Below are 59,344 nucleotides of genomic sequence, written 5' to 3'. Positions count from 1 at the left end.
TTGCTCAAATGCACAACGGAAACAACACAACACGATTCCATGTATGAGGACATGAACCTCCGGGGGTACTGTATAAACACAAGAATAAGCCCCACTTAAATCAACATCCTCCATTCCATCACGTCTCAACCTACACATTTAGGAATACATGTAGCCTACGTACAAGGGTTCCATGTAGCCTCCAGGGGTACTGCATAAACATAAGAATAAGCCCCACTTAAATCAACATCCTCCATTCCATCACGTCTCAACCTACACATTTAGGAATACATGTAGCCTACGTACAAGGGTATTCAGTGAACACATTGCCAAATATACATTTATACATTTAAAAAGTATTGTCAAGTCATCACCGTAATACTCGGCCGTTTTCATAAAAGGCCCAATCTTTCTAAATTCTTTGTGAGCTAAAGTTTGACCGCGCAGTCTAAGTTCTTTCTATAAAACTCGGTATACATGTACTAATTAATAGGGCTCTAGATCTGCAAATCTCAGTCGAAGATCATCTCCAATATATCTTTCTTTATTTTATTTGATTTAGCATATCTCTTATTTTAGTTAGTTATCTTTAGTTATTTTCCATATCTTTTGTAATATTTTATTTTAATTATCTTTCTTGATTAGCAAGACGTGTGTTAGGGTTTAGAATTCTATATAATAGAATTATGTCGTATTTTCATTCATTGGGAAATAAAGTCTAAACTTATTCTCATTCCTGGTTCTAGCGGAAATCGCCACCTAGCACCTCAACTAGGGCTTATCTTGTTCTTCGTTTCTCTACAAATCGTTGGCGCTCTAGTCCGATAGATCAAGAGTCTATCATGTATACTAGTACGAGTAGGGACTCTCCCCTTGCTGGGACCCGAATTTTATTTATAAATTTTGGCACAGCACATTCGGTATAACCAAAATCGATAGACATCATACATAAAAACAAATTATTTACGGCAAGACAACATTATTTGCATAAATAAATATCATTTAAAAAATCCTTCATATTTTTATCTATTGTATGATAGAAAAGTCCACCTTATACGCTTCCAAACTCCGTAAAGACAATATTAACTCACTTGAGTTAAATTCCTTGAAACGAACCTTAATTTATTTAGCTTTGAGAAGCAAAAGTGGATGATATACACCTATGATATGCATCATATCTTCTCGTTCTTTCAAGTATTAACTTTTTCTCTTTAAAAAATCAAGAGATTTAATTATTGACATTTATTAATCAAGAGATTAATTAACTAAAATACATCCGAAGATTTACTTGAAACAAAATCATACAAGCTCTTTTATTAAAATTAATTCAAGGAAACTTTAAGTCCAAGTTATTAATTTAATCTGAGCTTAACAATTAATTAATCTCAACTCAAGAATTGACTAATTGTAGGTCAATAATCAAAAGAAGACTCTCAATTGTTTTAGCCCAAAATAAACTAGATATGTTAGTCCAAACCACAAATTAAAGTCTAAGGCCCAAAATAAAATATTGATCTTTAAGGCCCATAACTTTGATAAAAAAAAGGAGTCTAAAATTAATCCAATCCCACTAATTAAAGGACTGTCTCCTCCACACTCTTCATTTCCTACACGCACAAAATATTTAAGAGGTAGAAGCTCTCATCTCTCTATAAAATTACTGAGAATCGTCACAATTTGGAAAACATGAGGATTCTGATACAATGGAAAATTTGAAAAATTTTAGGAGTTAGAGCATCCGCAGCAGTGGCGGTCGTCGCCACCGCCGTCCGTGCCAGCGGCAAGGAGAAGGGTCGCCGCCGCTAGCACGGCGCTGCTCGATGTATCGAGCACGTCCGTGCCAGCGGACGCACACGTGGCGGCACGGGATTGGGCAACGGCGTAGCCGTTGCATTCAAACTTTTTTTTTAAAATCGGTATTTAATTATAAATAATGCTAAAAAATAAAAAAAAATATTTTCCAAATCCCAAAAATATGGCCGTTTTTTTCCCGTTTTTTCTGAATTTTTTTTATTTTTTTTTTATTTTTTTTTCCCAAAATCATCTATAAATACACACATTCATCACTCATTTATCACATCAATTCACCTCTCATTCATCTCTCATTTATAATTCTTATACAAACTATCAACACATTCAACCTTCACTCAAAACATCAAATGGATTTCACTCATCTCATGGCGGAAGCGGAGCGCGAAGAACAAGAATACTACGAACAACATCGTGCCGCTTACGAAGCATATGTCGCGGCGAATACCCCCGCTCATCCTCCTCAACGCACTAGATCAAATCGCCGCTACATCCATCGTGACCGGGAGGGAGCCCACGAAAGGCTCGTTGCCGACTACTTTGCCGACCATCCGCGGTTTCCGGCAGATTACTTCAGGCGCCGTTTTCGCATGTCAAAGCGCTTGTTCATGCGAATTGTCAACACATTGTCCGCACGTGTTGAATACTTTCAAACAGGTGTAGATGCAGCCGGCCGGCAAAGTATCACGGCGTTGCAGAAGTGTACGTGTGCCATCCGACAACTCGCTACTGGGCAAACGGCCGACATCTTCGACGAGTATTTGCATATCGGTGAGTCCACTGGAATCCTTTGTTTAAAGAATTTTTGCGAGGGCGTTCGTTCTGCTTTTGGGGATGAATTCCTTCGGGCACCCACCACCGATGATTGCCAACGGTTGCTTCGTCTTCACGAATCAGTCCATGGCTTTCCCGGAATGCTTGGCAGCATTGACTGCATGCATTGGAGGTGGAAGAATTGCCCGACTGCTTGGAGGGGGCAACACTTAAGCGGTCACAAAGGCGGCGGCCCAACACTTATCCTTGAGGCGGTCGCCGACTATCGCCTATGGATTTGGCATGCATATTTCGGCGTTGCCGGATCCAACAACGACTTGAACGTGCTCTATTCTTCACCACTCTTCAATGATGTGATGAATGGTGTAGCACCGGCGATCGACTTCACCATCAACGGAAATACATACCGCATGGGTTACTATCTCGCCGATGGTATCTACCCAAGGTGGTCGACGTTCGTGAAGACGCTCCACAACCCGTACGACCCGAGACGGGTTCTTTTTGCGCAGCGTCAAGAGTCAGCACGGAAGGACGTCGAAAGAGCCTTCGGGGTCCTTCAAGCTCGATTCAACATTGTGAAAGCCCCGGCTCGGCTGTGGTACGTGAATAATATCGCCGACATCATGTTCACGTGTATTATATTACACAACATGATTATAGCCGACGAAGGGCCGAGGGCGGCTAGCTTCTACGACGAGGACGAAGCCGGAAGCTCAACAGCGAGGTCTCCCCCACGCCGAGGCGAGCATACGACGGTTGGCCAGAGGATCGAGACAAGACACACAATGCGCGATACTCGAATCCACAATCAACTACAAGAAGACCTAATCAACAACATGTGGGTGAAATTCGGCAACGAGTAGTGGTTTTTTTAATTTTTAGGATTTTAATTATGTAATTTTTAATTTTTAGGATTTTAATTATGTAATTTTTCATTTTTAGGATTTTAATTATGTAATGTTTAATTTTATTTGTCATTTGTAATATTTATTGTGGTTTTTAAATGAATTTTAATATTTTGGAAATGTTATTGTTTAATTGAATTTTAAATTAATTGTGCTCGTCCTTGCGGAAGAGCACAGTTGTGGGTATTGTGCTCTTGCCAGAGAGCAGGCATGAATAGTACCGCTCGGGCCCACAACCGTGCCGCTGGCAAGAGCACGGTTGTGGATGCTCTTAGGATTTTCGGATGAGTGTGGAGGGTTTTGAGGATTTTGATAACTTTCAACCCAAAAATTGTAATTTGGATGATTTGGATCCATAAAATTTCTATAACGCAAAGTATGTAAAAATTACAATGCAAAAGAAATTTATAGGAGAAAAAAGTAATAACTTAGATGTTAAATAATACTCCTTCCGTCCACAAAAATAGGACACATTGTGAATTACACGAGTTTTAATTTGGAATTGGTAAAGTAAGAGAGAAGTTATTGAAAATTTTTATTTTTTAAATATGCTCTATTTTTCGTGGACAACTAAAAATGACAAATATGCTCTATTTTTCGTGTGGAGAGAGTAAGACATTAGCAAGGATATTTATTGAAAAAAAATTCATCAATTCAATATATTATAAAAGAAAAAAGTAAAATAATAATGGTTAAAGAAAAAGGAAATGAAAAAAAAAAATCATCATCAAATTGATAACCAATAAAAAAAAGTCAAATCAGCAAAACCTTCTCACTTTCTTTATGGATGGATGCACGACCTCATGCAGTGAGGGTAGATATGACAAATTTATTACTCTCTCCGTCTCCATCCTACAAGAATATTCACTCTTTCTTTTTTTAGTCCGTCTCATAAAAATATGCATTTTCTAATTTTGAAACTTTTTTTTCTTTATAATGAGATGAGACTCATTCCCCACTAACAATACTTAAATTAATTTTTCTCTCCACATCTTTCTCTTTTATCAATTTTGATTAAAACCCGTATCGAACTCAAATTGCATATTTTTTGGGGACGGAAAGAGTAACATTTATTGTGAAACTTCATCCAATAGCCTCCGTTACACGCTTAATGCTCATTGAGGACTATGAATGAAAGTGGTCTAAGTGTGTACATATATGTAGTATATAGGATTTAATTCAATACTGAAGATCTATGTATTGTCAAATTTAATGTTTTACTTATTCGTAATTCGACTCTAGTATATCGAGCTCAATTTACTACATATTTAAAGCATATGTAATATAATTGTGCGTACATATATTTTTAACATAAATACATCCAATTTAATTTAATCATGGTATTCCAAAAAATACAATATATTCACATAATTTCTTTTTATAACAAATAAAAGTTCTAAATTTTAATGATCAGTAGTTGTTCTAGAAAATATATTTTAAATGTGCGTGTATGGAGAATTTTCCCTCTAAGGTACTATAATTTAAAATTTTCAATAATTTTTTTAGACTATCAATACTACTATGATTCAAACTATTTCAATTTGTTCAACATAAAAAAAGGTAAAAATGAGTTGAACAAGTTAATTCTCCTTGTACCGTGATTACAATTAGGTGATAATTTCAATACTCTTAATTAGCTTAAAAATTGTATATTTAGTTAACTAATACTACTACTAACTAAGCCCAGTATGAATAACATTGCCTTAATTTCACCATATTTAGTTAACTACAAAGCCCAGTATAAATTACATTGCCTTAATTTCACCATATTTACCGTCAATTTCTTAATAAATTGGATTATAGTAGTAGAGGATTTAAAACGCATCCTGATTGATGTAACGCATCCGTTATTTCATCTTTTGATTTCCCATTTCTCTTGCCGCTTACATTATGATCTTCGATTTTCTGCACAAAAAACCTCGAATAATCATTGTTTTTTAGCCTTGGACGCAAGAAACCTCAAATTTTTGTTTGTTTGGATCGGAATTAGTTTGAAACGATGGATGAAATCATACCAAAATCAGATGGATTTGAAGAATGGGTGAAAGAGCTCTTGCCCGATGCCACACCTGAAATTGGGTGAGCGCTGTTTGGTTGAAAAAAAAGGGTTTCCTTTTGCATGCATAATTACCTATTTTTTTCTGTATATTTCTCTAGAATTAATACATGTTGATTTCTTATCTAATCAAGAAATTGTGTCAACGATCATGATTTTACATTTGAATCGCGCTTGTGTGAGTTGCAATTACGTCTCCGTTGATGATTCTTTTTCTTTAATTCGATTTTTTTTTGCCTTTTTATTTTTTAGGGTTTTTTAACTTAAATCTGTATTTAATTCAATAGATTTGCCTCGTTTCACGATTGTTAAACACACAAAATGATTTGTATTATGTTTTTCTCTCTGTCGATCGAGTCATAACTCGTGATATATACGATGATTTGTTGAATTAAGGTCTGGTGTGGTTCTGTGTTAGTTGTTTTTTTCCAAACGAAGCTATCATTCTTTTAGTAATAGCTTCGAATAAATCTGGACTAATCTTGATGACTAAATTAGTGATCTCCTTTTCTGTCATGTAATGTGTAATGAAGGAATTCGGGTTGATAATTTATGTCGGTGAAGACACAAAAACCATTAATGGTTCTATCTGGGAGAGGGCGAGAGAGATTGAGTTTGATGATATGGTTAAACATGTTTTATAAAGGTTGACTGTGTTTTAATTTCGTTTTCGTTTTGCCATTACCAGCAGCATGTGGCAGCAACAGGAGCACACATCAGGTAACATCGAAAATACATGAAAAATTCATTATCATTTATTGCTTTGTTGTTTGTCATATCATCTTTCTTGCTTGAAGGGATTGGTAATTTTTTGATAGCTCATGACACCAAGTCACCGATATATTTAGTTCACTTTTCTTTCCAAGCTTCAATTCAAAACCACTAATTGATTTCCGCTGCATCAGTCAAAGCTGAGAGACCAAGTACTTCTCAATTATCTGTGGATTCTCAAGCTTGTCCGAGAATTCTGAATCAACAACCTCAGCTAATGCAGGTCTCTTTTTCGTACAATGTAGCTCTCTATTTTGTTCAAGAGTATGTATTTACAGCTGTTCTACTTCAGCATTCATCAGCTGGATTCAATTCAACTCACCTGATGGAAAAAAGCGAGCAGGAGCCATTGCACAAGTTCTTGGAACCAAAAAGTGGCATGGTTCTTGAACGTGCACATTCCAGATTGCAGATGCCTTCTCTTTACATGCCTCAGAATCTAACAATGGCAATGCCAGATCAACTTAAGCCGCAAAATCAGACACCTCTTGGTGCTTTGCACGGTATGTCTGAATCTTGTTGTAAGGACATGGTTCATTGTGTATATAATATAGGTCGTGATTCATGAAAGAAAGCGACAATGGAGATGCTTTCTTTAGTCTCTACTTATGCTTTCTGAGCTGTTGCACTTTCATTAACTTTCCTGTTTTTGGGGTGTTTTCTTTCAGTTCAATATACTTCTCTAGCGTTCTTCCAAAAAAAATACTGTACTCCGTAATAGAAAAGGCCCTAGCATGGTTTGTTTCATTGATTTAAGGTACAAGGTGCATTTCTGTATCGTTTGAATGTTTCTGTCTAATGAGAAGAAGTTGTCTCCTTATTCAGCATCGGAATCAACTTCTCAAGTCGACATGGAATGGGTTAATTCTGCATATCAGAAGGTAATTTCATCACATGACATATAAACTTACTTCGACTTTGTTGAATTCTATGTCATCAGTAACTGCTTTGAAATCTTCCACAGATTATGCAGCTTAAGGACATGTATCTATCTCAATTTCTAATGTTACACCACAAAATGCAAGAACTGAAACGTCAGGTATCCATGCTAACTTTACATTTTTTTTTCGTTCGAGAAAGTTAGTGATTTCGCCTCAAATTACTTCTTTGTTAGGCGACTGATGCTGAGATGGTAAACAAATGGGAAAAGAACAGATGTGTTATTGAAAGGAAAATCAGACTTCTCAACATTTCAAAATCAGATCTTTTGCACATGAAAAGGGAAAGAATAACTCAGATGCTGAATGAGGTAATGAGATACGTTTCTCAGCTTCAACCGAGGAATCCTTTGTACTCGAAGCAGACTCATCATGTCGAAGCATCTGGTAATCATATGGAAGCACCTCAGATTCAGCAAAGAGAAAACCAACTTCATTTCAATAGTTTACACCAGTCTCTGATAAGGCCAGGAGGGACCCCATGCTTGCCACAAAGCTCGTTGAGTTCATTAAACGCAGGCTCATCAGCAGGAGTACACAAGGTAGATGCTTCATCGAACGTGAACTCCTATCAGTATAATCTCATTAGACCTATGCAGCCATGGGCCCCACAGGGAAGCGTGGCTCCATCCGCAAGGAAAGGAGCCTCTCAAGCAGCATTCGATGCGAGGGCTCTTCGAATGCTGCTCCATCCATCGAGTGGAGTTTCTCAATACAATAATTTGGGTGCTTCACAGCATCAGCCTGTCACCTCAACAAGGAATATATTTAACTCATTGGACTACTCCGTGAGTCCTATGGCTCAGGTGCCTCTCACGATGCCTCCTCTGCAGAATAACCAACAAGATCAAGCTATGAAGAGGCAGAAAATGAAGCAGCCTCTGCAGCAGTTGATGAATGAGAAAAATAAGCCGCAGATGCTACAAAAAAGAAACGAGGATACAAAATTGAGACGTTTTGTAGGATTCAACCAAAAATGGTCTTCTGTACTACCACCAAGTTCCTCTCCATATGCAATGTCTCCCCAAAATTCACAACAATCTTCCCCACAGTTTGAGATTAAGGAATTATCTGCCAAGTTTTCCAAATCAGCAACACCATCATTATCTTCTGCCTCTCCATCTGCTCTTCCGTCTCCCTTGACTCCGATGACTCCCTTGACTCCATCTTCTGTGCCGGCAGATTGTGTGATGAGTCCATTGCTAGAAGAAAGTAGCAAATTAGCCAAGAATCCCGTTGCAGCATCTCAGCCCCCTTTGCAAGACACAAACTGTAACCAACCTGTGACGGACACTCAAAGATCAACCAAATCTTGCTTGCATAGGGAATCTCTATCTTCCGGTGCCAAGCAGCCATTAAAGGCTAAAGGAGATCCGCTGAAGCGCTTGATTGAAGTGGTGAGTTCAATCTGTCTTAAATTCGTACAGTATAGTATAAGTAGTATGTTTGATCACTATCAAATTACGTTACTAAAACTGGCGTCGCTTATACATTGAAGGTGAAGTCGGTGTCATCCAAAGCGCTGAATGCTACTGTAAGGGATATCAATGCCGTCACCACTTTAACTGATAGGGTGGCAGGAAACTTTGTCCTAGGTAAAGCTAAAAAAATAATATTCTACGACTTGGCTGATGACATAGTTAGCTGTTGTGACGAAGGTGACATGAAGTCAGGGATGAAACGCGAACTGGACGCCCTGGCTTCGGATGATTTTAGAACGGAAACAGAGCTCTATGCAATGGGTAGTGTAAAGAGACTGAAAACCGAGGTAACAAATAACCTATGCTGTATGTATAACATAACACAACCCTCTTTCACATCAATATTTTCGATGATTGTGACAGACTAACTATCAGTTACTGGAAGAGATCAAAGAGATTAACAAGAAGCTTATTGAGGTGGTGGTGGATGTGATGATTCCAGAGGGTGTTTCTAGGCTAAGATCAGATGAAGGTACACTCATTAGATGCTCGTATATACCGGTCGGATTCTCGGGGAACATGAAGATCTCGAATACCTCAAAATTTATGGTAATGGTTTAAAAATTTCTCAAACCCTTGACCCAAACTACTGGATATCACACTGGGTGTTGATTTTGTTATTCCATTTGACAGTTTCCAACCCTGCTTCTTGATTTGCTTGTTTCTGCCGATTATCCGAACTCGTCTCCTTCTGTACTGGAGAAGGATCCTTCTGGCTCCTGGTGAGATACTAATCTAATATATGTAAAGTTGGAAGTTAGGAGATAAGGTAAGATTGATAAATTGATGCCTCTTGATTTTGGTTTGCAGTGATGGTGAAGAAGGAAGATATATGTGGACGAAGGCGAAGGCGAATTTGATTTTATCCCTCAGAAATCTCCCTCAGCCCATGTCGGTTAAAGACGTGGCTGAAGCCTGGCACTTATGTGCTCGGGAAGTATTTCACGAGCTCGCGGACCATGCCGGAGGAGGTAGCTTCAGTTCGACCTACGGCAAGTGGGAAAGCTGCGCCGTTGCTGTCTAGCTATGTCGCGTTGTAAATAACTTCAGTTGTCCGCCATTAATCGTCTCAATTTGCCCTTTTTTAGCGTCTTCGAATAATTGTCTCATTTGCTCTTTTACTCATCATAATCACATTTTAAATTTGGCTCCAAAATGATGCAAATTACTTATCATAATCACATTTTAAATTTGGCTCCAAAATGATGTAGATTTTGCATATACATAAAACTGAAATCGGAAGGCTTGAATTGAAAATTGAAATCACTTAACAAGAGCAGCACTCGAAACCCTACCAATCTCAAAACTTACATAAGCATCAATGCAAGCATAGTGGACTTGATCCGCCGTGAGGCGCCGGTTATCCCATCGGCTTCTCGTGACTGATTTCGGCTTCTCCATCTCTTTCCCGAGCACAAATCGCGCCATATTCTTCAATCCGGCGTTCTTCAGCTCCTTCATTTTATACACCTCCGCCGCCAATTTCCCCAAATCAACCGTCTTCGCACCGTAGCCGATTCTGTGATCCCGCTCGAGTTTTCTGACATCGGATTTGACTCCGATTCCGGCGAAATTGTGGTCGGAGTAGGAGAGAAATTGAATGAGGTGGACGGGGAAGTAGGGCGAGTGGATGAGCTGGTAGATCAGGCAGCAGCGGCCGACGCAGAGCTGGAGTGTGGCGGCGGATCCACTGGGAGACGGCGGATCCCGTAGAGGAAGCTGACGTCGCGGATCCACTGGGAGTCGGCGGCGACGGTGGTGTAAACGACGTCGCCGGAGAAGGCGACGTTATAAGAGGCGGAGGGCTGCTCGCAGTGGCAGGGGATGGCCATCTGAATTGATTTACGCTAGGAACAATTTCGGCGCTTCGTTAGTGATAAATCTACTCCACAATTAATAGTAGAAATTATAATTTGCAAATTTGTTTGAGTGATCAAAATTTGTGTGTTTCTCTAATTAACATGGAATACATACGGGTATTGGTCACGAAATTATACACACTAGTACTATACGAAATTACAATTTTTTATCTTAAGTTTCATAATTTGATACTACTTAATTCTTTCTATTTTTGTGCAAATGTAACATTCTGGGTCCATATAACATTTTAGGAGCGGTTAGTTAATATATTTAATTGAATAGAAAAAAAATAGATGTAAGTATTAAATGGAGAGAGAAATAGAGTTGAATATTTTAATTAGAATGAGAAAAAAGTAGTTGTGTGTATTTCGGAGATATAAATGTGTCATCTTAGCTGGATCAGAGAAAGTTTAGACTATGTTTATCGGCAACCATCAACCTAACCATTCACTTTTTTTAATATTTGATTAATTTCTATCTCCCACACATCATCTTCCACATCATCAATATTCATCCAACTCAACCACACTTTTTTTATGATTTATCAATGACCACCCAACCACACCACTATATATTTACTTTTTAATATATTACTATTACATCAAATATTTATTATTGTACGATAAAATTTATAAAAAAAAATCATAAATAAAAAACAAAAAATTATAAAAAATAAACAACTAAAAAACATATTTTGGGAAGGATAGAAATTTGGAAAATCGGGAAATATATTATTCTAATAATTCTCCATAGTTAGCAACAAAGGAAACTAAAAAATATGAAATTGTAGTATCAAATAAGGATTATAGGAGGAGAAAAAATGAGATTTTTTTCATGACAAACTATAGCAAATGTGGTCTCTATTTATAAAGGATGAAAAATTATAAATTTTGCTATAATTTTTATAATTTTTTAATATAATATATTAAAAATATATTATATTAAAATCTAGGGCTGGGGAAAAATACTGAAATGCCGAAATACAGGCCTTATCGTACCGAAAAATATCAAATTTTCGGTATACCGTGATTTTCGGTACGGTATGATACCTTTCGGTAAGGTAAATATATGAATTTTTATATAACGCGACATACCGAAATTCGGTATATACCGTAAAATATGAATATAATAATATATAAAGTATTTTATATATTTTTTTAAATTATAAAATTTATTGTGAAATATAATATGATATGAATAAAATATACTAGTATTTAATACCCGTATATTATTTAAATTACTATAAAATATAAATAGTATTCTAAAAACTCAAATATTCAATTTTCATTGATATTGAAAGTAAGGTATACCGCAAAAGTATGGTATACCGAACTTTGGTACGACATACCAAAAAGTATCAATATATACCTCTTGATTTCAGATATTAACAAAACTTTGGGGATGATGAAATGCATGTTATACTTATTGGGGATGCATCGAAGATTACCAATTTTTAAGGATCTCATCGGATTATTAACAAAACTTTACTTATGCATGGTATATATAGTAAGTATCAATATATACCTCTTGATTTCAGATATTATTTTTGTTGATGTGGACTTACACAGCTCTAGTCACTCCATTATGAATTTGAACCTTGGATATTCTAATTAATTAACCATACTCGAAGTTTTAATATTGCGTAAGCAATAAACTATCAAACCCTAAATCTATGAAAAAAATATCACAACTAGTGAGACAATAGGAAAATTCAAAATTTAGAGGATGAAGTTTAAAGTAGTAGTTTTGTGTCAAAGAATGAAGTTTATAAGGAAGATAGCAAATAGCAGAGAGTAGGAAATTGCAGAAAATGAAGAGAAAACAATACATATCATCTACAGAGTCCAAGAGGGAAAAAGGATGGCATTTTCTCAGCCATCTCCTTTCCCTCTCCTAACTGATATCCTATCTACATCCTATAAATGTATGGTCTCGTGGCATCGTTAGTACATTGTATACACATAATCGTTAAAATGAGGTTCAAAACTGACATGACAATCCTAACCTGTGCTTGGGCAGGTCCATGGACTTCCTCTCCTCGAAGGCCTCGGGCAGAAGCTTCTGGAAGATCCCCAAGAACGTCTGCCACTCTTCATCCTCCATTTCTCCTATATAGATGCATTGTCCATCCCGGTTGTAGTTTGGCACCGAGCAACTCACACTCCTCATCAAGTTACCTCCTGTTGTTGATGGACTATCATCAATAATGTTGTTGTCCAAGAATGTGTCTTGGATTTTATTTAGAGGCATCTCTGGCGGATTAGCAAACTTTACCACCATTGATGGATGATTATCTTTTGCGGGAGTTTCATGGATATGTGATGCTTGGTCGAGGAAACCCTTGTGCTTGTCATCAAAACGGAACATTTTATCACCATCTTTTTCTCCAACTTGTTCTTGTTCAGGCTGCTTGTGATCATCACATTTGAGTGTGGAAATAATTTTATCATCAATTAGTGGTTTCTTCAATCTTGCCTTAGCATTTATGCATAGGTTCTCTAGCGTGCTCCAATTTTCGTCTCTTCCATTGAAGTCTCTGGTCATCATCTCACCTATTTCAGCAAGACACAGCCCGTGTGCAGCTGCTTGCTTCAAAAAAGTGGTGCAAAGCACAAGAACACGAATGGGTGACTCCCCAATCGAAGGAACCTCACTTCTTAGTGTCTCAGCATCTTTGTAGGGATCAAGCCTCGTTATGTAGTCAAGTTCAGCCTCACAAAAAGGTATGGAGGCTTGAGGCCAGTTCAGCCACTCAAAATATGGATCATCAAGTGCTTCGGGTAAGCAGAAGCCATGATCTATTGGGACCAGCTCTGATGGCCTCTCTTGTCCATTCCTTACAAGGATGTTCCCCGCGTGCCTGTCAAGATTCATGAGCCTCACATCCAGTATACCTATGTGGTGCACACATGTGACCGAGAAGCTTGAAGGCCCCAAATCCCCTGCGTCTGAATCGTGCTTTACATAGCGTTGGAGGGATGCAATCTTGTAAATTGAGGCCGAGTCTGAAGCAGGGTTGTTTATATTGAAATTGATATGGGAAAATTTTACTAATGCTGTTGGTGGGACACCAGCGAATCCGTTGTGGTCAAGGACATAAGCAGCTGACTCACGCAAGCCGGTTTCACCTATCCTAATGGAGCATTTCATGCCAGGCTGGCCTAGCAGGCGGCCACCCAAGCCTTTTGGGTTGTTGAAAGCAAGAGGCTCCTCATCTATAGGTTTTGCAACAGCTATGGTGTCACCATTTTGAGCGCGTAGAAAGTATGCGCCTCCAAGCCCACTCGATGCTGGCTCAGGTTTGACACCAGAGGCCATAGCTATGGCAACTTCCACAACCATAGCACGTACCCTTGGTGCAGCATGGCCTATGATGATCTCGATCTTCGAATTGGTGTCATGCAGGTCATCTCTAGCTGACGAAGAATTAGATAGGCACGGAGTGGAGAAGCTCTTGTGGATATTGGACAAGTCCAAGGATTGGTCGCGACTGAAGTCGAGCATCTTGTAGTCAAGCTGAGTGAAAGACAGGAGTCTGCATCTTGGATGTCTCGTAAATGGCTTGAATCCATGACCATGATCAACGGCTACAGCCATCTTGAAGAGACGCGTGTATGCTATTATACATGCTAAGGGCTTCTTCTTCTTCTTCTTCTTAAGAGATTTATTTATTTTGCGTTAGTCTGTCCTGGGAGATTAGACATCACATTTCTGGAAAATCAAAAAATGAGATTCAAGCTCAATATCAAACACAATGTATAGTTGTATACAATGCTTGTAGAATGAAATCAATTAGTATGATACCATGTAGGGATGGAGCTTACTTGAAATTTGCACACAAATAGATGCAAAGATCAACAATTAGAACCATGGTGCTAATCTCCGTACACCTACGTCAATTCAAAGCATTCATTATACACAATATTAACTTTTAATGACAAACAAAACCTAATTGTGTTGATAGATACATACATTACACCCTCCCTCTCTCCTCTGCTCAAAACTCGCCAAATGGACTGCACATTATGAAAATAAAAAAAAATAATCCCAAACAAGCCTTTGTTCAATAAATACAAGCAGAAAAGAAGAAAGTCGTGATTAAATTTACATAAATAAAAAAATAATCCGAAACAAGCCTTTGTTAGGAGTATTTCCAAACAAAAATGTTATTGTTGAATTTCCAATCATAAATGGATTAACTGGAATGGAGATTTACACTCACAACATGATAATATAATGGATCAAAAATAACACAATATAAATTGTAATGATTTAGCTGTTTAACAACAGATATGCAGACTCACATAAAAGGATCATCGCATCGAAATTGTTCACGACAATTTTTTGAAATAAACAGGAAATCTATAAAAAAAAAATCAATTACGCATAATAAATATGGTGTACCCTGAACACTTGTGAGGCATTCAGGGTGATGCAACGGCAACGGCAACGGGAGAGCGCGAGAGCGGATTATTCCGTCACCGAAAAAAACCTCCTACCGGAAATTACAACAAATTCTTTTACGTTTTCATATAGCATTTGTTTATTTTTCCTTTATATATAACCCAGCCTTTTTTTCCTTTTCCTAAAGCTACAGAGCTCCGATGTTCTCGCTCGACAGTTTTCTATTTATGGACATGTTTGTATCTCTTCATTTCATTACACTCTTAAATCACCTTTTTGTTTTTAATCAAAGTTACTGGTTTTCAAAACTTTAAAATAAATTAATTTTGTCTATATCATGGACCACATTTATTCCATTATATTCTTAGGAAAGAACAATGTCCTAAAACTAAACTATATCGACAAAATCCTCAACAACTTTACACAATTCTCTATCAACTCTTTTTAATCTTAGTAAAGAACAAAGTCCTAAAATTGATACTCAAGTGCAAAAATTAAAATTTTTCCATATTCCAATGTCATAGGATCAGTAATTTATTTTATGGTTAGTAGTACTTAGGCCATGTTTGGTTGCCAGAATTCTATTTGGGAAAGTAATCTGATTCCTTAAATTTTAAAATTTTGTGTTTGCTTCGGTTTTTAATCAAATTGGGAAAGTAATCAGAATCCCGGGACAAGGAATGTTAGTACAACTTTCCAGGATTCTGAATCCTAACTTTTCTTAGGTATTCTTTTTCCAAGTCTTAGGATTCTTACATATTTAATGCAATATTATTATTATTATTATTATTATTATTATTATTATTATTATTATTATTATTATTAATAATAATTATATTGTATAAAATTATAAACCATACTTAATTATGGTATAATAAATAACTATAATTAAAATTATCATAATTATAACTATATTATTATAATATATATATTATTATCATAATAATAATTAATAATTTATTAAATAATTAAATATAATTATATAATATAAATTATATAATAATAAATAATAATAATTATTTTACAAATTACTAATTAATCAGTAAAGTCATTGTGAAATTTCAAATTATAAAATTTATTCAATTATAATATCCGTAATATTATAATTACAATTATAATAATCATATTTATTATAATAATTTATGATTATAATAACTCCATGTAACTATAATTGCAATTATATTATTATATATTATGATGGATAATCCATATTTAAACTAATAAATATTATAATATAATTATTATCATTTGTAATTAATAATTTATTAAAAAATTATATTATTATTCTTTTTTATAAATAAAAATAATAATAAGTATGAGTATAATTTTAGTTTGGTGTTTAAATCAATTATAAAATTTAAAATCTTGATATTTTCCAAACACGGGAAAGTAAAGTCATTAGGAATCATATTTCCGGAATTCATTTTCCCAGGAATCATTTTCCTTGTCAACTTTACTTTCCCGTCAACCAAACATGGCCTTAGTACTAAACTAGCTATAGTTTAGTCAATTTATTGTCTAAGTAGATATATGTCCAATATTGTGTTCCAAATTAAATTGATTGTATTTTTATGAGTATGGAATTGATTTGTGTGGTTATATATATTTAATCAAATTATACTAATGACAGAGGCAAAAAGGAAGTTCACCACTTCTAATTGTTTTGTGTGGTAATTAACTAATTAACTCATTATGGTTGATTGTAATTAACGAATATATTTTGTAAATTTGTACGATACACATATCTTGTCATTAACGTAACTGTTATTCTAACGATTTTGTTTAAATTATGTGAGTGGATGGATTGGATGTCAAAGAAATTTTAGTGATGTCAATATCAATAATTATTTGTTATTTTAAATAAGTTTTTCAAATTTATGAGTTAATATTTTGTTGCATGCTTCATTATTTTACATTTATATTTACATTCTCATCATTTTCACATTTTAACTTTTAATTTGGTGATTAGTTATTGATGTTGATTATTGATTTATTTTGAACTTTGTTGAATTTTATATTGTGGCTGTATAATAAATTGCTATGCATATTTTTGAATTTTAAGAATAAATCGCGATGCATATTTTTGAATTTTAAATTCCGTATAGTAATATTGTTTCTCATTTTATTACTAATACTAATATACAGCAGTTCAAAATGCATGGTGAGTTTTACACATGAACATAGTAGTTAAAATGTTTACTCGGCTTTATATTTTTAAAATCTAATTTTCTAAATTTATAATTGAAAATTAATTTATGACATGATATGTAAAATCACAGAAAATAATACTCAGATTCATATCAATTGAGAATTAGATTGAATAATTATAAGAACCCAGGTCGCATGCAAACGCACAATTACTGTGCGACTGTGTGTTGCTGGTGGTTGGAGGAACGAAATCGGAGGGTTTATGGCTTTCTGCGGTTTGCCTCCACCATTTTTCCAACGCTCGCGTTAAAATTGTGCGTAAATTTTTAACTACGCCTCTAGCTCTAGGGTTTCGCCTCATTCCTGAAGCATTTTTTGCGATTTCACCTCAATGGCCGGAAAAAATGTGATCTCCGACGATGAAGGTACGATTTTCCTCAATTGTTTTTTTTAATGTATTTGTCGAAATTTCGGGTGTACTTGATATGTCACGACCGCCCCTAGGGTTAATAAAAGTGGGCGATCGCGACTTAAAGGGGCTTAATGGACAGGCATAGAAGACTAGGGTTTTCAACAAGAGTTTGACCAAGAATTTAAGTTTAATAAATAAAGCAACCAAAAGTATTTATGTTCAACAAGTAAATGACTAAGGGTTTAGCATTTATTCAAAATAAGTAACGAGTTTGCAAATATCCCAAATGAAACAGCTTTTGAATTTAAATAAAAAGTATGTAAAGCAAACATCACAGCGGAAGCATCCAAGAGAAGAGTGACGTCATGTGTGAAGACACGACGACACTCGGAGTTTCAAAACGACCATAGTTTATTATTAATTCCTGCTCAACACCACCAACCGCTCGTCGCTGCTCAACCTGCACATAGAGAAAACATATGCAGAGCTGAGTACTTTTGAAAATACTCAGTGGCTCATGCCGAAAACATTTTAAATAAGAGTACATATTATCATGCCATACGTAGGTAACCATCGGTGTTTGAGCTTTATAAAGGCCCGAGGCACCAAAATATTTTCCATTGTTCAAAATAGCGACTGCGCAGTCATTTTTCTCCATCGTCATCAACCATATCTGCCAATACATGACAAGGAATGCGACCGCAAACCAGGTCACTAGACCGGCCAGCCCGTACGCTAGCACACAGTCTACCATAGGTGTACACTAATCCAAGTAGGGTTCCCTACGAGGACCCGAATTCGATTTATATAACAGTGGCAACAGCCACATCAGATAGGCACGTTAAAACAAATCACGGCATGATAATCGCTTTAAACCACCCTTATAGCTCCACAGTCATACGTAAAATATTTTAGTAAAAGAAAACCCATAAAAATGTAGGGTAGAAAAGAAGCCCACCTCGACTGTTTAGATTTCGACTACTGCTTTCACCTCAATGGCCGGAAAAAATGTGATCTCCGACGATGAAGGTACGATTTTCCTCAATTGTTTTTTTTAATGTATTTGTCGAAATTTCGGGTGTACTTGATATGTCACGACCGCCCCTAGGGTTAATAAAAGTGGGCGATCGCGACTTAAAGGGGCTTAATGGACAGGCATAGAAGACTAGGGTTTTCAACAAGAGTTTGACCAAGAATTTAAGTTTAATAAATAAAGCAACCAAAAGTATTTATGTTCAACAAGTAAATGACTAAGGGTTTAGCATTTATTCAAAATAAGTAACGAGTTTGCAAATATCCCAAATGAAACAGCTTTTGAATTTAAATAAAAAGTATGTAAAGCAAACATCACAGCGGAAGCATCCAAGAGAAGAGTGACGTCATGTGTGAAGACACGACGACACTCGGAGTTTCAAAACGACCATAGTTTATTATTAATTCCTGCTCAACACCACCAACCGCTCGTCGCTGCTCAACCTGCACATAGAGAAAACATATGCAGAGCTGAGTACTTTTGAAAATACTCAGTGGCTCATGCCGAAAACATTTTAAATAAGAGTACATATTATCATGCCATACGTAGGTAACCATCGGTGTTTGAGCTTTATAAAGGCCCGAGGCACCAAAATATTTTCCATTGTTCAAAATAGCGACTGCGCAGTCATTTTTCTCCATCGTCATCAACCATATCTGCCAATACATGACAAGGAATGCGACCGCAAACCAGGTCACTAGACCGGCCAGCCCGTACGCTAGCACACAGTCTACCATAGGTGTACACTAATCCAAGTAGGGTTCCCTACGAGGACCCGAATTCGATTTATATAACAGTGGCAACAGCCACATCAGATAGGCACGTTAAAACAAATCACGGCATGATAATCGCTTTAAACCACCCTTATAGCTCCACAGTCATACGTAAAATATTTTAGTAAAAGAAAACCCATAAAAATGTAGGGTAGAAAAGAAGCCCACCTCGACTGTTTAGATTTCGACTACTGCTTTCACCTCAATGGCCGGAAAAAATGTGATCTCCGACGATGAAGGTACGATTTTCCTCAATTGTTTTTTTTAATGTATTTGTCGAAATTTCGGGTGTACTTGATATGTCACGACCGCCCCTAGGGTTAATAAAAGTGGGCGATCGCGACTTAAAGGGGCTTAATGGACAGGCATAGAAGACTAGGGTTTTCAACAAGAGTTTGACCAAGAATTTAAGTTTAATAAATAAAGCAACCAAAAGTATTTATGTTCAACAAGTAAATGACTAAGGGTTTAGCATTTATTCAAAATAAGTAACGAGTTTGCAAATATCCCAAATGAAACAGCTTTTGAATTTAAATAAAAAGTATGTAAAGCAAACATCACAGCGGAAGCATCCAAGAGAAGAGTGACGTCATGTGTGAAGACACGACGACACTCGGAGTTTCAAAACGACCATAGTTTATTATTAATTCCTGCTCAACACCACCAACCGCTCGTCGCTGCTCAACCTGCACATAGAGAAAACATATGCAGAGCTGAGTACTTTTGAAAATACTCAGTGGCTCATGCCGAAAACATTTTAAATAAGAGTACATATTATCATGCCATACGTAGGTAACCATCGGTGTTTGAGCTTTATAAAGGCCCGAGGCACCAAAATATTTTCCATTGTTCAAAATAGCGACTGCGCAGTCATTTTTCTCCATCGTCATCAACCATATCTGCCAATACATGACAAGGAATGCGACCGCAAACCAGGTCACTAGACCGGCCAGCCCGTACGCTAGCACACAGTCTACCATAGGTGTACACTAATCCAAGTAGGGTTCCCTACGAGGACCCGAATTCGATTTATATAACAGTGGCAACAGCCACATCAGATAGGCACGTTAAAACAAATCACGGCATGATAATCGCTTTAAACCACCCTTATAGCTCCACAGTCATACGTAAAATATTTTAGTAAAAGAAAACCCATAAAAATGTAGGGTAGAAAAGAAGCCCACCTCGACTGTTTAGATTTCGACTACTGCTTTCACCTCAATGGCCGGAAAAAATGTGATCTCCGACGATGAAGGTACGATTTTCCTCAATTGTTTTTTTTAATGTATTTGTCGAAATTTCGGGTGTACTTGATATGTCACGACCGCCCCTAGGGTTAATAAAAGTGGGCGATCGCGACTTAAAGGGGCTTAATGGACAGGCATAGAAGACTAGGGTTTTCAACAAGAGTTTGACCAAGAATTTAAGTTTAATAAATAAAGCAACCAAAAGTATTTATGTTCAACAAGTAAATGACTAAGGGTTTAGCATTTATTCAAAATAAGTAACGAGTTTGCAAATATCCCAAATGAAACAGCTTTTGAATTTAAATAAAAAGTATGTAAAGCAAACATCACAGCGGAAGCATCCAAGAGAAGAGTGACGTCATGTGTGAAGACACGACGACACTCGGAGTTTCAAAACGACCATAGTTTATTATTAATTCCTGCTCAACACCACCAACCGCTCGTCGCTGCTCAACCTGCACATAGAGAAAACATATGCAGAGCTGAGTACTTTTGAAAATACTCAGTGGCTCATGCCGAAAACATTTTAAATAAGAGTACATATTATCATGCCATACGTAGGTAACCATCGGTGTTTGAGCTTTATAAAGGCCCGAGGCACCAAAATATTTTCCATTGTTCAAAATAGCGACTGCGCAGTCATTTTTCCCCATCGTCATCAACCATATCTGACAATACATGACAAGGAATGCGACCGCAAACCAGGTCACTAGACCGGCCAGCCCGTACGCTAGCACACAGTCTACCATAGGTGTACACTAATCCAAGTAGGGTTCCCTACGAGGACCCGAATTCGATTTATATAACAGTGGCAACAGCCACATCAGATAGGCACGTTAAAACAAATCACGGCATGATAATCGCTTTAAACCACCCTTATAGCTCCACAGTCATACGTAAAATATTTTAGTAAAAGAAAACCCATAAAAATGTAGGGTAGAAAAGAAGCCCACCTCGACTGTTTAGATTTCGACTACTGCTTTCACCTCAATGGCCGGAAAAAATGTGATCTCCGACGATGAAGGTACGATTTTCCTCAATTGTTTTTTTTAATGTATTTGTCGAAATTTCGGGTGTACTTGATATGTCACGACCGCCCCTAGGGTTAATAAAAGTGGGCGATCGCGACTTAAAGGGGCTTAATGGACAGGCATAGAAGACTAGGGTTTTCAACAAGAGTTTGACCAAGAATTTAAGTTTAATAAATAAAGCAACCAAAAGTATTTATGTTCAACAAGTAAATGACTAAGGGTTTAGCATTTATTCAAAATAAGTAACGAGTTTGCAAATATCCCAAATGAAACAGCTTTTGAATTTAAATAAAAAGTATGTAAAGCAAACATCACAGCGGAAGCATCCAAGAGAAGAGTGACGTCATGTGTGAAGACACGACGACACTCGGAGTTTCAAAACGACCATAGTTTATTATTAATTCCTGCTCAACACCACCAACCGCTCGTCGCTGCTCAACCTGCACATAGAGAAAACATATGCAGAGCTGAGTACTTTTGAAAATACTCAGTGGCTCATGCCGAAAACATTTTAAATAAGAGTACATATTATCATGCCATACGTAGGTAACCATCGGTGTTTGAGCTTTATAAAGGCCCGAGGCACCAAAATATTTTCCATTGTTCAAAATAGCGACTGCGCAGTCATTTTTCCCCATCGTCATCAACCATATCTGACAATACATGACAAGGAATGCGACCGCAAACCAGGTCACTAGACCGGCCAGCCCGTACGCTAGCACACAGTCTACCATAGGTGTACACTAATCCAAGTAGGGTTCCCTACGAGGACCCGAATTCGATTTATATAACAGTGGCAACAGCCACATCAGATAGGCACGTTAAAACAAATCACGGCATGATAATCGCTTTAAACCACCCTTATAGCTCCACAGTTATACGTAAAATATTTTAGTAAAAGAAAACCCATAAAAATGTAGGGTAGAAAAGAAGCCCACCTCGACCGTTTAGATTTCGACTACTGCTTTCCCTTTGTTATATCACGCTTCGCGCACGAGTTATTACCTTTAGATAATATATATATCTTATCAGTCACAACCATCGACTTAATATTATGCATGTCTCTATCGTTTTCCCTTTTCCCCCCCTTTGAACAGCGCATCATGTCATCACATATATCAATCAAGTAATTCACTTATAACAACATGGTGTTTTTGTCAAGATAGAAATCTGGCAGCACTGCGCAACCATTTTATAAAAATTATTAAAATTCCACCCGACTTCCGTTGGGGCTAAAACTTTACCACAATGCAGTAGACTCGTCAACTAACTTCCAGTTTAAATTTCATATCAAAATACCCCTTTTTGGTCGGTCAAAAAGGACAACGTAACCTACTGGTCGAGAAAATATTTTCTGCCAGAAATGCGCAGTCAACTTTAAAAATTCACCAAAAATCCATCTTTTATTCAAATGAGTTGAAATTCACACACAACATAGAAAACATCAAGAAATTTACTCAGGAAAAAGAATCGATCAAATCGGAGTTCATTTGGTCGTTAAAATGCATGTCTGAACATACTGTCCGAACTTACAGCTTTTCATGCCTTTAAAAATTCGAATTAGGGTTTATCCCTATTTATTCAAAATCAACCTTTTCATGGGTTTAACACACAAACATGCTCAAAAGGGTCCTTATGCTCATGCTCTCATAACATCATACATCATTCACCATAGATTTATTAATTCATCAAACAAATTCATTCAAAGCGCAATCAAACATACACGCCCAAATTCCCACCGATTGAATCCCTTAGATTTGAAATCCCTACACTCTCTACATGCATGAGGGAGTCAAAGAATGTTTAGATGGGGAGGAATGAAGAATAGGGTCTGATTTTTACCTCTCTTGGGCGAAACAAACGGTAGGAACGAATAAAAACCTTGCTTCTTCAACAATCTCTTGGAAAATTCGAAAGGATCTTGAGTAGAGTAGAAGAACAAGTGTGAGAGAGTGGAGAAGAGGGAGGGGGCGTGTGATTGAGGTGGGAGGCGTGTGATTTGAGGTAGGGTTTAGGAGTCTTTTATTTATAGAGTTTAGGGAATAGAATATCTCCCAATTAATTAGAGAATAATTGGAGAATAATCACAATAAAGATGGGAGAGATTTGGGGAGATTTGATGGAGGTAATTGGCGTGTAATTGATGGAGAAATAAGAAGGATATTTCGAAAATCATGGCTATTTAATTAGCGTTTGATTTAAATTTGGTGTTTTCACGGAGCAGAATAAAATAATACAAAGCAGGAAAATTAATAAAAATCCTCCCAAATAATATGATAGTAGGCGTGTGAAATATTCCTCCCACAAGGAATAATTTTCAAATCTTTAATAAAATAGAGTAGGGAAAGATTTGCTAGGACATTCCAATTAAAACATGGAAAGAAATAATTAAGGGATCAAAATAAATAATGAATAATTTCCTTCTCCTACAAATTAGGAGATTTCGAATCCCCCTAAGAAAATAATAGGGGCTGATTTTTATCAAGAAGGAAGTAAGGTAATTAGGCTTTAGGATTTAATTTGGATAATTATCCCAAAATAAATAATTAAATCCAAGAAATACAATTCCTCTCCAATAATTTTGGTAGTGGCCAATATTTCCACAATAAAAGGACAAGGTAATTATTTATGATTCTATCTTAAATCTCACTCCCCTTAAAAATATAATTCACCCCAATATATTTCATTCCACATCAAATAATTTAAGCCACGCCATAAAATCAACGAAATTGACTAGGTCAAATCAAAATTAGGTCATCGAATCAATCACATAACAATTCATCATTTAATTCGTGACAATCAAAGCAATAAATGCAACGTCTTAGGGTTCTAAAATTAGGGTTCGAAAAGTGGGGCGTTACATGATATATATGTGAGCTAATTAGGGGTACTTCTTTGTTAATTGGTATTTGCAGATGAGATTGGAGTCGAAGAAGAAGAAGAAAAAGACGAGGTGCCTTATGGAGACCGAGTGTTGCATACATGATTGTGGAAGTATGATAAACACATGCATGCAACCGTGAGGAGCTAGCATATTAAATAAAAGCCGAGCTGGCAGTGACGTGGCAATAATGACGAGGCAATCACATGTAAAAGGCGCACTACGTGGATACTAACTGACGTGGAAGAAGAGGCGAGCTAAGAAGCAGAGTATAAGTAGTTAGAAGTCATTCTTTTTGTGTGGTTGTTGAATTGTGTGATTGTGAGCTTAGATCGTGGATCTAGAGTTCCTCTTCGTTCATTCCTTCAGATTGTATAAACATTCGATTGTTGTTCGTTGAATCAAATCATTTCATTGATCATTCATTGTGTTGCGATCGCGTTCTATTCGCTGAAGCTAGGTGGATTTGGTGTTACGAGCTAAGATAGGGAAGTCGCGGGGAAAAGTCGTAACAATTGGTATTCAGAGCAATCGATCTCCGGACGTTGGATCTCTGACTCGAGGTGCAGAAATGGAGAAGAAAATGATGGAGATGATGGAGCAGAGGATGAGTGAGCTGCGGGAACAAGTTATACAAGAGCAAGGAATCAAAATTATGGAGTTGACGCAGTCAATTGCGGCGATTAAATTGCAAAATCAAAAAAATAAATCAATGATGGATGGTGGCGAAGGTAGTAGCAGGGAAAATCGGTGTGAAGGTGGAACCGATTGGGGAAGATCGACGCGGTAGGAATTTCCTAAATTTGATGGCGATGGATTCGAAGATTGGATGATGAGAGCGGAATATTTCTTCCAAGTAGCTAAGGTACCAGAGGAGGAGAAGGTCAGAGTTGCTGCAATTCATCTGGAAGGAAGAGCATTGCAGTGGCATCGAGGTTTTGAGAGCTTACATGGAGACATGGCGTATGCTGACTGGCCGTGTTATAGTTCATCTCTAGCGGCGCGTTTCGGTGCTCATGCATATGAGGATCCGTTGGCTGATCTCAGAAACCTCAAACAAAAAGGTACGTTACAAGACTACATGGATACTTTTGATGAATTATATCCTAGAGCCGGAATTAGAGAGGATCAAGCTTTAAGCTTTTTTTCTGGTTTAATTGATGAGTTGCAAATGCCTGTGCGTATGTTTCGACCTAAGGCACTAGCTGAGGCTTATTCTCTAGCAAAACTACAGGAACTCACTGTTAAGGACTTAGGTGTTAAAACAAAGATAACTCAGAGCAGTGTGCAAGCTAGTAGTAGCTATCACTCAAGTAGCAAACCTATGGTTGTGACAGTTACTAGTAAGGGTGGAACCTTGAGTAACTGGAATAGGGGAAACAAGGAGAGTAATAGATTTGGAAGAGTTAGAGCTAGTACAAACTTGACTCCTAAAGAAATGGATGAAAAGAGGGCAAGAAAAGAATGTTTCTGGTGTACTGAGAAATTCACCCCAAACCATCAGTGCAATAAGAGGAAATCGTATGTTGTACAATTGCTTGAGGTAGGAGAAGTAGGAAGAAGTGAGGTGCAGGAGGAGAATGAGGAAGAGGAAGAAGAGAAGAAGTCTGATTTGCAGCTTTCCTTACATGCAGTTTGGGGAAAAGATGGATTAAGGGAAAATGTCAGAAAATGTCAGAAAAAGATTTTAAGGATCTTAATAGACACTGGCAGCACTCATAATTTCTTAAGTGCTAAAGTGGCAAGAAAAATTAATTGTGAGTTGCTTCATGTTAACTAAAAGGCTGTGGAAGTAGCAAATGAACAGATTCTGCAGTGTACTAAAAAATGTAACAAACTGGAATGGGAAATGCAAGGAGCCAGATTTCAAGGAGAGGTATACCTTATTACTTTAGAGACTTGTGATCTCATATTAGGTGGGGAATGGCTGTCCACTTTGGGTGAAATTAAATGAAATTTCAATAATCTCAGTATGGTTTTCGATCTTAATGGTGAAGAAGTGAAGCTACAAGGAGAGAGGTGGTCACCAAAAGCTGAACTACTACATTGTCTGCATATATTGAATCCAGAGGAGAAAGATGTGAAGGAGAGAAAGTTAAGCCAGTGGATACCCTCAGTTGAAATCGATGCAGATTGCTACTATGAGCTCAGCATTGAAGAGATTTGGCTAAACCTTAAATTAATTCTTGAAGAATATGCCGCAGTGTTTGAGGAGCCAAGAACACTGCCTCCACAGAGAGAACAAGATCATAAAATCATATTGAAAGAGGGTGTAGATGCAATGAATATGAGACCTTATAAGTATGTTGCACATCAAAAAGATGTAATTGAAACCATGATTGAGGATATGCTAAAGGCAGGAGTTATAAGGCATAGTGAGAGTTCTTTTGCAAGTTCTATTGTGTTAGTCAAGAAGAAAGACTCTACTTGGAGAATGTGTCTACTTGGAGAATGTGTGTGGATTATAGAGCCTTGAATGCTATAACTGTCAAAGATAAATATCATATACCTGTGATAGAAGAGCTGCTGGATGAGCTTGGTAAGGCAACTTGGTTTTCTAAAATAGACTTGAGGTCTGGCTACTGGCAAGTGAGAATGAAACCAGAGGATATCCACAAGACTGCCTTCAAAACTCATTCTGGGCATTATGAGTTTCTAGTAATGCCATTCGGCTTGACAAATGCTCTAGCTACATTCCAGAACTTGATGAATACAGTTTTCAGAGATTACTTAAGGAAGTTCATATTGGTATTTTTTGATGATATCCTTATATACAGCAGCAGTCAGGAAGCTCATGAACAACATTTGAGGATAGTCATGGAATTGATGAAGGAGCACATCTTGCTAGCTAAAAGAAGCAAGTGCACTTTTGGGTGTAAAAAGGTGGAATATCTCAGCCATGTTATATCTGATTAATGAGTTTCAACTGATGAAGGGAAAATAGAGGCAGTTAAGAATTGGCCTCAGCCTAAAACTGTAAAATATGTGAGGAGTTTCTTGGGCTTAACTGGATATTATAGGAGATTTGTGCATAATTATGGGGTGATATCAAGACCCTTGATAGAAGTGATTAAGGGAAATGTATTCATATGGACAGTAGAGGCACAAGAAGCTTTTGAGAAGCTTAAAAGTGCTATGATTACAACTTCTGTATTAGCCTTGCCTGATTTTTCCAAGGAATTTGTTGTGGAAACTGATGCCTCTGGAGTGGGTATTGGAGTTGTGCTCATGCAGGATAAGCACCCCTTAGCTTTTATCAGTAAATCTCTATCTCCTAGATATCAGGCTCTATCAATGTATGAGAAGGAATTGCTAGTTATTTTGATGGCAGTAAAGAAATGGTATCATTACTTACAGAGTAAGAAGTTTATCATCTTGACTGATCATCAGAGTTTAAAGTACTTGATGGAGCAGAAATTGACTACTCCTACTCAACAAGCTTGGATGACTAAAGCTTATGCATTTTGATTATGAAATCAGATACAAAAAAGGCATTGAAAACTCAGTGGCTGATGCTTTATCCAGAGTACCCGAGGTGATGACTTATGCATTGACTTCTTTTGTAATTCCTCTGGAGTTAATTGCAAAAATTAAAGAGTCATGAAAACAAGACCCCTCTGATACAAAAGTTGCTAGAAGAAAAACATCAGAATGCAGACTCTCATCCAAAGTTCAGCTGGAGTAAAGGGGAGTTGAGGAGGAAAGGGAGACTAGTAGTGGGAAATGATATGTTATTAAGGGTTCAGATATTATCCATCTTCCATGGATCTGCCTTGGCTGGTCATTCTGGAGTGTTGGGAACTTACAAGAAAATAGCTGCCATGCTGTATTGGCCGAAATTAAGGAAAGAGGTTAGGGAGTTTGTAAGAGTATGTGTTACATGTCAAAGGTATAAACCGAGTAACACTTCTCCAGCTGGATTATTACAACCGCTCCCAATTCCTGCTGCAATTTTTACAGACTTGTCAATGAATTTTATTGAATCCTTGTCTAGTTCACAAGGCTATGATACTATATTCGTGGTGGTGGACAGATTAAGTAAGTATGCACATTTCATGGCGTTATCACACCCCTTTACAGCTAAAAAAGTAGCTGAAGTGTTTCTGGACTCGGTCTTTAAGCTACATGGGATGCCAGTGAAGATTGTGAGTGATAGAGGGGCTGTCTTTGTGGAAAAATTCTGGAAGGAGTTGATGACCTTGTTAGGAGTTGAATTGTTGTATTCCACAGCTTACCATCCAGAAACTGATGGCCAAACTGAGATAGTGAACAGAGGTTTACAATGTTACTTGAGATGTGCCATGGGAGAAAATCCACACACTTGGTCTCATTGGCTAGGTTTGGCTGAATACAGGTACAACACCACCTATCACTCAAGCATTAAAATGACTCCTTTTGAAGCCTTGTATGGTTTTGAACCTCCTCTACATGTTCCTTATCTGCCTGGTGACTCTAATGTGGAGGCAGTCGATCTTGCTCTAAGGGATACGGAAGAGATGATCTCTATACTTAAGAGGAATGTGCAGAAGGCAGCTGATAGGATGAAGAAGCAAGCGGATCAGCATAGAAGTGATAAGGATTTTGAGATAGGAGAGTGGGTTTGGCTGAAGCTGCAGGAGTATAGGCAGAAGTCTATAAGGGGAAAACATCACAAGTTTGAGCCTAAATACTTTGGACCCTATCAGATTGAGGACAAGATTGGCACAGTTGCTTATAAACTGAACCTGCCTTCTTCAGCTACGATTCATGATGTGTTTCATGTATCTTTGTTGAAACCGACTTCTCCACCAACTGGTCCTATAACTGACTTACCAGGTATATCTCACATAAATGATGTCATTCCTCAAGCTATACTAGACAGAAAAATGGTGAAAAGGCAAGCTCATTCATTGGGTGGGAAGGTCGCCGGCTGATGCTTCATGGGAGTTCGCCGACGTGATCAAGGCAAGATTTCCATGGTTCCTTGAGGACTAGGAACCTTGAGAGGGGGTATTGTTGCATGCATGATTGTGGAAGTATGATAAACACATGCATGCAACCGTGAGGAGCTAGCATATTAAATAAAAGCCGAGCTGGCAGTGACGTGGCAATAATGACGAGGCAATGACGTGTAAAAGGCGCACTACGTGGATACTAACTGACGTGGAAGAAGAGGCGAGCTAAGAAGCAGAGTATAAGTAGTTAGAAGTCATTCTTTTTGTGTGGTTGTTGAATTGTGTGATTGTGAGCTTAGATCGTGGATCTAGAGTTCCTCTTCGTTCATTCCTTCAAATTGTATAAACATTCGATTGTTGTTCGTTAAATCAAATCATTTCATTGATCATTCATTGTGTTGCGATCGCGTTCTATTCGCTGAAGCTAGGTAGATTTGGTGTTACGAGCTAAGATAGGGAAGTCGCGGGGAAAAGTCGTAACACCGAGGTGGTGATCGTAACGATGACGATGAAGAAGACGATGGTACGCCAATTTTTGTTCTCTCATATTCCCGAAAGCCGTACACTTGCAATTTCTATTAACTTTTTGGGATGTTGATATTGTGAAATTATGCTGTGGTTCCTCTCTTGCATTCTACAAAAAATACATCTGTTTTAAGTGAGTTAGCAAACCTAATTCTTTTTGTTACTAAAATTGGATTAAAACATTTTGGCTTAAGCACGACGAGGGTTCTAGTGCATGCAATTAAAAAAGTTCACTTCATATTTTTGGGGGTTGGGGGATATAAATCATGATCTGGTTTTGGATATAAATCATATGCGTGTTCTTGGAGTGGATTACCTAATGTTTTATATTTCAATTATTTATCGTTAAGACTGCTGTGCTCTTTAAATAGTTGGTCGGTGGGATTGCTCTGAATTATGCACCTTGGATTGTATTGCAGACACCAACCATTTGTCTTTTCATTCGTTTTTCTATTTTATTGGTGGATATCTGATGGAACTCCTCTATTTTTGATTAGAGGAAGTACGGGATGAATATGAAAAGGATGGATTTATAGTGGATGATATCGAGGAAGGAGAGGATGAGGAAGAAGATCGAGTTGATAGTGATGAGGAGCAGAAGAAAAGGAAGCGAAAGAAAAGGTTGCTACTTTTATTCTCAATAACAAGGCCTTCTTTATTTTGTAGATTGTGGATATAAAACTTTTCACCATTACAGACGGACAGCTTATTTTTGTTCTCATGATAATCAATTGATTGAACATAGGGATCAATTCATGCTTGATGAGGATGATTACGAACTCCTCCAGGAAAGCAATATATCTGTCAATCGTCCAATGCTTGTCAGTTCATCATCTTTTGTCCTTTTTATAGTCGTTCAACATTTATCCCTTCAATTTTTTCCTGCAGGAAATCTTGGATTTTGCTCTGGAATTTTGAGCTTTTATATTTATTAATTATCAGGAGAGTAAGAAGTTTAAGAGACTGAAAAAGGCTAGGAAGGAAGCAGAAGAAGAGCCGTCCAGGTTTTCTGATGAAGAAGAATTTAATGGAAGTGGGAAGGTTGGGCGTACTGGTGAGGAGAAGCTCAAGCATAGCTTGTTTGGTGATGATTATGGTAAAAATTACCAGTGCAAGTATTTCCTTCAATGAGCATTTAGAAATACAGGATTATCCTTGATCTTGTGTTTTCTCAACTATCATAGGGCAATCTCTTGAGGATATTGCAGAGGAGGATGGACTTCTTGAAGAAGAAGAGGATGCAGACGTTGGTGAGGAGGATGAGATGGCTGATTTTATTGTTGACGAAGAAGTTGATGAGATACCTGTGAGGTATGTCCACAGACCCTATATTTGTGTATGTGGCTTTAGATTTTATGTTGTAAAATTTCACATCTGTATGAAGGAGAAAGAAACCTAAGAAAAGCGGACAGCTCCCAGGGATTTCTTCATCCGCACTCCAGGAAGCGCATGAAATTTTTGGTGATGTTGAAGACCTTCTGAGGCTTCGCAAGATAGATGTGAGGGGCAGGTTTGGTGAAACTAGCGAAAGTAGTCTTGAAGATCAGTTTGATCCTAGTGTACTTTCTGAAAAGTACATGACAGAAAAGGATGATCAAATTAGGGAAATCGATATTCCTGAAAGAATGCAGGTATACTGAGTATCATGTGGCATATTTGTGTCATATGCTATGTTTGTGGTTGTAAATTCATACCTTTCTATGTAGATATCTGAGGGAAGTACAGGCCACCCCCCAACAGATGAGTTCAGTGTCAAAATGGAGACCGAGTGGATATGCAATCAACTTGTCAGTGGTGTGCTACCTTTTTTCAACAGCAGAGATGAAGCGGCATATAGCTAGATTCTTGGAGTTGATTCACGTTCAGAAGTTAGATGCATGTTTTTGTAATAAAATTTGTTATTATCGTTAATTACTTCATATCATATTAAATGACTACAATGCAGGATAAGTCTCCTATTTGTTTGCTGACCTATTTATATCCATATTGTAGGTTCCATTCATTGCTATGTACAGGAAAGAGGAAATATTAAGCCTTTTAAAGGATCCAACTGAACCTGAAACTGGCATTGAAACTGATATTAACCAAAAGCCTGCGCTGAAGTGGCACCAGGTGCACATTTCATATTAATTGCTTATTCCTTGTTCTTCTATCTCCTCATAAGCATGGCTTAGTGGTAGGTTAACCGTTTAAAGTCCAAAGTCTTGTTCCCTTTCATCGATATGTTTGCTCGTCACTATTGTGCTTGGTTATTTATGAAAACCTATTAAGTAGCTAAGCTAATTTCATGTTAGAAAACTTTGTTTGTAATTTGTGCATTTGACTTTCAATACTTCATAGATGGAGGACCAGCTTGCGACTTTATGGAGACACTAAAAGTAGTATTGTCATTGTGCTGCAGGTGCTTTGGGCAATTCAGGACTTGGATCAGAAGTGGCTTCTTCTACTGAAAAGAAAAAGTGCTCTTCAGTCATACTACATTAAGCTGTTTGAAGAAGAGAAAAGAAGAGTGTACGACGAGACACGCCTAAGATTAAATGAACAGCTCTTTCAATCAATCATTAAGTCGCTCGAAGCTGTTGATTTAGAAAGAGAAGTGGATGATGTAGACTCAAAATTTAATTTGCATTTCCCTACAGGGTTAGTTTTGCTAGATGAAGGGCAGTTTAAAAGACCAAAGAGAAAATCACATTACAGCATTTGTAGCAAAGCTGGACTGTGGGAGGTTGCAAGCAAATTTGGTTACAGCTCTGAGCAATTTGGTTTGTGCAGATATCTCTGGAAAAAATGGTAGGAATTTTATTTGTGAAGCCCTTCTTTTATGGTTTGATGAAGTGGGCTTCATTCTTTTTATGGTTTGATGAAGTGGGCTTTGTTCTTTCCAGAGAATGGATGAATTGGAGGATGCTAAGGAAACACCAGAGGAAATGGCTTCTAATTTCACCTGTACAATGTTTGAGACACCTCAAGCGGTGTTGAAAGGTGCAAGGCACATGGTATGTAGAAATTTTCTTATTTGGTACTGTAATTGTTTTATGCAGGGATGGATTTTATATAGTTTAAACTGTATACTTTAACTTCTCATGATAAAACAGGCCGCCGTTGAGATTAGCTTTGAACCATGTGTTCGGAAACATGTACGCAGTATCTTTATGGACAACGCAGTAGTGTCAACTAGTCCTACACCTGATGGAAACACAGCTATTGATTCTTTTCACCAGTTTTATGGAATTAAGTGGTTGAGGGACAAACCACTTAACAGATTTGAGGATGCTCAATGGCTTTTGATTCAGAAAGCTGAGGAGGAGAAGCTTTTGCAAGTTTCTATCTAGCTGCCTCAAGTAGTCCTTGATAAGTTAATAAGCGACTCAAATGATTATTATTTGAGTGATGGTGTAAGTAAATCTGCTCAGTTATGGAATGAGCAAAGGAAACTGATTCTTAATGATGCATTAAACAATTTTCTTCTTCCTTCAATGGGAAAAGAAGCAAGATCATTGCTGACAAGTAGAGCTAAATCATGGTTACTCTCAGATTATGGGAGACTATTGTGGGATAAAGTATCTGTTGCACCATACCAACGGAAAGAAAATGATGCCCGTTATGATGAAGAAACTGCACCCAGGGTTATGGCTTGCTGTTGGGCCCTGGAAAGCCAGCGACAACCTTTGTGATGTTGGATTCATCTGGAGAAGTTTTGGATGTATTGCATGCCGGTTCCATCAGCATTCGCGGCCAAAGTGGCAATGAACAGCAATGTAAAAAGAAATGATCAGCAGAGAGTGCGAAAGTTTATGATGGACCATCAACCACATATTGTAGTTTTAGGAGCTACTAATTTGTCTTGTACACGGTTGAAGGATGGCATATATGAGGTACACAGTTGCATTATTTTTTTGTTCTTATTATCACATATTTAATATTTGTATGAAGTACATCTCTATTCCTGTTATTTTGAATTCCTTTCTCATTAACTCTGAAAAATATTTGAGGTGACTCTTTATATTATTGCCCATTCTGTCATCAGATAATGTTCAAGATGGTGGAAGATAATCCTCGAGATGTTGGCCATGAGATGGATAATCTGAATGTTGTCTTTTGCGATGAATCTCTTCCGCATCTATATGAAAATTCCCGCGTCTCAGTTGATCAGCTTCCTTCACAAGAAGGTATATTGAATTCGTTTGCATGGTAACTTGTCCCTTTTGCCACACTTCCTCCATAGTACTATGCCAGTTTCTCTGCATTGTTTTTTTCAGCTTACTTATCCCCCCACCCCCCTCCCCTCCCCATTTCAGGTACCATTAGACGTGCTGTGGGTCTTGGACGTCATCTTCAGAACCCATTAGCAATGGTTGCCACATTGTGTGGGCCGGGTAAAGAGAGATTATCTTGGAAGCTTAATCCTTTGGAGAACTTTCTTACTCCTGATGAGAAGTATGGAATGGTTGAACAAGTGATGGTTGATGTAACTAACCAGGTGGGCCTTGATATTAATTTGGCCGCCACTTATGAATGGTTATTTGCCCCTCTACACTTTATTTGTGGGCTAGGTCCCAGAAAAGCAGCTTCTCTCCAGAGGTCCCTAGTAAGAGCAGGTGCCATCTTCACTAGGAAAGACCTGTTGCAATCTCAAGGGCTTGGAAAAAAGGTTTTTATTAATGCAGTTGGCTTCCTCCGAGTGCGACGTAGCGGATTGACTTCCAGTAGTAGTCTATTTATTGATCTGTTAGATGAAACCAGAGTTCATCCGGAATCATACATTCTCGCACAAGATTTGGCCAACGATATTTATCTGGAGGATGGGAATGATGACGACGATGTCCTGGAAATGGCAATCGAGCATGTCAGGGAAAAACCACATTTACTGAGAGCTGTAGATGTTCATGAATATGCTGAACAGAAAAATCATCCGAACAAGAAAGAAACCCTTAATGATATTAGATTGGAATTGATGGAAGGCTTTCAGGATCGCCGTAGACCATTTGCAGAACCATGTCAGGATGAGCTTTTACACATGATCACCGGAGAGACTGAAGAGGCACTCTCTGAAGGAAGAATTGTGCAGGCCACGGTTCGAAACGTACAAGCTCGGAGAGCAAGTTGTGTCCTTGAATCTGGATTAACTGGCATCCTCAGTAAGGAGGATTATATGGATGATTGGAGGGATATTCATGATTTAAGTAATAAGCTGTGTGATGGTGATATTTTGACTTGCAGAATTAAATCAATTCAGAAGAACTGCTATCAGGTGTTTTTAACTTGTAGAGAAAGTGATATGAGGAGTAACCGATATCAGAGTCGCAGAATGACAGATCCTTACTATCATGAAGAACGCAGCACTTTGCCAAGTGTGCAGGAAAAAGCTCGCAAGGAGAAGGAGCTTGCTAAGAAGCGTTTCAAGCCGAGGATGATCGTTCACCCACACTTCCAAAATATAATGTGTGATGCAGCGATAAAGGTTTGTTGTAATCCTCTATTATAGTCTTTAGTGATTCATTTGTGGGTCTGCTTATGTGTTCTGATATTTATTAGGAATTGGGAGTACATAATAATTTTTTCTTAGATTTGATTTGGTGTGATGATCACCTCTTAATCTAAGGTACATTCCCATGGGAAGTGTAATTCATAACTGGTGAGGATTCATTCTATTGCGTCCAAATTGTGATACTTCGCCAAAAGTGCATTTACAATATTTTGTAATAGCCTAGTGCATTGCTACTAAGTCTTCCTGTTTCAATGCTTTTGAGTTGTGACACCCTTTGATTCCTCTTGGCTGACAAGGATCCTGGTGAAAGTGTCATACGTCCTAGTTCTCTTGGACCATCATTTTTTACATTGACGATGAAAGTTTATGATGGGGTATACGCAACACTCTCATTGAAGAAGGCGTTTAGCTCCTAGCTTTCTTTCTTCAACAATTCACTCGAACTGATAATAATACAAAAAGGCAATGTGCAGATGAATAAATAACAATGATGAAGATTGAACATGTCCACACATTTATTCTATCACATAGATGATGAATTCTAGGATCACACATAATGTGAAGGGACAGCAGGATTTGTTGTTATTGATTAAGATCAATATTCAAAAGGCCAGTATGAGTAGTAGTCTTCATGCTGGTTATGTTCATGGTATGCAACTGGGATTGGTTCGACTGTCTCACCACGGTTAGAATTGGACCGAGATGAACGAAAAGGCCACAAGAAAGACCACCTCCTCCTCCTTCGTGTTCCCTCACTCTCTGTTGCTGTTGCTGCTTCTGCTGCTGCTGTTTCCTCTCTCCGACTCCATCTCCTGCTCCACCTTCTGCTTCTTCGGATTTGGCCCCACAAGTTGTGACTATTGCAGTCGTTGTTGCCTAGTTGCTGAGTGATCAGCTCCTGGCGACAGACTGGGCACGAAGCTCGTTGCTCTAACCATGGCACTATACAATCTGAGTGGTACAAATGCTTACACGGTAGCTTCCTCACCGGAGATCCCAGCTGGAAATCTTCTCTGCAAACAGCGCAGGTGGAGTCAGCACGAACATGCTTCTTCAAAATCTTGATGGTCGGTAAGGCATCGATGGAGGATCTTGAGGCCGGGGGAGGCACGCGTTGATCACTCTGCGTGACATGTTGGAGAAACTCCTCGACTCCCGGCCCTACAAAATAGTCACCCCCGGTTTCCCGTCTGAAACCAAGAGTTTCATTGAGAAACTCCAAAATGCCAGGCATTCTAACCGGCATGTCTCCACTAAACACGAGGAGTGAATTGCCATCAATCGCCTCCCCCCTTTGCTGTCTGAGGAAATTCGAGATGGCTTCCATGTACCCTGGCCTCGGGGCGTTCGTACTAATCGCATCATCGAGCTCTTGAACGAAACCTCTATCGCAGTTGGCACAAACGAGATTCGGGCCCCTGAGAGACACAGGTTCTTGGCAATTATAACACCAATGACTCGACATCTTTGCTTCTTCCCAACTCCCAAGCTAAGGTATTATACAAAAATGAAGGAATCTGCTAAAACAAGGCGATAAACGATCAACACAAAAATCAAGCCTCCTTTCATTCTCAATCACTCTTTTAACTGCTACAAAACAAAAGTATAAATCAATCCACTCGCTTCAGTAATTTGCATTGGATTTAGGCAATGCGAAGAAGATTAGCTAAAAACCGTTGAATTTGACCAAATGATTAAAGCACAAAACAGCACCGACATTAGATCAACTCGAGAATTGAATCAATGAAAAGAAAAGCGATCGTGTCATTTGATTTCACAATGCATTGATTGAGATTCGCAAACAAAAGAATATCAAGCTCCTACAAATCAAAGTAAACGCATTACCTAAAAAAATACCGAATCCTACAAATCTAGTTAGACAAAAATCAGGAAAATGAAGAAACAAAATTAAATAAAAAAGCACCTTGAATGTGAGAAGCTGTGATCCAGATGAATGAATCCTATACAGAATGGAGGCGATAACATTGCATTATCATTTATCTGTAAAGTAAGATATAAAATATATGCATACACATTTAAAGCTAAAGCTTGAGATTGGAGAAATGCAGGAAAGACTGCAAAAGCAACTGTGTGTGTGTGTGTGTTTTATAGCTTAGCGGTGTATTTGTGTTTCTTTATTGTGACGATAATTACAAACACATGCCACATGACTTCTGTATTTTTCTAATTATAAATAATGTCTTTCTCTGTTGCTTCAATTGTGGGATTGGGCTGCACATGCAATAATGGGCTTCTTGCTCATCTCAATTTTATCATTTTCAACCAACCCATTTTCTGTTTTTTTTTATACTCCAATTATAATCTTTTACCCCTTTCTTTTTTTTTCTTTGGGAATTTTGACTAAGAAAAGAGATTGCTTTATTCTATTTCTGGTGTGCTGTCTTCTTCATGCTCATGACTCATGAGTACTTGCTTTTCTTTTTCTCCTTTTATTAGCATTTTTGTTTTAGTTGTAATATTTGGAATAAAACAATTTAAGACAGACTGGGATTGAGATTTTTTTGGTAATTATATATATTTGTTTGCAGTAGACCAGCTGAGAGTTCTTTTTAGAAAATCCCTTCACTTATAAACTAAGCTTGAAAATTTTTAAGATTCAATTGTAGCAATTGCAGTTAGTTGCTTCTTTGTAGAATAGCATCATTAACATGACATGTATAGGAATAAGAAGCATTTTTGGATAGTAACGAAACAAGACAATAGAAGACCAAATGGGTATTTTTTTTGGAAAGTTCAATTATATTCGCTCATATAGTAAGGGAAAAGAAAACATTGCTTCCATCCCATGTCAGCTCCTCCACTTCGGGTAAGTTCCACACCTTTAATTAAATTTTGTGAACTTTTTTTATTGGTGTTGTATTATAGTCTTTAGGCTATCTACAATGATACTCTAAAATCCAAAATGAAATAGATAAATAGCTCCAATAGTTCTTGAAAATATTGTCATATTTTAGATTTTTTAATAAATATACCCATTTGGTAAAATAAATCCAATTCACTTTTTCAAATTTTGTGAGTAAAAAAAGGTAAGTCGATAAATAAATATTCGCTCTGTACTAAAAAAAATAGGAACTTTGGGAACGACACAAGTTTTAATGCAAAATTGATATAGTAGAAGAAACATAGAAAGAAAAGATAATTCAAATATTATTAGTGAAGAATGTGGTCCATCTCATAAGCTAGAAAAATGTGGAACTATTTTAGGGTTCAGGTTTAGTATAAACGAAGACCATATTCTTTTAAATTTGAATTTGGTATAAATAATTGGAGTAAAATTATGATGCGATATTTGTTGGAGATATAGCTATAAAACACTAACCAGGCGTAATACAACCCGAGAGAAGATCGAAGAAAGAAAAAAACAGAAACGAAAATTACAATTGAAATTCGAAACTGTAAAGATGAACTTAGCCGAGTCTAGGAAGGCCTCTTTCCGCAAGACAAGATACGCCCCGGTAGTGTTCTCGGTTTTGGCGCGTCGTCCCTAAAGATAAAAAGGCTACGTCTCGTTCGTTGCAACACCGCAGTTGGAACGAGCTCCGGCGAACTAGAAGAGGAAGAGGGCAGAGCTTCGAAAAGACTATGCAGAGAGAAAGTATGCTTGTGATGGATATTCAGTGTGTGAAATGCAATGGAATGGCTAGCCTATTTATAGGTCAAGCCACCATGCAGGGTCAACCAAGCCATGAAGGCTTATCATGGCGCATTCGTAACCGTCGGCGGTTACAAGCTTGTGGCAGGAGTGTGCCTTTCGCGTGTGGAGCGTGTAGATTTCTCACGTGGCAGCTTTGACTGTGCCACGCTTGACGATGTGTCAAGCCACTTGGATTGCTGACTCAGCGGTGGTCTAAAAAGATTACTACGGGTCCAAACCCGGGCCCAAACCAATTGCCAAGATCCAAGTCCAAGTCCAAGTCCAAGATCGAGACCGAGACCGAGACCGAGCCCGGGCCCGAGGCCCGCGACCGCGAGCACGAGCGGGCGGGCGGGCGGGCGGCGGCGCGCGCGTGTGGGCTCTTTCACCCATCTTGGTCCACTATAATTATTAAGTAACATAAAGTCACTTAATTTAAGCACATTAAAAGATGTGTCGATTCTCCTATGTGGGATAATTAACACTAATTAATTATTCCCTAAGCTCAAACTCCAAGCTTTAATTAAATGCTAATTATGCCCAACTTTAATTCACTATTTCTCACTCACCGGAAATCGGATTTGAGAATGTGAATATACTACATTTATCTACGTAAAATGTAGATCGACGCTATATCATTTAATTTCACAAAATTAGATGTCTCATCACTTTTATTATTTGGTCAAAATCCATTGACTGGGCATATTTTATTCCATGATTTCTACAATCCCCACATGAGTGGAAATAGCCAAATGCATATGTATGCAGACACAAGCTCAACCGAGAGGAATATAAGCATAAGGATAGGTAGTTGTTGGCTTTGAACCCTCCATAGTCGACACCATCGGATACACAGACGGCTTAGTAGCGCGATGCTTTAAACTAATCCCCCACGGCGTGCACCGAGATAATGGTGTTAACGCTTAAACACCTCAACCTCATCAGTTCTCACGTTTTATGTCCTTTGCGGCCTTGGACACCACTTTGGGTTCATAAGTGTGTTATTTGAAGCGGCCTCACTTCACACTTATATAGATGATTCCTAATCGAGTATCTTGCCCTACTCGGTCTCCTTGAGAACTCAATCTCCTCGAGATCCTTTAGGAGTCATTAAAAGTCATAGACTTAGCCTCACCACTAGGCAAGCTTTCCGACACTCTATTGCTCTCTAGGGAATAGATATAGTTGAGTGTTTCTCATGAACTCTCATAGCTTAGTTGCCCCTTTGAACCAAGTTCTTGGGATCTCCAGTCATCATGGTTGGGTTACCACTATGATAATTCTTTATGTTGTGGATTTCAAACTCATTCCCTCTAGCAACTTATTCATTTGATCACAGTTTAACCCTTTGGTTAGCAGATCCGCTAGATTATCTATTAACTTCACATAGTCAATTGTAATCACCCCTGTTGTGATCAAATGTCTCACGGTGTTATGTCATTGACGAATGTGTCGAGAATTCCCGTTGTACAAGCCATTATTCGCCCTTCCAATAGCGGCTTGGCTATCGCAGTGAATCATCACCGGAGGCACAGGTTTAGACCAACATGGAATGTCCTCGAGGAAATTCTTAAGCCACTCGGCTTCCTCACCAGCTTTGTCTAAAGCTATGAACTCGGATTCCATAGTTGATCGGGCTATACAAGTCTGTTTCATGGATTTCCACGAGACAGTAGCGCCCTCAATAGTAAAGACATATCCACTAGTGGAAAGTGAGTCTTTATTATCGGATATTCAGTTCGCATCACAATACCCTTCAAGTACCGAGGGGTATCTTGCAAAATGCAGCCCATGATTTTGAGTATGTTTTAAGTATCTCAAAACCCTTACAAGAGCTTTCCAATGTTCTTTGCTTGGATTACTCGTGTAGCGTGCTAACTTGTTTACGGCGCAAGCAATATCGGATCTCGTACAGTTAGTCAAGTACATAATGCACCCGATAACCTTCGCATAATCTTCTTGTGCGACAGGTTCGCCTTTGTTCTTGCTAAGGTGAACATTTAGCTCTATAGGCGTCTTAGCCGGCGTGCTGTCATAAGCATTGAATCTTTTTAGCACTTTCTCTACATAGTGAGACTGTGTTAAGGTGATTCCCCCGGATGTTCTTAGAATCTTCATTCCAAGAATTACATCGGCTAGACTCATGTCCTTCATGTCAAAATTTCTTTTCAACATGGCTTTAGTTTCGTTAATTATTCGAGTACTACTGCCCATGATTAACATGTCATCAACGTAGAGACATACTATAACATATCTGTTATTAGTATTCTTAATATAGACACACTTGTCACACTCGTTGATTTTAAATTCATTTGATAACATTACATTATCAAATTTTAAATATCATTGGAGCGGCGCTTATTTTAATCCATATAAGGACTTAACCAGTTTGCAGACCTTATTCTCTTGTCCAGGTACTACAAAACCTTCAGGTTGTTCCATATAGATCTCATCTTCGAGTTCACCATTTAGAAACGCAGTTTTTACGTCCATTTGGTGAATCTCAAGATTGTGCAATGCAGCAATCGCGAGAAGAACTCTTATAGAAGTAATTCTCGTTACAGGTGAGTACGTATCAAAGAAGTCATGTCCTTCATTTTCTTTAAAACCCTTGACTACCAATCGGGCTTTATATTTATCAACTGTTCCATCGGCCATAAATTTCCTTTTAAGGACTCATTTACATCCGAGAGGTTTAGCACCTTCGGGAAGATCAACCAACACCCAAGTGTGGTTTAGCAAAATTGAGTCAATTTCGCTTTGAACAGCTTCTCTCCAATGCAGCCCATCTGGGCCTGCATAGGTTACTTTCAAAGACGTTGGTTCTTCATCCAACATGAAGGCAATGTAGTCGGGACCAAAAGATTTTGGTGTTCTAACCCTATTGCTTCGTCTCGTTACTGCCTCATTTGGATCAGGCCTAGCACGCTTGCGAGATTTGGGCTCTTTATCTAATGACTTAGAGCTCGTTATTTCATCAGCAATTCTTGCTTCAGAATTAGGTGCTACATTTTCTTGTTTTTTACAAGGAAATGTATTTTCAAGAAATACAGCATTTCTTGATTCAATTGTTGTTCCAACAGTCACATTCGATATTTTAGACTTATGAACAACAAATCTATATGCACTACTGTTAAGTGCATATCCAATAAAGATGCAATCAACCGTTTTAGGTCCGATTGTAACTTCTTTGGGCGGAGGAACCATCACCTTTGCCAAATACCCCCACACTTTGAGGTATTTGTAGGATGACTTCCTTCCTTTCCACAACTCATAAGGAGTAATATCTTTTCCTTTGAGAGGGATTTTATTCAAGATATAGTTGGCTGTCAAAACAGCTTCCCCCCACATGTTATGTGGTAATCCTGAAGTCAGAAGCAGTGCATTCATCATCTCTTTTAGAGTTCGATTTTTGCGTTCTGCAACCCCATTAGATTGGGGTGAATAGGGAGCAGTTGTTTGATGAATTATGCCACTTGCGTTGCATAGTTCTTCAAACGGAGCTACATATTCGCCTCCTCTATCGCTTCGAATCGTTTTGATTTTACAACCAAGTTGATTCTCAACTACGTTCTTATAATTTTCAAACGCTTCTATTGCTTCAACTTTACTTCTTAAAAGATAAATGTAGCAATACCTTATGCAATCATCTATGAAAGTGATAAAGTACTTTTTACCACCTCTAGTTTGCACCATCTTTAAACCACATACGTCCGTGTGAATTAATTCAACGGGTTTTGTGCTTCGTTCAACCGAGTGAAACGGCAACTTAGTCATTTTTGCTTCAAGACAGATTTCACATTTATCTTGGGTATCCACTTCATTAGCCTTTAGTAAATCTAAATTCACTAATCTTTTAATGGCTTTTGAATTTACATGTCCCAATCTACAATGCCACAAATTTGAACACTCAGTCAAGTAAGAGGAAGTAGATGCTTTATTGTTATTAGCCAACGGCTTTGCAACACTTCGAGTTGCCACACTAAGCTTGAAAAGTCCATCGGTTACATAACCTTTTTTCCGAGTGACTTTCCAAACTTGTACAATGCAAACCTATCAGACTCAAATACAAGTTTAAACCCCTTATTAACTAGTATTGATCCTGACACTAGGTTCTTGCTGATGTCCGGGATATGCAACACATCCTTCAAAGTGATAGTGATGCCAGACGTCATCATGAGAATCACGTTGCCAACGCCGAGGATTTCGGACGATGCTTGATTCCCCATGTTGATCTTCCTCCCTTCAACAGCAGTGTAGGAGGCAAACTTGCTCCTATCTGAGCAGACATGAGCAGTAGCGCCGGTGTCGATGTACCAGTCACCCTTGTTATCAACAAGGTTAACTTCCTTAATGACCACAACAATGAAGTTATTTTCATCCCAGTCTTTGAACTCCTTCTCAATGACGTGGGCTGCCGGCTTCTTCTTCTTGCTGCGGCAGTCTTTGGCAAAGTGGCCTGGTTTGCCATATTTGCAGCAGTCGCCTTCAAACTTCTTTGTAGGCTGCTTTCCCTTTCCTTTGTCACTTGGACGACTTGGGTGAGGGCGTTTGTTGGAGGGACCGCCCCGCTCCAACAGGTTGGCTTTTGCATCAAAAGAGCCCTTAGCCTTTTGATCGATTTTTCGCACGTCTGCCTCAATGCGCAGCTTCACGATCAAGTCTTCAAAAGTCATCTCCTTTCGCTTGTGCTTGAGGTAGCTTTTGAAGTCCCTCCAGCTAGGTGGAAGCTTCTCAATGGTCGTGCCCGTTGTAAAGTTGTCGGGCAACGCCATTCCTTCGGCAGCAAGTTCAAGGATGATCATTTGGAACTCCTGAACTTGTTCCATGACTGGTCTTGTATCGACCATTTTGTAGTCTAGGAACTTAGCTATTACAAACTTCTTATTTCCCGCATTATCACTGCGGTATTTTCTCTCTAGGTTTTCCCACACTTGCCTAGAGGTGTTTACAACTGAGTATACATTGTACAAACTATCATCTAAAGCATTTAGAATAAAGTTTTTACAAAGGTAATCTCCTCTGCGCCATGTATCATAGTGGGCCATTACCTCGATGTTCGTCTCTTGGTCACTTGGCGCGGGCGACTCGTCTTCTGTGAGGAAGTTCATGACGCCCAATGTTGTCAAGTAGAATAATATCTTTTGGTGCCACCTCTTGAAGTCCGAACCTCCAAACTTTGGCGGCTTCTCGGTGGGTGGCATCATTCTTGGTGCCATTGGTGCCAGTTTGACCCCATGGAAGGAGCCTATCCCGTTGCCCCCGTAGGAGCCAACAGTTGGGTTGGGCATAGAACCCCCCAAGTTCGTGTTGGGCATAGTGCCCCCCACATTCGTGTTGATCCCGAAAGATCCAACACTAGGGTCAACCAAGCTTGTGGCAGGAGTGTGCCTTTCGCGTGTGGAGCGTGTGAATTTCTTACGTGGCAGCTTTGACTGTGCCACGCTTGGCGATGTGTCAAGCCACTTGGATTGCTGACTCAGCGGTGGTCTAAAAAGATTACTACGGGTCCAGACCCGAGCCCAAAGACCAAGATCCAAGACCGAGCACGAGCACAGGCTTGGGCGGGCAGCGGCGGCGGCGCGCGCGTGTGGGCTCTTTCACCCATCTTGATCCACTATAATTATTAAGTAACATAAAGTCACTTAATTTAAGCACATTAAAAGATGTGTCACTTCTCCTATGTGGGATAATTAACACTAGTTAATTACTCCCTAAGAGCACCCGCAACGCGTGCCGTTGCGGTGCCTTATTTCATTCCGGAGGAACGGAACCGCGGCGGCACGCGTTGCAGCCGCCCGTGTCGTCGCCATTCCGTGCCGGTGCCGTGCCGGGTGCCGTTCCCGCGAGACGCGGCACGACATGTTCCGCCACGCGCCGAGGCGACGTGGCGGCCTCCCATTCGACGCGTGACGCCCACTCGCTGCCCCGCGAGTGGGCGTCGTCACGGTGACGCAATAATTCGATTTTTTTTTTAAAAATTCGAATTTAATATAAAAAATTGCAACGGTATTGTTACCGTTTTTTTTGCCGTTTTTTATTTATTTTTTTTAATTTATTTACTCTATAAATACTCCTATTTCATACTCATTTCACTCACAAACACACATCTATTCCTCTCAAATCCTCTCTATTTCCACCCCAATTTTCATCTCAAATCAACTCTGTTTTTCTTCTCCCAAATTTAATCAAACTAATGGATCCTCGAAGTGGAGCGCATCCGTCTATACAAGAACGGTTATCTATTCGTGCAAGGACACGCGACTCTAGCGCACACACCCAACTCCAACAGGATCTAATTGAGCACATTTGGGCAAACTTTGGCGGATGAAATTATTAAAATTGTGTACTTTTATTTTTTTAGGATTTTAATTGTGTGCTTTTTATTTTTTTAAGTTTAAGTTATAACTTTGTTTTAATGTTGTGTGTTTTTTAATAAAGTGTGTTTATTTTTTATTAAAGTGTGTTTGTTTTAATTGAATTGAGTTGGAAATAAAAATAAAAAATGAAATTGAATGAATAGTAATTTAAGGAACGGTTAAGGAACGGAGGGTTGCAGGTTCCGTTCCTTAGTTAGGGAATGGAGTAAAAAAGTACAGTGGGGCCCGCAAATAGTAGTTTAAGGAACGGTTTAGGAACGGTATAGGAATAGCGTTGTGGATGGCCTAAGCTCAAACTCCAAGCTTTAATTAAAAGCTAATTATGCCCAACTTTAATTCACTATTTATCACTCACCGGAAATCGGATTTGAGAATGTGAATATACTACATTTATCTACATAAAATGTAGATCGACGCTATATCATTTAATTTCACAAAATTAGATGTCTCGTCACTTTTATTATTTGATCAAAATCCATTGATCGGACATATTTTATTCCATGATTTCTACAATTGCAGGTCCTACTACTATGCTTTTGTTGGAAGTTCAATTTATTTCTTTTGCGAATTGAGAATAAAAAAAAAACTCTGAAGATTGCACGAGGGCACCATACGCGTATATTTGAGAATTGAGATAAAATTGGGTATTCTAGGTACCAGATTTTCGAGATCGATAATTAAGTAGTAGCATTTTATTATAAAATAATAACAATAAAAATAATATATGAATAATTTTTTCCGTTTAAAAATTATAAAAAAAAAGTCTATTTATAAAAGGATAAAGTATGGAGTATAAATAATGTAAGCTCGTAGCTATAAAAGTATATTACTCTTAATCTGTGTTGGGTAAATACAGTACAAATAATGTAAGCAAAATATATTGACTTTAAGATTGACACTCCATTATCTTCTCTGATTGACTAGCAGTTTTCTTCTCGAATTTTTCAGGTTCTTCATCTTCGATTTCACCACTATCTATCTTCGATTTTATAAGTTGTTTGAAGATTATCCGTTTTGGATCCGTGTTTTGCCTATCTTGCTTTGCTTAATTATGCTGAGTTCAATTTGTATCTTATTACTTTGTTAAATTTGTGTGATTCTTTCAAATCCTTTGTTAAACTTATGTGATTTGTGCTGAACTGAAAGACAGGTAAAATGGTAAATATAGAAATCGAACAGCTAATTTTGTTTCCTTTCTTTTCCTGTTGAAGTAGTTGTTGTTTGCCTACCATTAGAAAAAATGTTGTTGGGGATAATGGTTTGTAGATAAATATATACTCATCCTATCTTAAATACTACGTCTCCAAAAAATATGCATTTTGGGTTCGACACGAGTTTTAATACAAAATTAGTAAAGTAAAAAGTAATAAAATATTATTAGGGGGAATGGGTCTCACCTTATTAAAGAGAAAAAAAGTTTCCAAAATTGGAAAGTGCATATTCTTGTGAGACGGATTAAAAATGAAAGAGTGCATATTCTTATGGGACGGGGAGAGTACTTACTAGATAATTTTAGTGTGCTCCACAAAATTATCATACTTATATTTTTGACAAGTTTTTCTTTTTGAACCTTATTCTCCACTAATAATAACACTCAGAATCATTTTATCTTTTATGTTAATTACCAATTTTGCATTAAAATGCAATCTCCTCCAATCTATTTACTTGGTTTAATGATTGGATATTGTGATAGGATGGAAAGGGAGCGTGTTGAGTTGTTGTATTCAGTAGTTAGTGAGATCAGCAAAGGGATGGAACAAGTGAAACAGCTCAAAGAGTCTTCTAATTCTAATACTAATTCTAACAAAGGAGTTTTGGACAAAATGTTGTCTTCTGTATTCATTCTTACTGGGCCGTGCTCCACAGCAACAATGTCACTCAGGGATATGATCGTTATCAGATCATCCTGCTCCTGCATCTGCAAGAACCGGTTTTCTCAAAAGGTGATTGTTTTTTCAACCACAAATCATAGGAGTAACTTTATTCTTCATCTTGGCTTGGCTTGGCTTGGCTTTGTAGGAGAGATACTTATAATATCACGCTTAAGGTACCTGGAGACTCATCACTACCACCGGACGATAATTATAGTTGGAAGAAGTAGGCCAAAAAGCAATCCTTATTTCCAAATATCCAAGGTGATCATTTTTTACAAAATCACTTCTTCTGGTTATCTTCACCTAAAAAACAGTTAGGGCATCAGCAGTGGGGCGCCCTAAGGCGCGCCACGTCATCAGTTTTATCCTCCTTTCCCCCACCTGCAGTGGGGCGACCTAAGGCACGCCCTATGGCGCGCCACATCATCATTTTATTGTTTTGTTTAATTAATTTAAATGTTTTCAAATAACAAGTAACGAGTAAATAAAAAACGTCCAAATAACAAATGGCGACGCATTAATAAAAAAAAGTTACACCATTCAACTTACAAAAAAAAACAACTAAGTCGGTGCAATTCCCAACTTCCGACGCAGCTCATCGATTAACGCCCGGAGATATTCGGCTTCGTCGGGGTCGGTACACTTCTTGAGGGCCTTGTGCGTCTGCAATAACGTCCTCGCCATCGACGCTGTTGCCAACGACTCAAACGCGGTGGCCGTCTGGGTCGGGAGCGTTTCCGGGAACGGAGATGGGTTTGCAGCGGTCGAGGATGAGGTCGCGGCCGCCTTCCCCTTGGCCTTCGCAGCCTTGACGCCGGGAGGACACCGGTGTGCCGGAACTCCCTTCATCCACGTACGTCCGGTTGAGGTCAACTTGGTGATTGCCGCTGCCGCTGCTCGTGTAATCACCAGCTTCGGTGGTCTTCGTCCTCTTCGGTGCACCAGTGTGCAGAATTCCACCTTGGAACTTCTGCTTGTCCCTCAAGAGCGCCCAGATGGCCTCGTGCTTGAAGTCGCCGTACATCGACCGGTACGACAACAGTGCTTTAGCGCGCACGTCGCTCAAACTCTCGCCGCTCCCCTGTGCCCGCGTGGACTTCTCGAACTCCGTCGCGTACAAGTTCACTTGCTTCTTCACTTGATCCCAGTGCTTGCGGAGTTGCTCACGTTTGCGCTTATACGCGGTTGGCGGCTTGGCCTCATTGTAGAGGTCGGCGATGCGCTCCCAGTACGCGCCCTGCCTCTGGTTGTTCGCGAAAATCGAGTCTTCCGATATATCTACCCAACACCGGGCCAAATGAGGGTTTCGTCGTCGGTGTAGTTCGTACGGCCGGGGGCGTACTCATCGCAATTTCCGGGAGGCGGCAACTTCTGCGCCCGCTGCCGGTTCCGCTTCTTTTTGGCTGGGGCAGAAGCGGTCGCGGCGGGTTCGGGATCGGGATCGGAAGACGGCTCCATGTCAGACAACCCGTACGATTCTGTACTGAAATCGGGATCGTACTAGGTGTCAGCGTCGAACGAACGATATTCGCCGGGTTCTGTACCCGGCCAACGCGCCTCTCCGCTAAACATAGGACTATTGGGACTTAAATCCATTTCGTAGTAATTATGTAAATGTAATAATAAGTTTCGAAAGTGAAATCGTGGAATGAAATTACAAATGAACTCTATTTATAAAAAAACGAAACCGCGTGCCATCGTCCGCGTCGATCGTCCGCGTAGCCCACAGTGAGCCGGACGATGGCGCGGACGATGGCCTATCGTCCGCGGCCATCGTCCGCGTAGGCCGCAATGGGGCGGACGATCGGCATCGTCCGCCCTATACTCCCCTATACTCCGCGCCCTTAGTATAGGGCGCGACGATCGTCCGCGGCCTATGTCACGCACCCGCAATGGGGCGGACAATGGCGGGCGCGGACGATGCGCTCCATCGGGCGTGCCATCGTCCGTCCCATTGCGGATGGCCTTAGGTGTATGTAGTATTCTTCAATGCCTACTTAAAGTGATTTACATTTTATAAAAGAAATCACTAATTTTTCTTTTTTATTCTAATACATGGAGTAGTAAGATTTTACAGAGCATTGTTTTGACACTTAAAGTGATATTGCTAGTTGATTGACGAATCTAATGAAAACATAATTTTTAAGGAAAACTAAATCTACAAAGGTCAGATGATGGGACTATGTTCGGGGTCACATACAAGGGACGACATGACATGTATGCCAACAATCTCCCAAATCATACGAGAGAATCAACAACAATGTCTTGAGCTTCATGAATTACAACCCCTGCATAATACAGTATTCATATTATGAAATCATTTTTAAATCCATGTCTTTGAGAAGGGATAACTGAATATTTTGAGAATATTTGATAATGAATTACGCCAAGAGGGATGAGTTCTTTTTTATTTTGGATTTATAATAATATTTATAATTATATTGGGTTGTAGTAAGAACTAGGGTTATTCAAAGTAGAAGAACTGAGAAAGAAGAAGAAGAAGACACGTTTAAAGAGGGGAGAAGAATCAGAAAGAGGAAAGGATTATTTTTATTTTGGGAATTTAGAATAATACTAATTAGTAAGAGTATTATTTAAAAATGTATTATTAAAATGATTAATTGGGTCAAAACCGAGTTAACACACGTTGGCAGTTACTATTTAACGGCTCCATCCATTTTGGACTGAGTCTGACCCGAGTTGAAATGTATGAGACGCAATAATTCAAAACGTAATGTATAAGATTAAAATCGTAAAATGAGCATATGTTTAGAACCAATTTTAGCCTTTGACTCCTTATCTTAATTATTTGAAAATCTTATATCCCGTGCATAGCACGGGTGATAACACTAGTAAAAGAAAAAGGCAAACAGATTGTACAAACAATACAAAACAAAACCTTTTCTTTATCATTTCTATAAACTTTCATTTTCACAGTAAAATCTTAAGAAATCCAATTATAAAATGTGATATAGAAACCTCCACATGATGATACAAATATATTTATTATACAACAAAACTAATGATGAGATACAACATAATAAATGGACCATCGTATTAAGCTTACAACCCTCCAAATGCATTGGATAAATTCAGTATATACTATCATAGTCACTATTATATGATAATCAATTAATTATATCAAGGAAATAGTTCCATAAACATGAAATAGTTAGTTCAGTTATTCCAAGATCTTGTGTTTCGTTCTTTTTCTTCTTATGTTTCCTCATCTGTGTACTAAAAGATCTTGAACTCCATAGTCCAATCAACCCATCTCAAAGAAAAGAAAGGGGGGTGCCCTGCCCACACCCTAGAACCTTGCACAAGCTTTCTTCTCAAACAAAACTTCCTTGGTCTACATGCTAAGTACCTCCACCAAACTCCTTGTGGATGTCCTTGAAAGATACTGTGGCAGATCCTCTCTTCTTAGCTCTTTGCTGTGATGGGTGCTCCCTCCACCCAGTCATAAATATGACCTGAAATGAGTTACGCAATCAAGTCCATGAAAAGAGGGGAGATGAGTTTAGACGGAAACCCTGTCCAGTAATATATAAACACGGTAGTAAACTCATCTCGCTCAATGCTGTTCACTAGTCATGTTATGTCATTTTAAATGAGATTTCATCCCTCTGTCATGCCGTTACAGACATACACTTGTGGATTAATTTTTTGAACATATTTTCTTCAACTTCAAAAGTGATTCTGTAGCTTCTGGTGGATGAGTTTGAGGCACCCTGAACTAAAATAATGCAGTTGCGGTACCATGAGATATGGAGTATAATTTACGGTTTGAAGTTACCTGGAATGTTGCTGGGATGGTGCCATCTTCTGTACCAAACATAGATTCGTAAATAGCTGCTGTGGCCAATGCAGTATCCCTCTTTAGGCTCTGATTCAGTTTAATTTCAGATGAAATATTAAAGTGAGAAAGAAGGCCTATCTTGAAGCTAAACTTTTCCTTCTTAAAGACATTAATGAAGAATATAACCCAATTCTCAGAAGACATTTAACAGTGTATAAGTCTTACTGTGTTCCTCTGTAACAGAGCATTAGTTTCACCCATAGTTCGAAGATGTTCTATCAACTCCAGAGCTACCTTAAACAAATGAGTAAACAGCAAATTATGTATATCCAAAGAAAAACTCAAGGATAAAATATTTACAATTCACATCACTACATTGCTACAATATCCCACCATAGTACTAGATCTATATGTAAAAACAGTCCGAATCCAGGATCTGCTATCAACTAATGAATGATAAACAAAAGATAAATGGGAGTTCACAAGACACCGGAATTTTCAAGTAAGTCAAAGCAACTTTAGTCATTATTGAATATAATTGACTATCTGAAGTAGTTACTCTCAAGCAACATAAGAAGCTAGATCCCAAAACCATCAAATATATCACATACCGCTGTTATATCTCACAGTATATTCATCTACATCAACTCCAGGAAGGGTGAATCCTGCCCTAGTTAAAAGATTTCCTGCATCGCGTACCTATAAAATCAAATTAAGAATGCTTTAAATCACAAATCCGTAAAAATATGTATACTCTCCTCTGTCCACCAAGATGGTACAACATTGATGATGACATGAATTCTAATAAAATATTAGGTAGATGTTCGGTACATGAGTATTCTGAGGGTAAATTATAAGGACGGGTGTTCAAAAAGTTGCACATTCTATGTGGATGCCTAATAGCCAATTGTTTAACACTCTTAGTGGACAGATGGAGTATCATTTTGTTTGTGCTGTTCATGATGAAAGATCCACGAATGTAAACTACGAGCTGGATTAAACAGCACCCAAATATGAAATATACTTAGGAAGACATGTTAATGTTCATGAAGTTTACAAGACATCAAATATTTCCGGATTGTTGAACCTGTTGAGGACTAGAACAATCTAAATAGCATAAGATTGGCTAGGAAATACCTGGGCCAAAGGTGACAACCGAGGACTGATTCCTCCTTCACGTTCCATTTGAGCCACAGTGCATGCTATTCTCAGCTCTCTGAAAAAAAAAAGAAACTAAGGCCTTTCACTAAACACAAAGAGCTTCAACACATAACACATACAAACAGCTCGAAGATGTAACCTTAAAGTCTCTCCACCAAGAATAGCTCCCAGAAATAGGCCATCGGGTTTAAGAGACAGTTTACTCTGCAACAAGTAGAATTAAGCAAATGATTTTGTCATTTGACGAAAATCGAAAGAAAAGAAGTAAGTTAGATAAGTTCATTAGAACTAATGATGACCACAATAACTTAGATTACTGATACATGCATTACCTGTATCATGGCACCTGGGAGATCATTCGTCCAATGAAGGCCCAAGCAACTAATAACCAGGTCCAGGGAACTAAATAATCATTCAAAATGTATTGAGCTAGTTATGAATTTTTTTTACGATGATTTGTAAACGTAAGAATTATAAGATGCAAAGAAAATAGACCATCATACATACCTTTCCTTCACAGGCAAATATTCTTCGTCAGCAACAATGCAAGATGTTTCAACATTTTTGTTTGGTGAATTTTGTTCAGCCTGCTCACATAATTTCACCATATCAACTGAAGTATCCATCATCGTAAGCTTCTCAATACCACCTGAAAGAATAGAAACATCCCTCTGTTCTTTGAAAAAATCAAGCCAAAATTTTAGATACTGAACTCCCCTAGTTCCAAGTTTTAAGTTGAGAAGTGCCACTGGTAATGCAGATTGTACATTCACAAACCTCGCACTGAAAAGAAATGAACAAGACTGACAAAATTTAACTCTCACCACGTCCGTTCAACAACCGCCTAATTGCTTCCAGAGAACCACCCATACATAATGCTGAAGGAAATGTCTTTTTACAGTCCTAAGGCAACAGATAGAAAACCAATATGAAACTTTCAGGAAATCTCCCCAAACTATTACCATTCAAGACGTGTAGAATATACAGGAGCACCAGCACTTTAGAACAGTACATAATCACAGATCAAGAATCTTTTGAAGACATAGCACATTATTGTGTATGAGCAACCAATTTAGAATCATAGTTCTGTTCCAAAATCCGATAAATTAGGAGATATAGCCACTAATCAAAAGGTCTGTAGAAAAAGCATGTTATTACATGCAAGATCATGAAACTTCGTTGAACTCATCACGGTTGGTTCAACACATTCATGAAAGCTTAAAATACATCAATGAGTAAATGCCAATACATAATCATAAAGATAAAAGCCATTATCCATTATACAATTTATTTTAACATTAACCCAGTAGCCACTTCAAGCCTAAGGTTCAAACTTCATACAACTCATTAACAGGAATTCTAAGTTTAGAGGTTGCATTTTCTCTCAGGAATTCTAACATTAACCAAGCTAGCTTCACAGCACGACACACACAACACATTTCAAGAATGTTTTAAATATAGGGTAAATTTTACTTTAAACCTTAAACTGTATATCAAAAATATCCCAAACTATAGTTAAAGCTCAAACTGTCCACTTTTTGTCTAAAATATCCTATGTCCATTTTGGCCAAAAATGGATACGCAGGAAACGGATATATTTGTAGCAGTGTGCAAGAAAATGTCTATAATACTGATATTAATTTTCAGCTTAAAAAAGCACTACGATCCTCAAATAGTGTTGGAATCAGTGTGATAAAAATGAGAATTATAAGTCATACAAAGTAAAAGTTCATTTGAAAAAAATCACCTCCAGCCGATCCAGCAAATTCTCAGCTACTGCATCCACCAAAGAATCCCCGGGGCGCAATAACCACGAAGCTCTATCGCGCTGTACATTGAGCATTATTAGAAAAAAATTAGGTGAAGTAAAATTCAATGTACCATGCCGATTAGCAAGTAAATCTGAAAGAGGAAATTGTAGGTCCGAACTTGTTTGCGCTTGAGATTACGGTCAAAAATTTTGACTCTAGAGCTGTGGTCAGTACAATAGGATCTCCCGTTCCTCCATAGCAAACGCCGTAAACTTCTGAGGCAGAGATCGACGGCGCCGCTCATTTTCCAAATTCGCCGGAAGTCCAATTGCTTTGTGTTTTGGAATTTGGTCCGGATTTTCCAATGGTAAATTGTGAATTGGGCTGTATATTGCAGGCTTTGCGTTATTGGGATTTGTTATGGACTACATTTTGGTTCTAGTCCAACAAATAAACTAGTACTACTACTATATCTTAAAGCCTAATATATCTAACTTATTAGGGCTCGTTTAGTATGAGATATTATCAAAATAGGGCCCGATGTAGATTTATGTCCTAGTTATGGAACAAAATTACTTTGGTTCCATGCTTTTGATAAACTAGCTAAATAATTCTATATCAGCCACTCATATTTGATAGGAAATTTTCATATCAAGATAATAATATATATATATATATATATATATATATATATATATATATTTACATATTTGTCCTTTTGAATGTTTATAATCCCCAACTGACTCTCACATTGCTGAGTAATGCATACCCACCAACAAATTAAAGTCAGTTGTCTCATTGTAGAGCTTCTTGGCAATGGCGGTCTTGTGTGACCCTCCCATTCCCCAGACTGATATAATTCAATCCTCTGTATATTTCAATGGCGGATTCGGATCTGTAGATGAGATCTCTGATCTCTGAGATCCAATTGGAGATTGTTCTGCTTTTATGTCGTCTTTTGTCAGCATCTAGGAGGAAACACTTTATCTCTTTGAGCTGCCTCTCGAGCTCCTTGATCGACCGCACCAGCTAAAGAAACTTTCGTAGTTGCTGGTATGATTTTCTTGGAGAAGAGTTGGGGATGAAAGAAGGTTGATGCTTATTGAAAGAAGGAATGACAAAGGGTATGAAAAAGGTATAGTTTTCTATTTCTAGGTGCACAATACAAGTCGGGAATGCTATCCCACAAAAATTGTAAGGGTGTCTACTATAAGGCGGACACGCCTAATAGCCCCGCCCCAGTTTTTGTTCATAGCCCCAATTTTATTGTCTATAGCCCCAAAATTCTATTTCCGCCACTATAGTGGACACCTCCAATAGCTCCCAAATTTTATAATCAATTTTCATTTTTAAATATTTTTTAGTTTCAATCAAGTGTAATTTAAATCATCGCAGTGTAAATAACTAGAATACGAGGTAATTAGGGCCGAATATTCGTTGTATTGCAAACCGGTAAAATTATACAACGAATAATTAAAATAAAATACAACTACAAAACTCTGCCACCGTCTACTCGGTGTCGGAGTCGGCTTCCTCGTCTTCCTCTTCTTCTCCTCCTCCTCTCTAGCTGCTGCCGGCCGCGGTATCCCCAGGCGCATTATCAACCAACCCCAGTCGACTCTCAATCCGAGTGATGAGCCTCTTGTAGACGTTCCTGACGTACGGGTCAGTTTCCCCTGGGTATTTGCTGCATACGTCTTGCAGTTGTTGCATCAACTGCACGTCTATGGTATTGAACAAAACCTCGTGGGGTTGCACCGTGGGCTGTGGGATTGGGGCGGATTGGTGGATGCGCGATCCGGACGCGCCCGCCGATAGGCGGGAGCCACTTCTACCCCCTCTGGCGCTGCGGATAGAGGCCTGTTGTCGCCTAGTGTGAGTATCGGCTGGCTCTTCGACTTGCTCGTCGGACTGCTCGAACTCGTGCGAGCCGCTTCCACTTCTGTAGTCGCCGGCAAGGTTGTGCCTTGTGCGCTTTGGCCCAGGAGCTGTTCCCACCGCGTTCGCCACGATCGACCTGAATTTCGGACAATCCGCGAGGACAAGATACTCTTCCCACAAGGTGAACTTCGGCCAGCCCTCCGTGTGGTATTTGCCCTCAGACAGGTTCTTAACATCTGCTGCGCTGCGGCCACTCTCAGCGTGGCGAAGGTTGTTCTCGTATATGGACGCGAACCGCTTGGTCGCATGGAAAATCCTACTCCACTTTTTCCGGAGTTGTTCTGGGTTGGGCCTCTCGGCGCCGGCGGGTTTGAACTCCTCGTATGCAAACATGACGCGCCTCCAAAAGCTCCCCTTGGCCTGATCTGTGCCCACCACGGGATCTGAAGTGATAGCATCCCAAGCCTTCGCCACGGCAATGCTCTCGTCTTTGGTGTATGGCTTGCCCCGGTTAGACCCAGAACCAGAGCCACCACTACCGCCAGTGCCACTGCCCTCGCCACTCGGAATGCCGGCCCCGCTGCCAGTGCACCCACCGACGTGGCCAGTGCCACGACTGCCTCCTCCGCCCCTTCCGCCTCCGCCCCGACTGCCGCTACCTCCTCGGGTCGGAACGGGCGTTTCCACCCGTGCTGCCGGCGTATCTGGGATGCCAGAACTGAGCAGACCCATCATAGTATCAAACGCGTCTTGATCTGCCTCGGTGAACGGAGATTGGCTGGTTTGGAAAGGGGAACCCGGACGCGGCTGGTGAAGCGTGTCTAGGTTGGGTCTGTAATCTCCAAATGCGGAACGACTCAGATTCCGCTGTAAAGGTGGCGGAGTTGGAGAAGACCTCCACGACTGAGATGGAGGAAGGGTGGACTCGATGCCCACGGTGGGGGAGATTGATTCCAAGTCCAAGGCTGGGACGGAGGCGCATATCCGCCAAAGCCCGACGGCTGAGAAGCATAACCGCCAAAACCCGATGGCTGCGAAGGATAGCCCGAGGGGTTTGATGGATTGCTGCCATATCCTGATTCCTGAGAGTCGGGTGATTCGTCGTCTCCTTGGTGCATTTTTTAGAGAGTGGTTGTGTAGATAGTGAGTGGATGGATTTTGTGAAAATTGTGAAAAATAGGTGGTGGGGAGTGGTATTTATAGAGGAAAAAAATAAAAAAAAAATTAAAATCACGCCGCATGCGCCGCGGCGGATATTCACACTATAGTCGCCGCGCCTATAAGCGTGGCTATGTCCCCCCCGCCGAATCCTCGCCCCGCACCCGGCGATCGCCCGTCCGCCCACCACGCCCACGTCCGCCGCTTCCGCCCCCGGGGCGGACTACTCCCCCACTATAATTCGCCCGCCTACTGCCCCAACCCGCGGCTATAGCCGCGGGCGTCCCATAGTGGACACTCTAAGATACAAACCCACACATTTCCAGCCTATTTCAGCGGGCCTAGATAGGCCATATCAATAAACAAGGGCTGGTGTGGTAGGCTAAATAGGTTATCAAACAGATGGAAATGTGGAGAACCATATCTATTTCTAGGCATTAGGGTGTCCACTATAAGGGCTAGTGAGAGTCGGGTGATTCGTCGTCTCCTTGGTGAATTTTTTAGAGAGTGGTTGTGTAGATAGTGAGTGGATGGATTTTGTGAAAATTGTGAAAAATAGGTGGTGGAGAGTGGTATTTATAGAGGGAAAAAAAATTAAAATCACGCCGCATGCGCCGCGGCGGATATTCACACTATAGTCGCCGCGCCTATAAGCGTGGCTATGCCCCCCCCGCCGCATCCTCGCCCCGCACCCGGCGATCGCCCGTCCGCCCACCACGCCCACGTCTGCCGCTTCCGCCCCCGGGGCGGACAACTCCCCCACTATAATTCGCCCGCCTACCGCCCCAACCCGCGGCTATAGCCGCGTGCGTCCCATAGTGGACACTCTAAGATACAAACCCACACATTTCCAGCCTATTTCAGCGGGCCTAGATAGGCCATATCAATAAACAAGGGCTGGTGTGGTAGGCTAAATAGGTTATCAAACAGATGGAAATGTGGAGAACCATATCTATTTCTAGGCATTAGGGTGTCCACTATAAGGTGGACACCCCAATAGCTCCTCCCCAATTTTTGTGCATAGCCCCAATTTTTTTGTCCATAGCCCCAAAATTTTATTTCCGCCACTATGGTGGACACTTCCAATAGCCCCCCAGTTTTATAATCAATTTTCATTTTAAAATATTTTTAGTTTTAATCAGGTATAATTAAATAATCGCAATGTAAATAATTAGAAAACGAGGTAATTGGGGCTGAATATTCGTTGTATTGCAACGGGTAAAATTATACAACGAATAATTTAAATAAAATACAACTAAAAACTCTGCCACCGTCTACTCGGTGTCGGAGTCGGCTTCCTCATCTTCTTCTTCTTCTTCTCTTCCTCCTTCTCCCTCGCTGCTGCCGGCCGCGGTTTCCCCAGGAGCATCATCAACCAACCCCAGCCGACTCTCAATCTGAGTGATGAGCCTCTTGTAGACGTTCTTGACGTACGGGTCAGATTCCGCTGCGTATTTGCTGCATACGTCTTGCAGTTGTTGCATCAACTGCACATCTATGTTATCTCTCAAGACCTCGTGGGGTTGCACCATGTGCTGTGGGATTGGGGTGGGCGGGGGGATATGAGATCCGGACGCGGCAGCCGATAGGCGGGAGGCACTTCTAGCCCCTCTGGCGCTGCGGATAGAGGCCTGTTGTCCCGGGGGCCGTCGTCGCCTAGTGTGTGTTGCGGCTGGCTCTTCGACTTGCTCGTCGGGCTGCTCGAACTCGTGCGAGCCGCTTCCGCTGCTGTAGTCCCCGGCAAGGTTGTGCCTTGTACGCTTCGGCCCAGGAGCTGTGTTGACCTCTTGCGCCACGATGGCCTTGAATTTCGGACAATCCGCGAGGACCAGATACTCCTCCCACAGTGTGAACTTCGGCCAGCCTTCCGTGTTGTATTGGCCCATCGACAGGGCCTTCACGTCTGTTTCGCTTTGGCCACTCTCAGCGTGGAGAAGGTTGTTCTGGTATATGGACGCGAACCGCTTGGTCGCCCGCAGAATCCTACCCCACTTTTTTCAGAGCTGTTCTGTGTCGCGCTTATCAGCGCCGTGGGGTTTGAAATCCTCGTATGCTATCATGACGTGCCTCCAAAAGCTCCCCTCGGGCTGATCGGTGCCCACCACGGGGTCCGATGTGATGGCATCCCACGCCCTCGCCTTGGCTATGCTCTCCTCTTTTGTGTAGAACTTGCCCCGGTTAGAGCCAGAGCCACCGCTACCGCCGATGCCACTGCCGACGCGGCTGCCCGAGC

The 59,344-nt window shown here is 39.4% G+C and overlaps 4 protein-coding genes, 1 long non-coding RNA gene and 1 pseudogene across 9 annotated transcripts; 3 read left to right on the top strand and 3 right to left on the bottom strand.

Annotated features, from left to right (window-relative positions):
- Positions 1–5,363: 5,363 nt before the first annotated feature.
- LOC121798616 (mediator of RNA polymerase II transcription subunit 15a-like) lies at positions 5,364–10,627 on the top strand. Of its 2 annotated transcripts, none has more exons than XM_042197695.1 (11): positions 5,364–5,546; positions 6,215–6,243; positions 6,429–6,517; positions 6,587–6,797; positions 7,120–7,175; positions 7,259–7,333; positions 7,409–8,629; positions 8,731–9,000; positions 9,077–9,262; positions 9,347–9,435; positions 9,524–10,627. In XM_042197695.1, exons 1-11 carry the CDS (start codon positions 5,467–5,469, stop codon positions 9,735–9,737), a joined length of 2,520 nt encoding a protein of 839 aa, XP_042053629.1. In that variant the 5' UTR covers positions 5,364–5,466; the 3' UTR covers positions 9,738–10,627. The 2 variants fall into 2 exon arrangements, with proteins under 2 accessions (XP_042053629.1, XP_042053628.1); XM_042197694.1 differs by having other exon boundaries at positions 6,212–6,243.
- Positions 10,628–12,488: 1,861 nt separating this feature from the next.
- Positions 12,489–14,463, bottom strand: LOC121800316 (phosphatidylinositol 4-kinase gamma 8-like). The gene is made up of 2 exons (XM_042199892.1): positions 14,398–14,463; positions 12,489–14,284 (listed from the first exon to the last, which is right to left on the bottom strand). Exon 2 carries the CDS (start codon positions 14,168–14,170, stop codon positions 12,554–12,556), a length of 1,617 nt encoding a protein of 538 aa, XP_042055826.1. The 5' UTR covers positions 14,171–14,284; positions 14,398–14,463; the 3' UTR covers positions 12,489–12,553.
- A 10,871-nt stretch (positions 14,464–25,334) lies between these two features.
- On the top strand, positions 25,335–35,651 carry LOC121800973 (annotated as a pseudogene).
- A 202-nt stretch (positions 35,652–35,853) lies between these two features.
- On the bottom strand, positions 35,854–37,577 carry LOC121799465 (probable E3 ubiquitin-protein ligase RHC1A). Of its 4 annotated transcripts, none has more exons than XM_042198849.1 (2): positions 37,374–37,577; positions 35,854–37,036 (listed from the first exon to the last, which is right to left on the bottom strand). In XM_042198849.1, exon 2 carries the CDS (start codon positions 36,912–36,914, stop codon positions 36,045–36,047), a length of 870 nt encoding a protein of 289 aa, XP_042054783.1. In that variant the 5' UTR covers positions 36,915–37,036; positions 37,374–37,577; the 3' UTR covers positions 35,854–36,044. The 4 variants fall into 4 exon arrangements, with proteins under 4 accessions (XP_042054783.1, XP_042054782.1, XP_042054780.1 ...); XM_042198848.1 differs by having other exon boundaries at positions 35,854–36,969; XM_042198846.1 differs by having other exon boundaries at positions 35,854–36,966.
- An 8,766-nt stretch (positions 37,578–46,343) lies between these two features.
- On the top strand, positions 46,344–49,748 carry LOC121800047. The gene is made up of 3 exons (XR_006050421.1): positions 46,344–46,432; positions 47,178–47,619; positions 49,506–49,748. It is a non-coding gene; the product is annotated as an uncharacterized LOC121800047 (long non-coding RNA).
- Positions 49,749–50,347: 599 nt separating this feature from the next.
- LOC121800046 (putative methyltransferase At1g22800, mitochondrial) lies at positions 50,348–54,568 on the bottom strand. Its single transcript, XM_042199598.1, has 11 exons — positions 54,251–54,568; positions 54,069–54,149; positions 53,146–53,224; positions 52,829–52,970; positions 52,654–52,723; positions 52,461–52,525; positions 52,298–52,376; positions 51,772–51,859; positions 51,386–51,450; positions 51,158–51,247; positions 50,348–50,834 (listed from the first exon to the last, which is right to left on the bottom strand). The coding sequence occupies exons 1-11, from the start codon at positions 54,374–54,376 to the stop codon at positions 50,721–50,723; spliced, it is 999 nt and encodes a 332-aa protein (XP_042055532.1). The 5' UTR covers positions 54,377–54,568; the 3' UTR covers positions 50,348–50,720.
- Positions 54,569–59,344: the final 4,776 nt, after the last annotated feature.

This window comes from Salvia splendens, chromosome 4 (genome assembly GCF_004379255.2).
Source record: "Salvia splendens isolate huo1 chromosome 4, SspV2, whole genome shotgun sequence".
In the NCBI taxonomy this organism is placed as follows: Eukaryota; Viridiplantae; Streptophyta; class Magnoliopsida; order Lamiales; family Lamiaceae; genus Salvia; species Salvia splendens.
Note: the sequence above shows the minus strand (reverse complement) of the source record. Positions and strands in the feature narration are given on the sequence as shown.

Coding starts and splice junctions, on each gene's coding strand:
- LOC121800046 (XM_042199598.1), bottom strand. CDS start 54,376: ATGAGCGGCGCCGTCGATCTCTGCCTCAGAAGTTTACGGCGTTTGCTA. Junction 52,724..52,828: donor TATTTGCCTGTGAAGGAAAG/GTATGTATGATG, acceptor ATGATTATTTAG/TTCCCTGGACCTGGTTATTA. Junction 51,860..52,297: donor GGTTGTCACCTTTGGCCCAG/GTATTTCCTAGC, acceptor TTGATTTTATAG/GTACGCGATGCAGGAAATCT.
- LOC121800316 (XM_042199892.1), bottom strand. CDS start 14,170: ATGGCTGTAGCCGTTGATCATGGTCATGGATTCAAGCCATTTACGAGA.
- LOC121799465 (XM_042198845.1), bottom strand. CDS start 37,435: ATGTTATCGCCTCCATTCTGTATAGGATTCATTCATCTGGATCACAGC. Junction 36,868..37,373: donor CACAGCTTCTCACATTCAAG/GTGCTTTTTTAT, acceptor TGTGTCTCTCAG/GGGCCCGAATCTCGTTTGTG.
- LOC121798616 (XM_042197694.1), top strand. CDS start 5,467: ATGGATGAAATCATACCAAAATCAGATGGATTTGAAGAATGGGTGAAA. Junction 6,244..6,428: donor GCAACAGGAGCACACATCAG/GTAACATCGAAA, acceptor CCGCTGCATCAG/TCAAAGCTGAGAGACCAAGT. Junction 8,630..8,730: donor TGAAGCGCTTGATTGAAGTG/GTGAGTTCAATC, acceptor TATACATTGAAG/GTGAAGTCGGTGTCATCCAA.